General features: G+C 37.4%; 1 protein-coding gene across 1 annotated transcript; it reads left to right on the top strand.

Moving 5' to 3' along the window:
- The first annotated feature begins 19,425 nt into the window (after nucleotides 1-19,425).
- CHIC2 (cysteine rich hydrophobic domain 2) lies at nucleotides 19,426-67,189 on the top strand. Its single transcript, XM_030880556.3, has 6 exons — nucleotides 19,426-19,907; nucleotides 42,003-42,057; nucleotides 42,199-42,354; nucleotides 62,312-62,368; nucleotides 62,535-62,594; nucleotides 65,775-67,189. The coding sequence occupies exons 1-6, from the start codon at nucleotides 19,789-19,791 to the stop codon at nucleotides 65,823-65,825; spliced, it is 498 nt and encodes a 165-aa protein (XP_030736416.1). The 5' UTR covers nucleotides 19,426-19,788; the 3' UTR covers nucleotides 65,826-67,189.
- The last annotated feature ends 4,900 nt before the right edge of the window (nucleotides 67,190-72,089 follow it).

Raw genomic sequence — 72,089 nt, 5'->3', positions numbered from 1 at the left:
GCTATGTCCTGTAGGTCACAGGGACTGAGCACGGGAACAGGGCTGCTCTGCCAGGGGCTGTCCGAAATCCGTGCTCAGTCACTCCTCTCTCCAGGTCTGGGTGAAGCCGAGGGAGGCAGAAGTTGCAAGAGGTCCGCGAGGCCAATCCCTAGTTGGGGGTAAATAGGCTCTGAGATTTTGCCGCGCTCACCGCGTGCCTTGCCCCTTCCCGGCGTTCTGGCTGCCACCGCGGGAGAACTGCAACCTACACCTGCCTGTGTCTGTCGCCCTCTCTGGGTCTCGGTCTTCCCCTGTCCCTGCCTAGCATTTCTTACTGGAAAACGCAGCGGCTCTAAGAGATCTCATTGAACCCACAGCCTGAAAACGGTTCCATCAGCAACAGCCCCCAAACTCCAAGCACACCCGCGGCATTCACGCTCCGCTCAGCGGCCTCGCCGTGGCAGATGCGCAAGCGCGAGCGTGAGTGCAGGGCGGGGGAACCGAGTGCGATTCTGTGTGTGCGCAAGAGCGTGTGAGACAGTGAGGGGGTGAGCGTGCGTGAGCGTGAGAATGAGTGCGTGCGGGAGGGTGTGTATGATGTGAATGTGTATATCAGCAAGCGTGTGAAGAGGTGAAGAGTGTGAATATGAGTAGCGTGTGTGTAAGTGTAAAAGTGAAGAGTAGGTGTTTAGGAGTTTGGGGGGTTGTAAGCATCAGTGTGCGTGTGACTATAGGAGTGTGTGGATATATGAATGTGAGAATTAGAGAGGCTGAGTGTGTGAGAGGACGTGTGAATGTGAGTGTGTGAGAAGCGTGGGGTCCCATGAGTGTGTGCGTTTGTGGAAGCAGGTGTGTGTGCGGGCCTGCCAGGGTGTCTGTGAAGAGTGTGACTGGGGAGTGTGCACGTTTGAGTACGAGTGTGGACGTGGAAGAGGGAGTGTGTGCGCGTGTATATATGTGTGTGTGTGTGTGTGAGAGAGAGAAGTTGGCATTTGAGAGCGCGTGCGTGCGTGGGGTGGGTGCACGGGGCGTGGCTCCTCCCGCGCGCCGGGCCTCTTGGCTGCTCGCTCCTGCTTACGCAGTGGGCATCCACCGCAGGGCAAGCTCCTCTGTCTGCATGGAGCCTTGGAACCGGCGACCTCAGAGTGAGGGAGGGGTGGTGGGGGAGGAGGGAACCTCACGTTTAAAGGTGGACGTGCTAAGCGGGCGGAGCTCTGGAGCAATGGCTCCTGGAGTCCCCTTCTTTTCTGCTGCCAGTTTTTTTCACTCCCATCTGGATCGTCTTTCCATCCATTTTCTCAGTGAGCATTTATGGAGTGCCTACAGTATGCCAGGCTCTTCTTTAGGCCGCTGGGGAAACCAGGAGAACAAGATAGCTTAGGTCTCACTCATCGTGGAGTTTTCACAGGGCTTTCTGTTCATGGGTAACTACTTTGCCAAATGGTGATGATACGAACATAAATTTTGGCCTGTGCCCTCCAGCAGAAGGGCTTATAAGACAGACAATGATAGCAATGAGACAATGCACTGTAGTAAGTGTGTGTGCATTCTGCTCCATCCCAGCCTCAACCCTTTCACTGCACTATTGAGCTTGGGCATAGGGTTAGGAGGTCCTGGGTGTGAATCTCCCCTCCTTTGACAATGAAAATAATAATGACTCTTCTCATAGGGTGGCTGTGGGTGTTAAATGAGTTGCTATGACAACCGTGGGAAAATGCCTGGTGCATGGTTAGCCCTCAATATATACAAACCATGATGATGGCGATGATGGTGTTCCCCAGGCCTGATGGAATGTGGGAGAAGGGGAGATGCTGTGTTTGTGGGCTACAAGTTTAAGAGATTATCCATGGATTTAAATTAAATTAATCTGTGTATGTTTATACTGCATTCCTCTCTAGAATCAGCCTGTGAGTATCAGATACTTGGTCTTCATTCTTCTCTAGTGACTTCTCCTGAACCAATGGTATCAATAGTGCTGTTGTCAAGAGGAAATGGAAAAGTATTGAGGGAAGACAGCGAGAATCTACAGGAGCCAAATGTTCTTTCAGGCAGCCTTAGAAGCATTTTGTGTCCACTCAGGTACCATTAAAGTGAAAGGGAATATTTTCACAGTGACACAAAATGAGTGCTGTAATTTAAACTTGTGAGCAAGGTTTCCGATGAAATATGACATAGGAAATCTGTTTCCTGATTAGCCATGTGCCTCCCTGGAACAAGATACTGTATAAACAATTGCAGGACATAATTTTTTTTTTAAAGAAGGCTGTCTTACTAAGATTCTTTTATTTTTTTTGATGTTCTAACTAGGATCACAAAATAATTTTATTTTAAACCAAAAAGATCATGTTCAAAGATTGAATTTCCTTACTTTTTTCAAGAGAAAATAAAACAAAGAAATCTTGAAAAGTGCGAGAATTGTTTGCAACATCTAGGTTCTTGAATTTAGCAGCTGAAAAGGAATTTTGCCATTATCCTGCTGGCCCATCTCGTATTATAGCCAGAGAAACTGACGTCCTGGGAGATGAATGGTCAGTCCCTTTAGCAGTCACCAATTAAGTCACAATTTTATCCACAATTTTACATTTGCAGGAAGAATTCCTGCAACTAGGAGGGAAAAAGGGAGTTCCAGCTCCCTTCCATTTGGACACATCTCTGTTGCTGGCAGCTCTATCTTCTGGTGGGTCAGAACCAAACTTTTGGACTCTTCCTGACTCCTCTCTTTCCCTCTGTACATTTACTCCATTGGAAAGTCCTGATGGCTCTACATCCAGAACTTGGGCTTCCCTGGTGGCGCAGTGGTTGAGCGTCTGCCTGCCGATGCAGGGGACACGGGTTCGTGCCCCGGTCCGGGAAGATCCCACATGCCGCGGAGCGGCTGGGCCCGTGAGCCATGGCCGCTGAGCCTGCGCGTCCAGAGCCTGTGCTCCGCAACGGGAGAGGCCACAACTGTGAGAGGCCCACGTACCGCAAAAAAAAAAAAAAAAAAAAAATCTAGAACTTGACCACTCTCAACACTCCCACCACTGTCACACTGGTCCACATCACAGTCTAGTCTCCTGACTGGGCTTTTTTCTCCTATACTTGCCTCTATAGTCTGTTCTCAACCCAGCAGCTAGAAGATCTTCTAAAAACAGAAGTCAGATCACATCAGAGCAAAAACCGAATATATTACAATGGCCAAAAAGGCCCTCCATGATCTTGCCGTGTCTGTCTCTCTGACCCCCTCTTCTCCTGTTGACCTACGCGCTTGCTCTACTTCCCTTGCTTGTCTGGCCCTCTCTTGCACTGGCCTTCCCCTCTGGTGAGAATTCTTCCCCACAATCTCACTTCCTCACCTTCTGGTCTTCCCTCAAATGTCATTTTCTCACTATTTTAAAAATACCAAAGCCCCTACTGTGCCCTCTGTACGCCCAACCCCCACACCATGCTCTGTTTTCTTCTCCCATAGCACTTATCACTTTCCGGCGTACTCTATAATGTATAATGTGTACTGTGTTTGTGTGTTTGTTGTCAGAATCTCCCTGCTAGACTGAAAGCTCCTGGAGGATATTTATGTCTGTTGGGGTCACTGAGAACAGTAGGTGCTCAATCAGTACTAAGTACAGGATTGAAAGAAGAATGCCAGTGTTCTGGGTAGATGCCTAACCACAACTCTATCTTACCTCTACATAGCATTTTGGAGTTTACAAAGAATATGTTGTAAATATGTCTTAAATATGTTGTGTCATTGGATCTCACAATTAATATAAGCTAGACAGGATTTTTTTTTTTTTTCCCAACAGTTATTTCCACAATGAGGTATTCACAGGTTAAAGGACTTGTCCAAATCAGATCCAGGACTAGGCTCTAAATCAGAGTGTCTTTTTGGGTGGGAGACACTTGGCTCAATGAGGAGAACTAATAGGTTACTGGTTCACTGTGGGTCCCTCTAAAATCTGGCCCCAGAATGAAGGTTGGGGTCCTCTGTCTACTGTCTGTCTTTAGTATTATGTAGCTGCTCAAGCCCCAGCTAAATGAGTGGTGCCTGGGGGAACATAACACAATGGCCACATCCTCTTGTGTTCATAATTTGCACAGGGTTGAAAACAAGAGATATTGTCTTGTTAGCTCGAGCTCATTTGGAGTCTGCCCCGATTCCCTGGACTTGGCTGGATGCCCTACCTTGTCTGACTTGCTCTGGGCAAACCAACATGCTGTCTTAGTCAGTGTATTATAGTTCCTTCCTCATGTTTGGTTTCTCTGTCAGTCCATCAGATTTAGCTGATGAGCTCATTGACTGCAAACTGATTTAGCAAGACAATGTCCCTCATTCTCTGGGCATACACAGCACCACTGTCTTCCCAGATATTATGAAAAATTGACATCTCCTTTTGAGAACATTGATACCTCAATAGCCATTCATCAATAACTGGTGTTAGAGCAACAATTAATTATGTCGAACTCTAAAATCAGTAAAAGAAAAAGTAATGTGATTCAGAAAATAGATGTAAATATAAAATTACCAATTCTGAACAAATTTTTAAAGATAGTACTTTTTCCTCAAAGATGTTCACATGTAGTGAATGACAGTTGCTTCTTTGTTATCCCTCGAATGGCATAAATTGTTACTTTTTTATGTGAATGGGGAAAATTAAAACATTTCAAGACAAGAAAAGGAAAAGAACAATTTAATTGTTTATTGAAATATTAATTCAATGTTTGTTATTCACAGATTATCGCCATGCCATCTCCATTTAGAATTTAATACATGTCTCAGTTATACACTGTTTTTCAGTTCCAGGTGCTCTATGGCAACAGAGATGTTAATTATGAATGCAGAAGGCATAGTTCAGAAAGGAACAACGGCAGCCAAAGTTAACTGCATCGTTGCTGTTCTAAAAAAACCTTTTTACCTGTGCTTTTTCTGAGATCAGGCAAGTTAATGGAGTTCCAAACAGCGTAACTAATAAAGCTCACAATACCATTTATATTGGCCAGAGAATGACCCCTACCCATACAGGACTCTTGGTGTATTTAGTTGTAAACACAAGCAAAACATGTCAGAATAATGGCTAATTTTAAATATAAGGTCTAGGCCATATTGCTAGAGGAACTTCTGGAAGTAGAGCTACAGTTGCTATTAAAATTCAGTTCAGTTCAATTCACCATTATTTACTGAGTGCCTACTTGTGCTAGGTGCTAGGGTAACAAAGATGGCCAGAATCTAACCACAACCCTTGATGAATTCTAATGGAATGCAACAATCTATGAAACCATGGAGAAGAGAGCCATTCTTTCTTCTAGCTGGCATCAGGGATTCTGAGATTGGGCCTTGAAATGTTTGTAGGACATGCTCAGCTTCAAAACAACACAACGTCACCACAACAGCAGTGAGAGAAGAGACTTTTAGGCCAAAGGTCTGCTAGTGAGCACAGGCCTAGAAGGTGGATGTCTGTTATGTGGAGGTGGAATGGCTGCACGCAGCAGGGAGAAACAGCAGGGGCTGCTGAGCGCTAGAAAGCAAATGGTCTGAGTGGCAAGTGAAGTACTATGAGATACCTCCATATTAGATGGACAGTCATTGACGGTGCTAAGCAGAAAATTGCAATGATTATATTGTAATCATTGGAAAGGAATGATTGGAAAAGAGAGAAACCAGAGGCAGTTAAAGTCTTAAAGTCCAGTCCTGAGATGAAGAGGGTCACATTAATCAGTGTTGGCAGGAAAGGAGAAGGGAGGATAAATTCAAGAGTCATTTGGAAGAGAGCACCAACAGTCCTTGGTTACTAATTAGATGGAATGTGGGTACAGGAAGAGAAATGAGTCAGTGGGGAATTTGGATTTCTAGCTCAGGTATCTGTGTTAATGATGATGGTATTAACAAACATAGTGGTTACAGATGGAAGATAAGCAGTTTTTCGTTATTTCAGGTGGGCTTGTGGTTGGAGTGGGTGGAAGAGGAAGAAGAAAAAGTATTTGGTTTTAAACATTTTGAGTTGTTAGTACTTTGGGAACAGTCAAGGAGAAATTTTTTATGTATAGTAGTAGTTGGAAAAATGGATCTGAACTTAAGAGAAATTGGGGCTGGAAGTAAAAATGGCATCAGTTGGACTTCCCTGGTGGCGCAGTGGTTAAGAATCCGCCTGCCGATGCAGGGGACATGGGTTCGAGCCCTGGTCCGGGAAGATCCCACGTGCCACGGAGCAACTAAGCCTGTGCGCCACAACTACTGAGCCTGTGCTCTAGAGCCTGTGAGCCACAACTGCTGAGCCCACGTGCCACAACTACTGAAGCCCCTGCGTCTAGAGCCCGTGCTCTGCAACAAGAGAAGCTACCGCAATGAGAAGCCCATGCACGCAACCAAGAGTAGCCCCCGTAACCCCCACTCACGGCAACTAGAGAAAGCTCGCACGCAGCAACGAAGACCCAATGCAGCCAAAAATAAATAAATAAATAAATGGCATCAGTCTACAGTATTTAAACTGTATTCGAATAATAGTTGCAGCATTAAGATAAGATGAAATTACTGAGGGTTGAGGTGATGGTTAGGACGGTGGTCAGGAAAGGCCTCAAGGTCTGATGGGTATATGCCCACCAGAGTAATTGGCACACAGTATTTAACATGTTTGTTGAAAGCTGACTCTGTTCCAGAGTCTCGCTTCCCTGCTCTCAGGAACTGTATAATCTCTTGGTCAGTCTATCTAGTGGTAATCAAGTCTTTACCAGTTGACAGTGGGACTGGAACACAGTAGATTTGGAAACCAAATCAAGGTTGGAAGGTGGCTTGGTGGGAATTTGGGATTAGAGTTCGAAATAGCCTCCTTTAGCCAACCAGGTGCCTTAGAAAGTTGGCCTGAGCACTCTTTCTTCATCCCAGCCCATCTAATAGAAACAGAGTGAAGTAGGGAAATCTTAATGTAGTATTCAGATACCCTGCCTTGTTTCCTTTCCAAAAGACTTCCTTTTCCATGTAGACCTTACACGTTTTCTGATTGATACAACTTTGAAGGGCCTATTGCCAACTTAGCATGCCAAGGACTCATCAAGTAGGGCAGTCAGATGTTTCTGGCTTGGTCCTAAGCAACAGCATTGCTCAGATTCGCAGTGTGAGTCACAATCCTAAGGGACTGCTCCGGGTCACAAGGTGTTTGTGTTTCGTGAACGACTTCAAGTGCTTGCAAAATGGTCTGTCATATCCACCTCCAGAAAGAAGGTTGCTCACCTTTGAGACCCCAGGTAGATGGAAAAAGCAGGGAGAAATGGTAAATTGATGCATATACATTATCACCATTTATCATCAGCTATAACTTTTAATTTATTTTCCATCCATCACCTCGTTACCTGTCTAATTGCCCTCATCCTAGTACATTCTGGACCAACATCTCTGCTCTAAGCAGGCAGGCCTGTTTGTGGTCCACAGCACACAGAGCTCCATGTCTGGGGCTTCCTACTGACATCTTTGCCCACTTAAAGTGCTTCTACCCTGTTTTTCTACCTTTTTCTTCCTAATGGTGAAAACACAAATCTAAAATTCCTCAGTGTTTACATATATAGTAACTATAAGTTTTATCTCTACATAGTCTATCCTGGGGCATAATTTCTCAGGATCTGTTTATGCAGATGCTAATCTTTCAAGAGCAATATCTTATAGACTAACCCTCAGCATCATCTAGAGAGATGGTTGAGTTAAATGAACTATTCAACTAAGTCAATTTGAAGTTTCTTAGATGATGAGAATAATAATGATAGTAACTATCATTTATTGTGTCTGCTATGCCAGAATAAGCATTTTGCCATGTTATTACATTTGGCTGAGTGACGAGGATATCATCCTCATTTTACGGATGAGGAAACTGAAGTTCAGAGAGGTTAATTTGCCTGAGGTCACATGATTAGTAAAGAGCAGAACCTGGATTCAAACCCATGCCTTTGAGACTCTGCAGTTCAAAATCTTGCCAAAGCACCATATTTTTAGTGTTCATTTTTTAAAGGACAAAAATAGTTCCTGGTATTTTCTTTATCTCTTTACATTCCTCCTTGTACAGGGCTGTGTATTGAACATTGTAATGAAATGGGCTTTTTTAAGGTTGCAGGAACACATGGATACCCAATTTCCCTCAGCTGACTTGAGTGTTTTGGTAAGGATAGACAGGGAGGTAAAGGAAAGTAGGGTATGTCTCAGCAACTGCAAAGCCAGACCTCATGGAGAATTGGAAAAATCATTCCTTCTTATGCCCATTTCCTCAGAAGGGGAACTTAGAGATTTATGGATCCTTCCTCCCTTTGAGAACAAAGTTTGCTGATGTTCAGATCAAAGGCCCTTCATTAGAAACCAGTTCCTTCATTAACTCCACAAATATTTATTGAGCGCTTACTGTATGTCAAGCAGTCTTCATGGCACCAGGGCAAAGAAAACAGGTAAAGTTTTCTCCTAATGGGGCTTATGTTCTAACAGTTCCTTATATTAAGTTTTAGGGGTATGCTGATAAATCTCATGGGACTGGTCTCTTGTTAATGCTTATTCTCCAGGTTTGGAGTCGTCTTCATTTTCAAGATTATACTTGAATTAAGAAGTAGGTATAAGTCAATATTTTCCAAATATATTTATAGTGGACAGCAGTTAGTTATTTCCACAGCATTGGTAGTGTTGTTGTTTCAGCCTTGGAATTCCAGGGAAGCTGATACTATCTATGGCTCCAAAGAGGGAAATACGATCTAGGGTAAGCCAGTCAGTATATGTTATCCCTTGCGTAATGATTGGCTTGGTAAACAGCCTGTGACCTGAGAGGATCCAATAAAAGCAAGTCTCAGAACTTTTGGTGGTGGGGGGGCGGGGTGGTGGAGTTTAAGAACACTGATCCTCTCTCATGCTCTGGAGAGTGTGATGTGTATATGTGAGGGCTGGATCTGCTGCAGTCATTTTGCAGAGAAGAGGAAGAATATAACACACAGATATAAACAGAATCCAGAAATGGAGCTTGAGGCCTGATCGCATTGTACCTTGCCTGCCCCACCTCTAGACTTTATCAGTGAAGTCAACAAATGTCTACTTATTGAGACAGTTTGAATTCAGTTTTGAAGGAAGGAAGGAAGAAAGGAAGAGAAAAACACTTATCTTCTCCCTTTGTTTTTTTCTAGAAGCATTTCACAGGACTAGATTTTCTCAGAGTGAAACATTGGGAAATGCTGATCTTGACAGTTGATGGCTGTTAGCCAAAGTCCTAGACAGGATAAAATATGCATCCCTTTGATCAAGATCTCTCCAAGTTTTAAGAAGTATCTTTATACCCACTGTTATGTAGTCTAAGTGCAAAGAGATGTTCTTAAATGCTGATCTTTTTTTTTTTTTTTTAAACATCTTTATTGGGGTATAATTGCTTTACAATGGTGCGTTAGTTTCTGCTTTATAACAAAGTGAATCAGTTATACATATACATATGTTCCCATATCTCTTCCCTCTTGCATCTCCCTCCCTCCCACCCTCCCTATCCCACCCCTCCAGGTGGTCACAAAGCACCGAGCTGATCTCCCTGTGCTATGCGGCTGCTTCCCACTAGCTATCTACCTTACGTTTGTTAGTGTATACATGTCCATGCCTCTCTCTCGCCCTGTCACAGCTCACCCTTCCCCCTCCCAATATCCTCAAGTCCATTCTCCAGTAGGTCTGTGTCTTTATTCCTGTCTTACCCCTAGGTTATTCATGACATTTTTTCCCCCTAAATTCCATATATATGTGTTAGCATATGGTATTTGTCTTTCTCTTTCTGACTTACTTCACTCTGTATGACAGACTCTAGTCTGTCCACCTCATTACAAATAGCTCAATTTCATTTCTTTTTATGGCCAAGTAATATTCCATTGTATATATGTGCCACATCTTCTTTATCCATTCATCCAATGATGGGCGCTTAGGTTGTTTCCATCTCCAGGCTGTTGTAAATAGAGCTGCAGTGAACATTTTGGTACATGACTCTTTTTGAATTTTGGTTTTCTCAGGGTATACCTCTCATACTGTTGCAGTCAGGATGTTAGCTGGAGTTGCCGCCATCTGAAGGCTTGACTAGGATGGCTCACTCACAGGAGTGGTGGGAGGCCTCAGTTCCTCTCTTGTGAGCCTTCCCGTAGAATTGTTTGAGTGTCTTCATGACATGGCTACTAGCTTCCCCCAGAGCGAGTGATTTAAGAGAGTAAGGTGGGTGCTGCCATGTCTTTTATAACCTAGCCTCAGAAATCACATACTGTCACTTTCACAATCCTGTTGGTCGCACAGGTCAGTTCTATTCAATGTGGGAGGGACTACAGGAGGGTGTGAATACCAGATGATGGGGCTCATTAGGGATCAGCCTGGAGGCTGGCTATCATACTAGTCAAATCACACTATTTCTGGTTCTGAGCCCCAAATAATAAAATGGCTATTGACCCAACAAAGCTGATAAGAGGCATATACAGCCTCTGAAAAGAGTCAGGAACTTGAAACTACCTTCTTGGAGGAAAAATGATTGAAGTAAGTGGGCATGTTTAGCTCAAAGAAAAAATTTTGGGTGGAGATATCTTCACTTATTTGAAGGACTGTCACATAGAAGAAAGAGTAAACTTGATTTATGTCTCCCCAGAGATTGGAAAGAGAATTAATGGATGAAGATATATTGAATGACTCTTGAATTCCAGGCAATATTAAAGGGCTTGGAATAAAAAAATAGCAAAGACACAGTCCCAGACCTTAAAGAATCCAGTCTTTAAGAACTGTGGAAGAACATAATACAGCATTTTTGCCTATGCTCAGTATGGTTACAGATATTTAATATAATTATCGAAGATGTTCAATAGAGAAGGAAGCACCACATGATTTAGACTGAAGCATGGTTTTGGAGGTTAGTGTGGACAAGATGACTTCTGGGCTTCATTCTGATCTTATGAGCCTATGATTTTAGTAGTCTCTAGACATTTGTGAATTCAAAAGACGGCAGTGAGGGGCTTCCCTGGTGGCGCAGTGGTTGAGAGTCTGCCTGCCGATGCAGGGGACACGGGTTCGTGCCCCGGTCCGGGAAGATCCCACATGCCACGGAGCAACTAGGCCTGTGAGCCATGGCCACTGAGCCTGCGCGTCCGGAGCCTGTGCTCCGCAACGAGAGGGGCCACAACAGTGAGAGATCCACGTACCGCAAAAAAAAAAAAAAAAGATGGCAGTGAGGAAAACCCAGTACAGATTATATGTCATATTTACAGCATTGGTTTAAATCAGGTGAGCAGCTGTAGATATTATTCTAGGGTAATCTAGGAAAATCCATATGGATTTTACAGATTTATTATAAAAATATTTGGAGACATTGAACTAAATATGTATATACAGTGTGAAATGATCAAAGAACAATGAAAGCAATGAGTTCATATCTGTAGTCATCTAATATTTATAAAGCACTAACTGTGTACTAGGCACTGTTGTAGGTGTTGGGAAGATGGAAGTGATCTGAATATTTCTCTGCTGGTGTTTAAAACTGGAGAGCATAGTGGTAAGGTCATGGGGTGAGGAAACGTACTGTTTAGGCTCAAATCCTGGTTCTACCATTTCCTAGTTGTGTGGCCTTGGGCCAAGTTACTTTAATTTCCTTTTGCCTCAGTTTGCATATGTGTAAAATAGGAATGAAAATGGTACCTATGTTATAGGGATGTTTGTGAGGCTAAATGTGTTGATATATGCAAAGTGCTTAGAATAGTGCACTATTCTAGTTGCACAACTAGTTGCACATCTAGTTTCTCTGCAACTAGAGAAAGCCCGTGCACTGTATACTATATAAGCATTTGTTTCTTTTCCTAAGTAGAATAGCGTCTGCCCTCAGGAAGCTCCCACTCTAGTTTAGATCACCTTCTTTCTCTCTTCCTCAGTCACCACAGTTGTTCAGATGACTGTGGAAGCAGAAGAGGATAACTGGTGCTCCCCAAAGGCCTTTCACACACTTGTATTGCACACGACCTTTCCTTAATCCTAGGGCACTGGAGCAGCAGTGCTATTTTTCACTAGTAATACTCTGAGCACCACAAACTCTAAGATTGGGACACATAGTGTCAATTTTATGTTAAAAAAGATTTTAAAAATGATCAGTGTGGGGGGGCTTCCCTGATGGCGCAGTGGTTAAGAATCTGCCTGCCATTGCAGGGGACATGGGTTCGAGCCCCGGTCCAGGAAGATCCCACATGCCGCGGAGCAACTAAGCCCTTGTGCCACAACTACTGAAGCCTGCGTGCCTAGAGCCTGTGCTCCGCAGCAAGAGAAGCCGCAGCAAGAGAAGCCACCGCAATGAGAAGCCTGCGCACCACAATGAAGAGTAGCCCCCGCTCAATTCAACTAGAGAAAGCCCACGCACAACAACAAAAACCCAACGCAGCCAAAAATAAATAAAATACATAAATTTTTAAAAAAGTGCTAATGATCAGTGTGGGTTGAGAAGATTAACTTCTTTTTGGGAATTATACCTATGAGTAAAGACTAAGTAAGACATTTTATTTGTTTTCCCAGGGAACCAAGAAATTTGAATTTCTCCAGACAATTTAAAATTCTCCTGATGCAATTTAAACTTCTTCCTCTCACCTAGGAAGATGGTACTCATGGCTGGCACCAAACATTTCTGCTCCTAAGGCCATGTTCCCTAATACCACATCTACCCTATCCAAATATTAATAAATTAGGCTCTAGAACATACAAAATCATACGTTAGTTTTATTGTCCCTATCACTCTTCTTAGATAGTAACAGAGATAGAGTAATAAGAAGAAAAGTAGTTGGGGCTTCCCTGGTGGCGCAGTGGTTAAGCATTCACCTGCTAATGCAGGGGACATGGGTTCCAGCCCTGGTCCGGGAAGGTCCCACATGCCGCGGAGCAACTAAGCCCGTGCACCACAACTACTGAGCCCATGTGACACAACTACTGAAGACTGCGTGCCTGGAGCTTGTGTTCCGCAAGCCACCGCAATGAGAAGCCCCCTGCAACTAGAGAAAGCCCGTGCACAGCCACGGAAGACACAACGCAGCCAATAAATAAAATCTATTTAAAAAAAGAAAATAAAGAAGAATAGCTAACATCTTCTGTGAGGTTCCAGGCACTGTATGCTAGATCCCAACCCATTTGCCTTTTTTGAAAATCATATGCTAGAAATGATTCCTCCCTCAACTAATGTCTTAGGTCAGCCATTCCTGTATTACAAGTTTGGTGTAAATTTGCATATGGCAGTTAAGCAAGGTGTAGGCCTGGGCCTTTGATTTTTCACCAGAGATCTTTATCTCCTCAGCCCAGAATTCCACGAGAAAAATTTTCCATGTTGCTTCCTTTGCCCATGGGCAGAGTTTTTCTGGTTTCTGTCTTGCTGCCCTTCCTGGTTAGATGCCATGGTCCTGCCTTGAACCTGCCCAGGGCCAGGTCTCCTATCACAGCATATTGAAACTCCTGCCTTTAGCTGCTGGGACCTACTTCTGGTCCAGTAATTCCCCCTAACCCTTCCCCTCCCAGCCCCATGATGTAGTCTATGAGTCTATCACTCAAGCTTAAAGCTTCATCTTTGCTTCTGGCACTAAAAAGCTTTCTCTGTCTCTCTTTTAAATTCAGTATTTACTATATTACTAATTTTTAAAACTTAGGCTTTATTTTTTAAGAGATGTTTTAGACTTTAAGGAAAATTGAGAAGATAATACAGAATGTTCCCTACACTACTGCATGCAAGTTTTCTGTTATTAACATGTTACAGTATGTTTGCTAAAATGAATGAACCAACATTGATACATTATTATTAATGGAAGTCCATAGTTTATTCAGATTTTCTTAGTTTTTACCTAAGTTCCGTTTTCTGTTCCAAAATCCCATCCAGGATGCCACATTACCTTTAGTTGTTATGTCTTCTTAGGCTCCTCTTGGCTGTGACAGTTTCTCAGAGTTTCCTTGTTCTTGATGACCTAGGCAGTCTTCAGGAGTACTGTTAAGGTATTTTGTAGGATGCATCACTACTGGAATTTGTCTAATGTTTTTCTTATGATTAGAATGGGCTTATGGGTTTTGGGGAGGAAGATCAGAAAGGTTAAGTGCCATTGTCATCGTATCATAACAAAGGTACATACTATCAACATAATTTATGGTCAGCATGATGTTGACTTTGATTAGCTGGCTGCAGTGTTTGTCAGGTGGCACCACTGTAAAATTAGTCTTCCTCCCTTTGCTTTGGAAGGAAGTCTCTATGTATGATCCACACTTAAGGAGTGGGGAGTTATGCTCCCCTTTATTACTGTTTTTTTTTAATGGTTATATTTAATCAAGGGGTTCTGTGTTGGCGCTATCAAATTGCTGGTTGTAGAAATTGAGTCCTTCCTCAGGATTTGCTGTTCTCCTTAATACAGTGGACACTGGTTTCTTACATTATCTCTGCAGCATCTCACATGAACAGCTACTACCTCCTTCTTTTACTTTTTTCTCTCCCTTTACTTGTAACACCACACTCTCTGAGTTTGCCTCTCACCACTTCGACTAGTTTCTCTCAATTTCCTTTGTCAGTCCTTCCTCCTGTCTCCATCCCTACTCACTGTAATTCCTTCACCCTACATCATCTTATCTTCTCACTCTCTCCCGGGGACCTCACCTCTTGGCTTTTGAGCCATCTAGGGCACTTCTATGGCTACCTTTACCATCTATGAGTTGATGGGTCCCAAATGTTTTTATTTCCTGCCAAGACTTATCTTTTGAGCCTCTCCCTCTCCTCATTCTCTCTTCTCCCTGTCTTATCTATCTCTTCATTCATCTACCCACATATCTATCCATCTGTCTGTCTAATATCCGTGTCTATCTAACTATGTTCTACTGGGCATCTCCACTGGGTGTCCACTAAATCCATTATTCTCTCCTACAAACCAGGGGAATTTTTAGGAGTAGCTGAACTCAGGGGACTCAGGACATGGTCATCAGGAAAAGTCATGTCTGCTTCATTCCTTGGTTCTGCTTCCCCCAGTGTTGGCAGCATTCTTAGACTGTTTCTACTACTGTAAGAGCGACATGGTTCCTAGTAGATTCATAGAAAAAGAGATCCCCCTCTTCCCAATAGTTATGTTAAAAGTTCTGGTATTGAATCTCATTGGTTCTGTCTGAATCATGTATCTGTTCAAACCAATCACTCTGCCCCAAGGTATCCCATGCTCTCTGACTTGACACCCTAGGTCATATGCACACTCTTGGAATTGGGGATGTGCCCAGCTTAACCCAATCATCTGTACTGAGAGTAGGGGAGATATGGTTTACCACAAACTGTCCAGGGAGGGGAGGATGAGTGCTGTTTCCAGAAGAAGTAGGGTATACATGCTGGGTAAGTTGGACTACTGGTCTCCCATTTGCAGATTTTAAAATGCACATCTGATAATGTCATGGCTTGGCTTCACATCCTCAGTGTATCTTCCTTACTTTTAGGATGAACTTCTGGCTCTTTATCAAGGCCTTCAAGTTTCTCTCAACCTCTTTTATCCCATTGCATTTTGGCTCTGCCTTCCTTGCTATGGTTCAACCACACTTTGGTTTTTACCTGATTTGGGTCATGTGCTTTTCTGCCTCAGAGTCTTTAAGTATTGCTATAGACTGAATGTTTGTGTTCTCCTCAAATTCCTATGTTGAAATCTTACCCCCCAATGTGATGGTATCAGGAGGTGGGGCCTTTGGTAGACAATTAGGTCATGAGGGCGGATAAATCTCTGTTGTTCATAAGCCACCTAGTCTGTGGTATTCTGTGACAGCAGCCCAAACTAAGACAAACATGCCATTTTCACTGCCTTAGAACTTTCTCCTCTTTTCTGTTTCCCCACCCTCATACTTTTGCTTAGCTCAGTATCTTAAATGTCATTTCCCCAGAGGAGAATTCCTGATTTCTCAGGATAAGTTAGGTCCATTAGCTCTCATGGTCCCCTGTACTTCTCCACAGGATTGATCACAACTCTGATAGTTAATTATTTTTATAGTTGTCTGTCACCCTTCCCCCATGGACTTTATGCTTCATGAAGGCAGGGACTGTGTTTCATTCACTACCTTATTGCTAAACCCTAGTTCCTGGTGCAGAGTACGGCACACGGGAGTAATTCAGTGCATATTTGTTTAATGAATGAATGAGTGAACAAATGAGGGTTTACATGCTGTCTTAGCTCGGGCTGCTGTAACAAAATACCATAGACTGGTTGGCTTAAACAACAGAAATGTATTTCTCACAAGTTCTGGAGACACTGGAAGTCTGCAGAAAGATCAAAGTGCTTGCCAGTTTGGTTCCTGGTGAGAACCAGCTGCCTGGCTTGCAGGTGGAAGTCTTCCTTCTGTGTCCTCACACCAAGGCAAGGGTGTTGGGGAGAGTAAGCTCTCTGGTGACTTCTTATAAGGACACTAATCCTGTCCTGAGGACCCCAGCCTCATGATCTCATCTAAACCTAATTACCTCCCAAAGGCCCTATCTCCAAATACCATCCCCTTGGGGGTTAGGGCTTCTGTATATAAATTTTGGGGAGACACGACTCACCTCATAGCACATGCATTATCTCATTTGACCCTTGATAACCCCATGACATAGGTCCCATTTCAGGATGAAGAAAAGGAAGCTTAGAAAGTTGAAACTACCCAAGGCCACTCAGCTAGGTAATGACAGAACTTGGAAGTTTTCAAATCTAGGGATATTTGCCTTAAAAACAACTGTAGATTTGCTGCCTCATGAGGCCTCTGAGGCATCTTCCTGTTTGGTTTTGAGCCTTTTGGTGTGAGGGTACATGTGAAAGTGTGTGAAGCAGGAATGTAAAGGGGAGCTCAAATGGAGGGGAGTCCATACTGCAGAGCGCAGGAGAGCACCTGAAAGCTGAGGGAAAAGATACTGAGAAGGGAGATTTGTCCTCAGGAAGAGACTGGAAAAGGAGTGTGACAGGAAGCTGGACCCTGGAGGGCTGGAAATGGAGTTTGGGATTATGATGTCAACCATCATCAGGGAAATGTTTGACTCATCTTCCCTTTACCCTCTCGCCCTTGTTCCCAGGTCCTACACCCTTTTGCTGGCTGTGACAGGGTTTTCAGAACAGGAAAAAGAAGCGTGAAATAGGAGGAGCAAAAATAAGGTAGCCCCCGCCTTACACTGAGGCAGTGGGAGTTACAAAGTTCTCTCTGTTGGATAGATCTTAGAATAAGAACATTTCTCCCACACAGAACCAGTGTTAAGATAAGGGTGAGATTTGCACAGTCCTCAAAAGCCTAATTAACTCATGATGTTCTGGAAACAGCACCAGTAACAATATATCTCAATTCAGAAAGCATTTATTGAGCTCCTCCTCTGAAGCAGGAGCTATGGAAAGTGCTGGAGATTTAAAGGGCCGTGGGTGACTTCCCCTGCCCTTGTGTGATGATTTAGAAACTTTGGGGCACCAGCCCCTTATCTTTGCCGTTATTTCTACAGAAAGGTGAATTCTCAGTCACGGCACACAGGGTGTGGGCCATGTCTGGAACATACTGACCTTTCTTCCTCTGGTTCCCTTTTCTCACCCTCCCATCTGCAGCCATTCCTTTAACTGAGCGCAGCCACTTGGCCTCCTAGTTCCTGCCAAGAAAGAAATTCAGGAGCTTGGCCTACCCAGTGCACTGAATTGAAGCCCTGAGTTTGACTCTTAGATAGCCATTTGGCTGTAGGGCAGTCACATAGCATCTCTGAAACTCAGGAATCAATTACATCCTAGATTACCTCACAGAGTTCTTGGGGAATATTAAATGATATGTATGTGCTTCATAAACAGTAAAGCATTACATAATGCAGAACAATTGTGCTGATCCTCATAGAGTTGATTAGTCAGATGGGGCCTTAGAGATCTCCTATTGCCACCCAATATTTACTGTGTGCCAGGCTTTCTTCTACGCATTTCACATGTAGTAGTCTGTTTAATCTGCAGAGCAGCCCAGTGGGGTAGTACTATTATTATCCTCAACTTACACATGAGGAACAGAGAAGTTAAATGACTTGTCCAGTGTCACATTGTAAGTAGCAGAGCTGAGATTCAAAGACAGGCAGGCAGGCAGGCAGTTAATCACCAAACCAAGCTGCCTCCTGTGTGCTCTGTTACCGCCCTCTGATACTCCTCTGGGAGCACTCGACAGGATTATGATTGCTTGCCTTAGTGATAAATAAGCTACTGGAAGGCAGGAACTGTACCTCATTACACACACACACACACACACACACACACACACACACCCACACCCACAGTGCCTGCCACATGGTTGGAGCTCAGTAAATGTTTGTCGAATGCATAAATGTACTCAGGAGAGATACATAGCAAGTCTGATACTATCTACTATGTTTTTCCTTCATCTTTTCTTGGCTAACTATGCTCATTTTCTTCAGCCATTACCAGTAGGAGGTTCTTTGGCATTTCTCACTCACTATCCTAATTGCCCTCCCCTGCACTTTCTCAACTTTGACAACGACCCACCTAAACTGGTAGAAGTGAACACTGTACTTGGAGAATATTCTCACCAGCACTGGGTATGACTACCCTTTCCTGCCTGCACAGTGTATGTTCCTTGTCCTGGACTCTCTCAGGAGCCTACTCCTGCCCCTGAACTATTTGCCTGGGCAGGTTCTTGACCATGAAGCCAAGTGCCCAATGTGAACCTTAAGCCTTTACTGGTAGTCTAGACTGGTAAGGGGAATCCATTAAACGGTACCTCCCCTCTCCTTCCTTCACTTTTCCTTTCCTGGGAGGAGCTTAAGAACTTAGGGATTTCCTAAGTTCTTACGGGAGAAAAGAGGTTATAGCTGGTGAGGAAGCTGGGGCAGGAGAATGCTTCTTCTAATCTGGAATCCAGAGAATTTGTCAATTTTGCTTCATGGCATGACTAAAATGAGTTTTCTTGTAGGAAAAAAAAATCAGCATAATTGGCCTCATCTACTGGACTATATTTAAGGGGATAATGGGACAAGATGTTTGATTTTAGATATGTTTTGAAAAATCCTGTATTATAGTGGACAAAAAATATTTGCAGTGTGTCTGTTGGGTTCCTCAAATTGGAAAAGTACAGACTCTGGTTCTCATCACAGACTAAAAAGACTGACGAAAAGTGAGATTCGATTGTTAGATAAACTGGCAACCACATACACAATAAATTCTCTATTCCAATCAGGGTTTTTATTTTTTGTTGTTTCGGTTAGACATTACTCTGGGGAACTAAGTGCCCCACTGGACACTCAGAGATCTGTTCTTTGAGTCGGGGTCAACGCCACCAGCTCCCAGAGACACTCCGCTCTGTGGGTCCGCGACCCCTCTGCTGGGGGGCGGTGCCGCGCCTGCGGGAGCGCGCGTCCGAGGAGCCGTCGGCGAGTGGAAGTGGAGGAACGAAAGCGACCTGGGGGAGCTAGCGAGGCCTCACGTGCGCGCTCCCGCCATCCAGCCCGCGTGCTCGCGCGCCCGCTCGCCCGCCCGCCCTCCCGGGAAGTCTCGCGATGCCGTAGCCCGGTGCTCCCGCTGCAGGAGGCGCAGGCTGTTGCTGTGGTTGCCTGAGTTGCTGCTGAGGCGGCGGCGACGGCGGCGGAGGCGGTGGCGGCGGCGGCGCTGGTGGAGGTGTCGGCTCTTGGGCGGATGTTGACATTGTGTTGTTATTGCTGACGGTAATGGCGGCGGCGACGGCCGGGACCCCATCTCCTCTGTAGCCGACGCCGAGACAGCCCGGAGTGAACTCCGCGGCCTCGGAGCCCGCGGCAGCGACTCCCTTCAGCCTCCGCCGCCTTGCCAGCTCGTATCCCGGCCTCAGCCCCTGGACAGGCCCCTTCGGGCAGGGGGCCTCGGAGGCTCAGGATGGCGGATTTCGACGAGATCTATGAGGAGGAGGAGGACGAGGAGCGGGCCTTGGAGGAGCAGCTGCTCAAGTACTCGCCGGACCCGGTGGTGGTCCGCGGCTCCGGTCACGTCACCGTGTAAGGCCCGGAGGAGGGCGAGGGCGAGGACGGGAGGTGCAGGGCTGGGGCGGGCCCTTACTCCGCGGGGGCCCTCTCGCCCCGGTGTGCGTCTGGTGTCGGAGGCCTGCGGGAGGAGTAGGCGACCAGGAAGTGAAAACTTGCTTTATTTTCATTGGTTTCGGTCTCTGAAGTGGGGACAGACGCTGCCCTCCCTTCCCCCGCACCCCTCTTAGTAGGCCCTTCGGGCCTGGGCGCCTTGACGGATCCCAGAAGGAAGGTTATTCTTCAGGGTCTGCCCTTCCGGCCACCCCTTCAGCTTTGGGGTGGAAATACACATTTCTGAGGTGTCTCCCCTTGTTTTCTCATCCAGTTACCCTGTGCTTCTGTCTCCTCGTCTGTGCCTTTGAGCCTAGTGACATATGGCTCAGAGGCCAGATGTGGGCCGGGTGAGACCCCAGTGACGATCGGTAATGAGTGGTTCCCTGTCCTTGTGTATTTCACACACCCACAGGTCTTCCCAGTTTCTTGCAGAGTCAGTTTCTGCGGAACTAGTGCAAGTTCCTGTAATTGTATATGATAAAAAGTATAGATGAACATATATATTTAAGATGCAGAACGATGTATGCTTACACATAATTAAAAAAAAAATCTATGTGATGGGCACACACCGCTCAGGTTACTGAGGGTTCTCAGTAATCTAAGTCCCTCCTTTGGGCATGAACTCTGGGATGGCTTCTTCATTTGATAAGGGTTCCTGTAAGTCCAACTGGCAACATTTTAAAAGCGCAATATTATTCAAACAATAAGGAAGGAGAGCTTTCTGAAAGGTCATGACTAATAAAGGAATGTGAAGACTTGAACCAAATAATGAGCTGTCCGGAAGCAGGAAGTTTTGTAATGTTTCTCTGAGAAGTCCAGAGTTTTGTACAACTTGAAGTATTTATACTGTTTTTCATTTTAGATCTCTGTTCAAATCCTAGGTCAAACTTCATGCTTGTCAGATATCTCCCCACTTCACCTTTTTAGTAAAATAAAAGGGCCAGCAAGTCTGAGACTGCCTGGAACACTTTTCATTATATTTTTGGTTTAGGGTGAGTGGGTCTTGCAGTGAATAACTTTCAGTGAAACAGTAAGACTTTTCATATAAGACCGTCAGCAAAACCCTTGCATTTCTCAATACATGATGTGATCAGCCATATTGTTGTTTGGGTGTGCTTATGTAATGCTTTGATTTCTTTAGCACCTGTTAGTTTATATTCAGGTGACTTAACCAGGGTGAAAACGCTGCCTAAGTGCTGTCACAGTGCCATGAGAAGACAATGGAATTTATCACCACAATAACAGTTACTTAGTATTTTAACTGTTATCACCAGCAGAATTAAGACATGTAACCAAATATAGTGGGATATTAAATCTTTTTTTAACACATATCACAGAAATTTTTAAGTCTTCAGAGCCTGCCATTTAAGTTTTGTTTGACTATTAGGACCTTTTTACATTCTTTTAAACCTAAGGAGTGCTTAAAGAAGAGTTTTCAAACTTTATCATGTTGTCTGCCCACCCTGCCCCTTACATTCCTCTTGTCAAAAAAAAAGCTGGCAATATTTTATTTAAAAAGGTGCAACTATAGTTATAATGTTTCCTCTGTTTAAGGGAAAGAAAAGCTAAGTACTTTCTTGGGCATGATGGAAAATATAATAGGCGAAGTGCTCAGAACCAAATAGGTGATTAGCAAATTTGATTTTAGTTGGCTGCTTAGAGAGGTTAACAGAGTGGAGAGAATTAGTGGTGGTTCTCAACGTTAGTTGCCCATTAGAATCACCTGGGGAGCTTTAAAAAAAAAAAAAAAGCCGTGTCTTTGCCCCAGTTGAAAGCCAGTTATCTAAGTTAGAGTGTCCCAGGCTTGCATAGCTTGTTTAAAAAGTTCCACAGGTGATTCAAATATGTACCCAGGATTGAAAACCATTATTCCAGAGTATAAGAGGAACTATATGCCACCAGTAAACAGTATGCCTTTCTACGAGGGGAGTTAATTTTTCTGCGATCTCCCTCAGCAACTTCTCTTTCTTTCCTGTTACCTTGGTTCCAGGCTCTGGGTTCAGATCTATCCTCTGCCACTTTTTGGGTAAATTATTTATATCTAAGACTCTTCATTTAAGATGGGGATAGTTATAGTCCCTCACTGTTAAAATTATTAAGGATTAATTGAGAAAATACATGCAAAGAATTCATCACATTGTATGGTAATGTGCTCAATAGATATTAGCCTTTATTATCATTCACACACACAGTGTTCCACTTTGAGAAACAAAGGAGTAAAGCACAGTACTAAGCAATCCGAACTGCCGTTTTCAAACCTAATAGTGATTCACTTTAGCCTTGTTTTTCCATTTCTAGACAATTTGTATGAGGTTAAATTATTGTGTGAAATATTTCAGTGAGGATTAATAAGAATCTTTCTGCATTGAAAACCTAATCCTGTTTTGTGGTGCCATATATAAATATAGTAACTAATGCAAAACTTTTTTTACATGACTCTGTCATACATAATTCACAGGCTTACTATGCCAGTAGGAACCCAGTTAACACCTATAAAGGTTTCTGAAATTGGTGTTTATGGGTTGCTATATCTGTTGAGCATATTCAGTTTTTCTTGCCTTTAAGTACAAATGGGGGGACTTCTCTGGCGGTCCAGTGGTTAAGACTTCGCCTTCCAATGCAGGGGGTGTGGGTTCGATCCCTGGTTGGGGAGCTAAGATCCCATATGCCTTGCGGCCAAAAAACCAAAATATAAAATAGAAGCAATATTGTAACAAATTCAATAAAGACTTGAAAAATGGTCCACATCAAAAAAAAAATCTTAAGTATAAATGGGAAGAGCTATTAAAATAGTTATAATAAGACTGGTTAAGCTTATCACTGCAGCTGCCCTACCCCCTACCCATTTATTTAAACTAAGGAACTGTTCAGAGCCCTTTTCCCTTGAAAGGCAATTATAGTGTAATGTATAGAATCATCTGTAATACAGATCAATCTGAAAAGATATAGATCCATCCATATGTGTTTTTCACAGATTTCACTTTTGAGTAGACGCTTATAGTTGAATATTTCTACTCTTTTCTCCCCCTATGATTTACTACATCGTATTATACTATTACTCTCATTTTAGACATCACTATATTCTCATATGATGTAATTTGGCACGTCATTATAGTGACGTGAGAAATTAAGTCACCTTCCATTTTCTACTACACAGGCAGGTCTTGGTTAGTTTTGTGGCATAATCAGATTTTGGGAACATAAGTATTTAAAATGTATAATTTGCCTAAACGAAGCCTGCTTTAATGTAGTTTCTAGTAAAATATTTTCATGTTGACCCCAAATCAGGCTTAAACTGTGTACCTCCATTAAGATCAGTATTCTTTCTTGATATTCTTCTAGATGAGTATAATAATTTCCTTCATTTTTGGATTTGCATGTAGCAATATGAAACAGGGTGGCAGCTCCAACAGGAAGAAATCTTGTGCAGAAGCATATTTTGAGGAAAGTGGCATTTGAAGGAAGAGAGGGAAATGATAAGTTCCTGTTATTGCATAATGTTTATGTATATGTAATTTAAAAGGCTTGAACTCCCACTTCAATTAAAAGTAGATTTCCTGTGTGTGTGTGTTTGTGTATGTGTGTGTGTGTGTGTGTGTGTGTGTATTATTATGTAATGAAGATGAGGGGAAAAAACTGATTAACTTATTAGGTGGTATTGGCCAAATTTGTTAATATTTTTAAATTATGGTGTTCTTTGCCCCTTAGAATAAATTTGTGTAAAATATAATGATCATTTGTTGAAGAGTTTAATTTTTTACAATGATGATAGTGATGTGTTAATATAAAAATTAGAATTTAAAACTGGTTTTAGGCCAGTATTTCCTATCTAAACTATCATTATAACTGACATTAGTTCCTGTCTCATTTCATGCCCTCCCATATCAGAATCAAACCTGGAGCTTTCATAGGGCATGTATAATCTTTGACTTCTAAAATAAGCCCAGTCATAGAGCCAACTTATTTTACTGGGGTTTGTTTCTAATTTCACTAAATTATTGTGTCTTCGGGTACTTTCTTCTGAGGTATAATCTTCCTGTCATGTCCACAAATAATTCCTCATCCTTCACCAGTTTTTATCAATGGCTGTGGGACATCATTCTCTTTGTCTTCATCTCAGTTAAGCTGTGAAAATTGAAAGATTTAGAAATGTGACTTGAAAAAATATGGGAACACTTGGGATACAATAGGATCTTTGCATAGGAGACATCACAGGAACACTTTAGTGTATACTGACCTTTCACATGGTAGAGTTAAAAAAAAATTGTCTTGAAATGTATTGGACCAAGACTGCTTCTAGATGCTGTGGTTAGCAACAAGAGACCTGAATATGATTTGCCCAAATAACAGATTCACTTTAGTTTAACAGTTTGTTTTAAACTTTATAACTCCCACCTCCTCTCTTCCACCCGACATAATTCCATTTTTAAAGATTAAATTTTTTGTTTGGAGATTTTTGAAGATCTTATTGATATTTCTGCACAAAACTGGATAGTTCTTTGAGGGCAGGAATTATGCTTCTTGGTTTTTATTTCTCCATTGCTTCATATAGTGTCTGGAATGTTATAGGTCCTGAAATGTTCTCTAAATAAATGAGGTGATTGCATACATCTTTGGATCTTGTTAGAATTGTCAAAGGAATAACTGTTTTTTTTGTTTTTTCTGTACCTACCAATGAAGGCAAACAATATTTTACAATAGAACTCTTATGAAATCACATTTATAAGATAAGTGGCCAGTCTTATTTCATTGATTTATTTATTGGCCGTGCTGTGCGGCTTGCAGGAGCTTAGTTCCCTGACCAGGGATTGAACCCGTGCCCTCGGCAGTGAAAGCACAGAGTCTTAACCACTGGACCGCCAGGAAATTCTCTGGCTTCTCTTTTTTTTTTGTTGTAATGTATATATTCGTTTATTAAAAATCCATGCACAACCATATTCATTTTTGTAAAAACACATACAAATGAAAAGATGCATGTTAAATACATTTAATTGATTGCCTAAGAGGAGAGGAAGAAAATACGAGCAATGTAAATAGGAATAAAAGGAAATTAATTCCCATGTCATATACCTATCATTTTAAAATAACAATAAAATAAGAATGCCAGGGAATTGAGAAGCCAGGATACCAAAGGCAGAGAAGAATAGGGGTTGATGCCCAAGTCTGGGCTTCTATTTGCTCCACATGATTCACAGGGCAGGCTGATGTCTTTTCTTAAAAAACAAAGTTTGGTGAATGTGAGGAAATTGTCACCTAAAGTAGATATTTTTTTCCCAGAGAATTTTCTTACTCCGTATAATTTGAGAGGAAATTAGTTTGATTTAGAACATAGCATTGAATGTATCTCTGATAATATGAAGGAAAAAAAATGCTAAATGTTTTAACTGGATTAACTGCCAAAAATTCTCAATGGGTAAACTTTCTTGAAGAAATGAGAAATATGGTAGTAAACTGAAGTTTCAAAATTTTACTGTATTTGAATTTGAAATTCACATGATATTCCAGTCCAAACAGTTCAATGTGGAATTTCTGCCTGCCAACAGATGTGAAATTAACCAGTACTTAAGATTTTATGTGTCTAGCTAAGTGGAATATAGGAACTAAATGGTGGGACGTAAATGATATGAAATTATTTATGATGGTAAATAATCAAATACTAAATATTATTATTCTAAATAACATTACTCTAAATAATAATGTTATATGAGAGCTGCTCTTGAATTCCAACTTGAGTTTATATTCCTAGCAGGTTAAACACCTAGGATATTAGACTAACTATATACTCAGAAGGGAATCTTTTAAGTCTCTCTAGTATCTATGTCTGGCTTAGCTTTCAAATCTGTTATAAAGCTACTTAAGATTTCATTCACGATAAAATTAAGCTTTAAAATATAACAGCAACAGATGCTGTTAGGTATCCTTACTCTAGTATCTTCTGTGTAAGATTTGTTGGTGACTTTTCATAATTTGTTTCAGAATCCACTTGTAAAATCAGATCTTATACCAGTGTTTCCGTGTTCATGCAGTCTAGCTTAATCCCAGTACAATATTTTTTAAACTTGCCTAATCATCAGAATCACTAAGGACATTTTAAAAAATATACATTTCGAGTTCTTACCCAAGACATCCCCAATCAGAATCTTTAGGGGAAGACTAGGAATTTTTATTTTTAATAAGACCTTGGGTGATTCTTATATCAGATGCATTTGGAAAACAATAGATGGTACTGTGGAAAGAGTGTGGTCTTGGATGTCAGGCAGATTGATTTCAGTTCTCAGAAACTTCCTAACTGTAACCATTAACCTTTCTGAACTTTAGTTTTCTCATCTGCAAAAGGGATATCTACCTCAGAGATTAGGTGTGACAGTCAGAAATAATTTATCTGATTACCTGGACCCATAGTAGGCATTCAGCAAATGATTACCATATATTTTGATATTTATCCCTTCATGCATATTTTTTGGTTAATCTTTACTGTTTTCTTGGAAATCAGTCTGAAATGTGACATATGCTTTCCTGCTTTAAAGCAAGATCCTGAGCATAAATCAGAATTATCTGATTGAGTAGGGGAAACATTTAATCAAAAGAAGATACTAACAGATTGGTACACAGTGATGTTCTTCGAGGCTGTTGAGGTATTTTGGGGTTTGAGGATCTTCTCTGAATGGCACTTTCTTTTGAATTTCACACGTGAGAGATTTTACTTTCTGTTTACATTCTTCTTTTCTTTCTAATTGATCAGCTGTAGGTTGGAAATGAGACAACCAACCTTATTAGAGCTATGTGTGAAGTAAGAGAAGTTGGTTCTGAGTGCTAGACTTAGATGCTTGAATTTTAATACTTGGGTTTTAAGATACTTGTTTGCTCAGAGTATTTTTGACTAATCATTATCAACTGTCTTATTGAGGTTTCCTGATAAGTAATTTAACAAGTATTTATTAAATTTTATGCTAAATGTCATGTGAGTCTCTGGGTATATAGTTACGAATGAAACATGCATAGTTCCTCTGCCCTCCTGGAGCTTACAACTAATCGACAAATTATGTCTGAGAAAATTGCTGTGAAGGAGACCATTAGAGTCTCTGATAGAAAATAATGTGATTAGGGAGAACCCCTCTGAGAAGGAAACATTTAGGAAGGGTGAAAGAGTCCTGTGAAGAGCACTGCAAGTCTGGAGAACAGCAAAATAAGTTCAGCTTCCCTGAGGAACTGAAAGGATACTACTGTATTGTGGCTAGAATGTAGGAAACAAAGGAGATTAGTGTCTTGAAATGAGATTGGCGAGCTCAGGTAGGGGCCAGAAAGGATTGCAGAGAGATTAGAGTGAAACTAGGAAGAGTAGTTAGGAGCTCTTGGAACAGTAAAGATGAAATGATAGTGGCCTGGTCTAGGGTGATGGACTTTAGATAAAGGAGATATTTCAGTTCTAACTGTAAACCATCAAATTTAGCAACTTTCCTATGAGGTATGGCAGAACTCGCATTGGCCACTTTTGCCATCTCATTCCCCAATTGTGGTATTTTTTGTTTTGTTTTTGGTTTTTGTTTTGGCTTTGTGGAGGGTGAGGTCAAAGAACTGTGGCTGCCCTTACTGTTGACTGGAGACTGTCTTGATGACATACCTACATTTCCTGTTCTGCTGCCACATGGCAGCTAGTATGCCAAGAGAACAGCATGTGGCAGAAGTGGAGAGGGGCTTTCCCACAAGATCGTGGATTTTGAAGTGAGGACCTTTGTACCCTTTAGCTACAAGATGTGTGATGTTTGACAATGATCTGTTCATTAGGAGGAAAACACTATGCTTTTTACATGTTTACACTTAAAACTGAATTGTCTACATAAGGATTGAAATTTTCTCAAAGATCTGGAAAAATGATTTTCTTCTTCTTGAGCTCTTTTCCATCCTACATCTAGTAAGTGAAGTTTACTTAGGGTAGAGTTGGTTGGACTTTGTGTTAACTTACCTTTGTTCTTTTGATTGATAAGAAGTGAATGTTTATGTGTATCTCTATTTGTCTGTCTGTATGCTTCCTGCAAGAGCACCTTGTTTTATTTTCTTTGATCTTGCATTGTATTGATAATTACAATGGAGTCCTTGATTAGTGCAGTGAAGGAGTTCCTGTGTATCCAGCCTTCTTTCTCTGCCCTTTCCAAACTATTCAATTATAAATGTTACTTGAAATTGATATGTTGGTAGTCTGTACTATAAACCAATTCAACTATATATTATTTCTTAAATGAACATAATTTATTGTATTGCTCATAGTATTTATATAAATATGAAGAATATTCTACAATATATATAAATTAGATATATAAGGTCTTTTTTCCTTGGTCTGGTACAGGTAATGTAAAGTAGTTGAGTTGGATTAGTTGAATCTCTAAATCATCAGACGTTAATACCATGAAGTTTAATCAGTATACATTTACATAACTTTATTGCTTTATATGTAATCGTCTCTTAATACTTGAAAATACCTTAATAATTGAAACTTAGTAAAATTCTAATGCTAGAATATTATAGAACTGTGTATAATTATGAGGTTATGATAGACTGATTGTAATACATGATTTAAATAAATTTTTGATTTCACTAGTTTATGAATGAGATTATACTCTCACAGAGCTGGTTGAACCCAAATGTATAGAATTTGGTCACACAGTTAAAATTTTTAGAGTTATATTATGAGACATATATATGTCTCCAACTCCAGGGGTTCTGTATCTTCTGGGTAAATATAGTACACTTTCAGTTCTATCCTTCCATGAGCCACATTGATATTCAGATGTGTATTAAGGCAGCCAGATGAATTTAAAGCGTGATTTTTATGCTTTGAAATCTGTTAATTTCTTCTATGGTTATGGCTTCATCTCCCAAAATAGCGAAAAAGCTGATTCCATTGAGCTCAGAGTTCAGCATTAGGAAATAAGTGTTGTCTTCACTTGCCATTTGCATAACCCATGTGTTCAGGTTGAATCTGAAATTTCTATTTCATATGTGTTGTCATATCGACAGGAAGATAAAATTCTCTTAGTCTATAGATTTGTACAGGTCAAGTGTCTCAGAGTTCAAAATATCCAAAACTGAATTTATAATCTTCCCCCCAAATCAGCTTCAAGTGCAGCCTTCCCATTTTCAGTTGATGACAGACCTGGCATCCTGTTTGCTTAGACTAAAAAATCTGTGACACATTCTTGATGTCCCCGTTTCTCTTTCACTGCCTCTAATCTGTCAAGAAATCAATCTCTTGGCTCCGTCTTCAAAATATATCCAAACTCTGACCACTTTTTACCATCTGTACTGCTGGTGTGAATTATCATTTTCTCTCTTCTGCCTTGTACTCAATACTTTTCTTCCCCCTGCTCCCACCTTTGCCTCTCAACCTTTACGGTCTCTTTGGTACATCTGCCACAGTGATTCTTTTAAAACATAAGCCAGATCACGTCTCTTTTCTGTATCAAGACTCCCTGAAGCTCCCCATCTTCAGAATTAAAGTTCCTTTTAATGGCCTGTAAGACCCTACTTGATCTGGCCCATTTCTCTGCCTTCTACCATTCTTTCACTTGTTTACCCCAGTCTAGGCACACAAGCCTCCTTTCCATTCCCCGAGTTATTCTAGGCACACTTCTGGTTAGGGCTTTGCACTGGCTGGTTCCACTTTCTGGAATATTCCCCTCCAGATACCCAAATGGCTAACTCCTTCACCTTCAGATCTTTCACAATTATCTTAATGCATCCTACCCTACTTTCTACTTAAAATTAAAACTCCTCTACTTCCTCTTACTCTGTGCTTTCTCTTTTTTCATAGTGCTTCCTCTGTCAGAACGTGAGGTGAGCCAGGCTTGGTAGAGTACAAACTTTAGACAACTTTCTCTTGCAAAGAGGAAAACTCTCAAACTTTTTTGACAAGGATAAATGTTTAAAACTTTCTTGCTTTTTTACAGCAGCTGTTCCACCTATAAAATGTGAACCCGGAAAATATTGCCTTTTTTTTTTTTTTCTTAAAAACTTTGAGACTGCATTTGACTTTTGGGCCATAAATGATCCTGAGAAGCATGTTGTCTTACCCGAGGCAAATAAAACCAAAAGGTAGATTTGCTTTGTTGAGATAATATACCTAGTTCATACCTGAACCAGGGTTAGAATTCAGGCATTCTGTCTCTCCATTGTGTTGCTCTTATATTTTCACCACAGTAACTTCTTTGTGCTTTCAAACTTTGTCTCACCTGCCTGGATTCCTGGCCTCATGCTTGTCCATGATGGCTACAACTGTTTAATTTTGCCTGGCTTTCCTGAACCCAGCACCTCTCTATGTACCCTGTTTCCTCCACATTACTCCTGACCTTGACGAGGTTGGCAGAAAGTTGGAATATCTTTGACAGTTAACAGTAGCCAGTTTTATCATCGGCTATTCTATTTGCTAAGCTATTTGAAGAGGATATTTGTGAAGTCATCGAGATCTGGACATTCTCTCATTTAGCATTATCTATAGTGGACATTAAATGATAATATTGTCAACTTTATTAGAAGGATGATAACCATAATAAAAAGTAAGCATACATTTACATTGTTTTATAATAATGAAAGCAGTTAAACATACAGAGTTTATACTGTGCACTGTTGGTGCTTTATGTATATGAACTCATTTAATGAGTTAGGGGTGATTATTATCCCTGGTATATAAATAGGGAAACTGAGGCTCAGAAAAGGTAAACTTGATCAAAGTGACACATCTAGAAAAGGCAGTATCAAGATTTCTATCAAGGCAGTCTGGCTCCAGGGTATTGTTTACTTAATTGCTTTTATTTTATTGAACCAGAGCAACAAACTTAAGCATTCTCTATATTATTCATCAACAGAAACACTTATAACAAAATCCTATACATTTTGGGATTTTAGATACAAATGTGAAAAGCTCAAAAACAGATTTTTTCCCCTAGATCCGTATGAGAATTTTAACATTTGTTATGTGTTAGTTTTATAATTTCTGTTTGATGGAAAAAGTTTTTTCCCTCCAATTCTCAAATATTTTCTCAATTTAGAGTTTCCAGTTCAAGGAGATAAACATTTTCTATGCTTACAGAGAAAGTTATTAGAGGCATTGTCCTGTAGTAGAAATTGCCCCGGGCTTGGGTTCAGGAAAATAAGGCTCTAGCCTAGATCCTACATATTAATTAGCTATGAGACCCAAGCTGTTTGCCTTTTATGCATCAATTTCTTCATCTGTAAAATTAAATGTTTGGACTAAATGATAGTTGTGGTCCTTTCTAGCTCTCAGATTCTGAGATTCTGTTGTAGAATTAGGAATTATTTTTTTCTATTTAATTTTAAAATTCTTTACAGTATACTTAATATGTATTTAAATATACTTTAAAAATCCTTAAAATATATTCTAAAATATACTTTAAAACTAGTAGAATTATCTTGAAATCTAGACATGTCAATTGCACATATATTTCCTTAGGCTGAGTTAAAAGTAAAAACAAAACTCCTTTAATCATCTACTTTTTCTTCAGGTTTAATGCTTTTTCTAATTATAATGAAAAACATAAAGATTATTAAAAATTGGAAAGTAGTACTTCCCAGTGAAGCAGAAAATAAACCATCTATAATCACCAAGAGGAAAAGGTCATTTAATATTTTGGTGTGTTTGTTCCTAGTCCTTATTAAAATATTTTGTTTAGTTTAAAATACTAATATATGTAATTATTGAAAATTTGGAAACCATGAAATTATGAAAATGAAATGTCACCCATAATATTTTTGCCTAGGGTTAGCCACTATTAATATTTTGATGGATAAACTTTTTCTGTTTTTCTATGTATATATAAATATTTTTATTAAAAATTGAGACCATACTTATAAAGTATTTTGTACTCTGCATTTTTCATTTAACATATTGGGAACATTTGCCAATTTATTACAGGTTCTTACATAGTCTGAAACATTAGGCTCTGTTAGATTTCAAAGAACAGAACCACCCAGGGGGCCTTAAGCAGTGCACGTTTTTTGTAAGAATGCATGGAGACTAAAGAAGACCGGAAACTTTGCCATTGTATAGCCAGACTTCAAGGAGACTGGAATATTATTATTTTGGATAATTGAGTGCAGCTCTGGTGATGAAGTTATTCTGTCATTTTTCTCAGCAGCAAGTGTCCTTTGGTCTAGTGGTCTGTCACAGCGACTTACCTTCTTTCAGTTCTAGCTTCTGCTGTTGCAGTTGTGAACTGGCAGATTCCTTTTTGCCTCTGTCTCATAGTTTCTGCTTACTGTTGGCTTCAGCTTATTCTTTTTTTTAAAAATTCTTTTTAACCTCTACTTACATGACTTTACTGTATCTCTGCTTCCGCTTAAGCTTCATGTTACCAGTCTCTTATTCAGATACCTCAAGAAAGAGGATCAGATTGAGTTAGTTAATGTTGTCCAAGTTGGGTAGGCCCTGCCATCCCATATGCTGCTAGCCAGCCCAGGAATTAGCTGTTCTTAAAGCAGTTGCCTGTTTGTGGTCTAATTCACCAGAGCTTAGGGAGCTCCTAGTCAGGCACGCAGAGTAACAGGCTACTCTCTAGTGTACATGGTTTTGAGCTGTGTAGTATCTTTCAAATTGGTATATCATAATTAATTTCATACAGTTTTAGTCTTTCAATTGTTTTAAAACCTTCACTGGTAAAAATAGCACTGCAACTCAGAAACAAGGAAAATAAACATAGCACAAAACAAAGTTGAAGAAATCAGGTTCTTGTACTTCTGTATTTAAAAGACAAAATTCAAAACAACAATGCATTAGTGAATTCTAAGAGACATTAATATGAGGAGATACAAGGAACACAGAAAAATTAAAAATCGAAGTTAAAAAAAAGGTCTGGGGATTATGTAGACTAGAACTATAGAAAAGGTTGAAATGCATTCAGGAAAGCTATTGATTAGTGAACCCCAAACTTGTTTACTTATGATAACATACCTAGTTAATGCCAAATAAAAGATTCAAGTAGAAAAAAAATTATATTGATGTTATCGTATATTATAAAATGTGTTTGCGTAGCAATTACTGTACATCTGCTGAAAAACAGATCCTATTTTAAGAAACAACAAATGAAACAAAATGTCTTTAATACTCCCTCACCAAAATAGCACTGCAGAATACTTGATTATTCGTGAACATATCTGTGCCACTGTAATTATTTTCTTCTAATACATTTCTAGAAGTAGAATTATTAGGTCAAAAGGTATGAACTTTTTTTAAGACTCTTTTTACATACTATCAAATTGTGCCCTTGAAAGGTCTTTCATTTTGTAAGTTTTTTTCCTTTACATTCTAGATCATATGTTACATGTATGTTTTTGTATTTTCTTTTTATTTAACAGTATATTATATGTACTTTCCATGTTATTAGTTTGCAAACTTCATTTTTAATAGTTGTCTAATATTCTATTATGCTGAGATACTGTAATTTACTTAACATTCCCATTATTTTATTCTTCTCTATTGTGAATAAAGTTTCAGGGAGCTTGTTTATGCATATATTTTTATTCACATTTCAGATTATTTTTTAGGCAGGATCCCTAAAGGAGAAATTACTGTGCCAAAGGTATAAATACTTTTAATGCCAAATTGATTTCTGGAATGGTTGTAATAATTTATAGTTCCACCGACAGTACATGATATTTTCCATCTTAAGACCTTCTTGCCAACATAAAGTGTTTTTTTAAATTTCATTTATTAGTCTTTGTAGATAACTAAGATGCCACCCGTCTTGAATTATATCTTTTAAAATTATTAAGTGCTACTTCTAGTTTTTTGGGTTAACAGAATGTTAGGTTATTAGGTTTGAAGGGAGTTCAGCTTCCTACCCATTACTCTTCTTTCCAGCATATCGAATTATTATTTTAAGAAATTTGACCTTTCCATTACTGTCCAGGGCTAACTGTACTTTGACTTAGAATAAACTAAATTATTATTATTATATTTTAAAACTTTAAACTTGAAGGAACATAATGGATAAAAGGAGTAATTTATAATGCTGTCCAGTTAAACTGAAACATACCTCTCATTTTCATTGCTAACAAACCCCATCTCCCGCCAAACTTAAAAAAACAAAACCAGCACCACCACCCCCCAAACTGGAACTAAGGTAGTATCAAAATTAAGTAACTTAATGTCACATCAAAACCATCAAAGATGATACTTTGTAGTTATATTAACAAACATGAAGTGTGTGGCTTTTCTTATCCATTTAATAAAAAAGGATGGTTTTGTTAAAACTTTATCTGACAGTATTGTTTGGTTGGCACAGCAAAGGAGGTATTTGCTGTAGCCAATAACAAGTAAAAGACTTGCCACTCTGGTACTCAAGCTCTTTGCTAGGAGAAAGCATGCTATATGAAGTGGGACTCACTGAAGAGAGTGTTTTCAGCTGTTCTGTTGAGAGCAGTCTCATCTGTAAAGAAATGTGAATTAAACCCTGGATTGTAGTGGTTTGAATAATGAATGGGAGGTGAGATAAAGAGGTGAATGTGGAAGACTCTTTCAAGACACTGGATGAGGAAGGAGAAGAGATGGATGCCATCATACCTTGAGAGAGAAGAAAATAGGGGTTCAGATCTCAGGCTGGGTAGACTTATGCAGGATTGTAAGCTATGTGTAAGGAGCCAGAGAGAGGGAGAAACGAGTGGATTGCAGAGGAGACTGAAGGAGATGCAACCAGGAGCAAATGATTAGTTTGCCTCCATTGAGAAAGATGGTAAAGATACTGAAAACATAGGTAAATCTAAAAATGAAAGGGAGAGAAGGCATAGCAGTTTATGTTCTTGATCTTTTTTCCTCTGGTTGGAGGAACCATGGTTATCTGCAAAAAAGTGGGTTGGGAGGAAAAGGCTGAGCACATAGAGGAGCAATTGTGAAGTATGGAAAAGGGAGTTGATTAGGAATGAATTGCTATAGCATTAATCTAACTGAAGTTAGAAATAATTTGTATGATTTTTTTCTATTGTAGCTCCAGGCAGTGGGAATTGAGGTGAAGAAAGTAAACATTTCAATTAAATTGGATTGACAAGAGACACTCTAGAGGTGCAGAAAATAAAGGGTTTTGTTGGAGTATGGTTAAAGGATTGATTGTGTAGTTCTGGCAGATAAAGGAGGAAGTGGAGTCATAGGGAGCAGATTTGGAGTAGAAAAGCAAGGAGGAGTGGTAAGGAGTAGGTTACAACCAGAGACAAAAAAGCAAATTTGATAAGGGTGGGAGAAATGAAATGATTGATGGTAGTGGTAAGAGGAGAAATTTACAGTTCAGAATTTCAGAGGTGATACAGTTCCAGATGATGGTGTGGGTTACTGAATTAAATAGAGGTGAATTTCCTCAGAGTAGATGAGGTCAGTTAATCAGTTAGGTTTTGGTGCTGAGTACTGAATTATTTGGGATGAAGACAAGAGTTCTTGTAGAAAGAAAAAACTGTGATGTGAATGTCTGTGTCATTAGAGAGTGTGAAGTTGTGCCAAAAAGAGCACAGCAGACTTGAGACTGCTATCCTTAAAAAGCCTTGCTTGCTGTGTCGGCTTTTGGTTGGTTGTCTGAGAACTTGGACTTTGGAAGCATTCCCAGTATGCCCAGAATTGATAAGAATGGCTCACTGTGCCTAAACTGTTTGTACAAACAGTATGGTGTATACTGAACACCTGCTTTCCTTCTGGGAGTCTGGAATTTTGGTACATGCTAAGTAGAGGGGGCCTGCGTGACTAGTCCATGGTAAAAGCTTTGGCACTGACTCTCTAATGACCTTTCCTGGTAGACAACATTATACACATGGTGTGAAAACTAGTTGCAGGAGGAATTAAGCACATCCTGTGTTCTTCACTGAGAAGAGACTCTTGCACGCTTGCTTCTGGTTTCCTCTGGATTTCACCCCATATGCCTTATCCCATTGCTGATTTTGCTTTGTATCCTTTTGCTGTAGTAAATCTAGCTGTGAGTATAGATTTATACTCACAGGACTGTATGCTGAGTCCTGTGAGTCCTCCTAGTGAGTCATCAAACCTGAGGGTGGCCTTGGGGACCCCCAACACAGAGGGAGCGACCTGGAAGGCTGAAAATGACGGTTGGGCTTGGAACATGTGGAAATCATGTGTATCAGAGGAAGAGAGAGCAGTGGTGTGGAATTTTGCAATGAGGAGGTAGTGGAATGTAGACATTTCTTCTTGCTTGGAAATTATTTAGCAAATATTTCATGAATATTTATCAGGCATTGGACCAGACATTTAGGATATAAAGATTATTAAGATATCGTGCCTACCTATAACCAACTCATTGACTATCAGAGTAGGGAGTTAGGCTTATGACATAATTATAATGAGATATGATAAGGACTGTGCAAGAGAGAATATAGTCAAGTATTATGAGGACATGGAAGATGGAGTCTGGAAGATGAACTCCAGGGAATGAGCTATAGTTGAGAATTTCTAAGGAAAGAGTGTCATTTCAACAGGATTTTTGGTTAAAGAGAAGATATAAATAGGTATCCAAGTAGCAGATCAATAGATCAGGGGTTCCAAAGTTAAATATTAAAAGAGGTTTGGAAGGGGAAGAATCTATCAGGAAAGGGAAGTTCTGAATTAGATGAAGATGAGAGTGCAGGGTAACAGATGAGTTTACTCTTTGAATTTTGGCTATAGATTTAGGAACGAGGCGACAGTGAAATGGAAGAAGTAAGTAAAACAAGCCTATTTCAAGATTCCATTTAGATTTAGGTGTAAAGTTGCAGTCCCTTTGCCGAGCTTTACCAGGTGTAAGAGCTTTGAAAATTACCTCAATTTATATAAAAGTAAAAATTGGGGGAATTCCCTGGCGGTCCAGTGGTTAGCACTCTGCACTTTCACTGCTGAGGGCCCAGGTTCAGTCCCCGGTCGGCAAACTATGATCCCGCAAAAAAAAAAAAAAAAAAAAAGTAAAAATTGGCCTCTTACCTGCTTGCTTGCTTCCTTTCTTTTTCTTGTTTTTTTTTTTTTTTTGCCGCACTGTGCGGCATGCGGGATCCTAATTCCCTGACCAAGGATTGAACCCGTGCCCCCTGCATTGGGAGCGCGGAGTCTTAACCACTGGACTGCCAGGGAAGTCCCATGCTTTCTTTCTTAAAAAAATTTTTTTAAAGCTATATAAGCCTTCTGTTGTAGGACTTTGTGATCATAAAATGTTACATAGAAGGTGCTCAATAGTTTGATTTGAATGAATTTCTCTTTTTCTCCAAGTACTAGTAGACTTGTAAACTTGTAATAGGTAAAATAGGTTGTTTAATGTGTTTTATCTTCTTGTCATATATGTCATTCTTTGAAAATAGTTTACATCGTTTATCACTTCTAAAGCCGTATTTTAAGAGTGATTAAGGACAAGGTCTTTCATAGGAATAGATGTAGATGTAGCACATGTCTACATTTTTCAGGCATCTAATGGACTGACAGTTAATAGGTATTGAATGGTAAATAAGACAGTTGTTGGTAGCACTTTGCCAACCCTCACTTTCTTCTTCATTTCTTCTCTCCCTCTTTCCTTCTACTTCCCCTTTCCAACTTTTCCCTGTATTTTTCCTTCTCCTGCTTTTATTGCTTATGCATATCAAGGACACCTATTAAAATCCACAGCCATTGCCTATCTCCATTAGTAACATTCAAAGCTAGGAAAAAAAGTCATCTTTTTTTTTAAAATTTATTTTATTGAAGTATAGTTGATTTACAATGTTTTGTTAATTTCTGCTATACAGCAAAGAGATTCAGTTATACATATGTATACATTCTTCTTCATATTTTTTCCATTGTGGTTTATCACAGGATATTGAATATAATTCCCTTTGCTATACAGTAGGACCTTGTTGTTTATCCATTCTATATATTAAAATAATATGCTTTGAAGTTAGTTTTAAGGTATAGGTGGTAGCTCAAGTTAACCTTTTTTGTTTTGTTTTGTTGGTTATCATTCAGCCTCTTATTTATTTTTTTTAAGTAAAGCAAGACTATCACTTCAAGTAAAACAGCTGATAGCATTTGTTGTCAATAATTCCAGCTTTCAGATGAAAATTGGAATTTGGGAAAACTTACATCTGCCTCTGTGAGCTTGACAGCTTCTCAATACTTAGGATGAGATCAGTGGTCATGTTAATGAATGTAATGATTCTGATATCACACAATGAAGTGTGTCAACATTTGGAAATCTGCATAACTCAATCTACCAGTATTTTCCAAGGGACAAATATATGAAGTTATAAAATCAGGTATGGGTAAGAAAAAAAAAATCCATTTAAAATGCAAGATATACAATGGATTTTAATTGAACAGAGTATTCAAAGTTCATTGATAAAGCTTGTTTCCTCCTTACAAGAAATCCTTAATAAGGTAGCACTTACAAGTTTTGTTATAGTATCAAAGAATATATACAATTTTCCAACTACATATCTGGTGAAACTCAATTTTCTTTATAAACATTAATCAAAAGAGCATATCACTACAGATTGAATGCAGAAAGAGATGTGAGAATTCAGTGTCTTCCATTGTGTGACATTAAAGAGATGTGAGAAAATCTCACTAAAGTTTTTTGTTTTGAAAAATATTTCTCATAAAAACATTATTTTTGTTAGCGTAAAAATGAGCATTTTGGGCTCATTTATGAATAAAAATTTTAAGTGTTTTGGATGTCTCAGTTCTAATGTATAATCTGAAATAGTGATAAATCTAAATCACATAAGCTTAAGCTCACTGAGGTCCTCAAGGATTTAAGAGACCAAAGAAGTCCGGACACCAAATGTTTGAACACCCCTTGTTCACCCAAATGTTTGAATATAGTAGAGTACTATATTCCAAATGGAAATGAGGAAAGGATGCCTGGGTATCATGGCTCAATCTGCCTATAATCATGAAGTACTTGATTTGATTATTAAATGTCTTTAAACATTTTTTTTTTTTTTTTGCGGGGCCTCTCACTGCTGTGGCCTCTCCCGTTGCGGAGCACAGGCTCCGGACGCGCAGGCTCAGCGGCCATGGCTCACGGGCCCAGCCGCTCCGCGGCACGTGGGATCTTCCCGGACTGGGGCACGAACCCATGTCCCCTGCATCGGCAGACGGACTCTCAACCACTGCGCCACCAGGGAAGCCCCAGTCTTTAAACATTTTTAAAGCGAAAGCAGATTGCAGTTGGGGTTCACTCCTGTGGCCTGGGGAGACTCCAAGGCCTTCAACAGCAGCATCTTCTTGCCCCTCTTTACAGGTATTCTTGTTAAGCAGGTGGGAAAGAAAAGTGAGGGGAAATGGGGCTTCCTTGGTGGCGCAGTGGTTAAGAATCCACCTGCCAATGCAGGGGACACAGGTTTGAGCCCTGGTCCGGGAAGAGCCCATGTGCCGTGGAGCAGCTGAGCCCGTGCGCCACAACTACTGAGGCTGTGCTCTAGAGCCCGCGAGCCACAAGTACTGAAGCCCGCACACCTAGAGCCCATGCTCCGCAACAAGAGAAGCCACTGCAGTGAGACACCCTCGCACCGCAACAAAGTGTAGACCCCGCTCGCCGCAACTCAAGAAAGCCCCCGCACAGCAACGAAGACCCAACGCAGCCATAAATAAATAAAGGAAGGAAGAAAGGAGGGAAGAAGGGAAGGCTGGTGGCAAAGCTAAGCACTCCCATCTATTGTGAACCATGTCATTCTTTTGGGGGTGAGATGAAGAAAGAGAAAGGATTACTGTCTGTTGTTAAGACACAACAAAATTATGACTGAAGAGGACAGTGCCTAAAGAATGTCCTTGGAACTGCTAGTTCTTACTCAGAAGAATAACTACTAGCCTGACTTACAAGGAGCCCTGGCTTGCAGGAACAGCAGGGCAATTAGCTGGTAGTGCTCCCTGGGCAAAGCATCAACACTCAACCTTATTATAAGGAAGTATCCAGGCTTGGAAGAGAAAGGAAATTAAGGTTTATACTCATACTGGATTGCTCCCTCTAAATTAGCATATTACTGGCAAATATAGGTATTTGATAAAATAATCTGTTCCAAATATTTAATGGCTGAAGGTGGAAGAGGAAGATACTTACCTTTAGGAGACTTGGAGGTATCTGGTTGTTGCTTTTCTAAAAAAATTTGAGGACCGGTTGGAAGGAGATGGTTAATTGCAATAATAAACATGGTTGAAATGAAACCTGTTGCTTGAAGGAGAAGATCTTCAGACCAAGGGAGATAACACAAGAGATGGAAGTGTATAATCTAGAAGGTCCAGTATTCTATAAACATTTGTTGAATGGTATCTCCTCTAAGGCAAATAGATGAAAAGGGAGTCCATTATCTAGAGACCTCATAAAACTGTCAGCGAGTACTGCATACCTCTTCCTCATGCTAGGGCCTTTACAGTTGTAGGTGAGTTATCTGTAGGGGCATTTTCAAGTAGAACCACATTGCTCTGAGGCCCCCACAGAAAAAACAGGTTTAGCTCAGAGTCTTAGAAAGAGAATATCACCAATGCCAGAATTATAGTAAACACTAATGGTTGCCAATTTACGTTTAGGGTCAAAACTTTTTTCATAAATAGTATTCATTGTTTACAAAGACATATTGATGTTATTTCAGTGCTGCTATTAAGTAATTTTTGAAAGTACTTTAAGATGATGACAGAATGGTCTCAGATGCCACCATCTACATGTTGTAAGGAAGTCTAGATCATGATGCAAACGACAACCTGACCCACAGAAGTGTTGTGCTTGACTTGCACAGTATTATAAAGGTGGGAAATTTTGCAGAGAAATCTGGTTTTCCATCTCCTCTTAGAAGAAGAAAAATACAACCTGTCAAAGGTGGGCCTGCATTCTAGTGTGACAGTTATCAGCTGGATCTGACTCATTACATTCACACACACACAAATTGTATACCTCTGCTTGGCTGGTCTCCACCACTCCTTATTGACTGCACACAGCCTACCTTATTTGATTTCTCTCTCTAGCTCCACTGATGGTTGAGTTAGAAACCCTTGACCTGGCCAGCTGTTTCATACAGAATATCTTAGGGGATCCCTCTTACCAGTGCCAGCTACCCAAGATGCAGTATTGTGTATTCAAGTGTTGCTAAGAGAGTGAATTTTAAGCATTTTCTTCACAGGAAAAAAAAAATATAACAGTGAGGTGATGGATGTGAACTAAACTTACTGTGGTAATCATTTCACAATGCATGCATGTATCGGATCATTAGGTTGTACACCTTAAATTAATGCAGTGTTAAATGTCAAGTATATCTCAATAAAACCGGAAAAAAAATTTGGCTCCAGGGTCCACTAAAAGTCATATGTAAGCATCTCAATTTTATTTCCAGGGTGCAGTCTGCTATTACCAATGTTGTCTATGAATGTTTTATTCTTTCCCACTAACTTATGCAAAGAAATAGTCAAGTGCCCAGTCAATCCTCATGATCTTTAAAGACACTTAAAAGCTTAAAGATGTTAAAATGCACTACCTTGGTTTCATTTCTTTGGGGGTATGTGTAGCAAATGTCTTGGTATTTGAAAGTTGTAGTAGCTGTTTTGTTCCAGGTGTTTTTGACATTCTGTAGCTGTAATAGCAGTGTAGATATGCTGATCTCAGAAAATGTAATTTGCGTTCTTAGACATGTTATCCCTTTTTTGAGAGTTAACAAAATGCTCTTGACCTAAAGAGTAATTAATAGCAGAGATTTTAGCTTCCTGTTACTTAATTGGAAGAATCTTAGTAATTTTGACAGAATTGGACAGTTGTGTTGTTTTCCACAGTACTATTTGGCTCACAAAGATAGCTCCAAAGAAGTCATGTCTTTGTATATTCTCAGCCTCTTGTATAAAAGTTTTGATTCAGCTGCTAAAATTGCTTGTTACATTTCATAAATTGCTGATGACAGTGTGTCTCAAACTTCCATTGTTATTCTGTGTGTAAAGTTGCACTCTATTTACTTGACATTTGATTAAGTTAAATGGTGTATTTGTTGCAACAATGACATGTAATAACATATTTTTCTTTTTTTAAAAAATAGATTTGGACTGAGCAACAAATTTGAATCAGAATTCCCTTCTTCATTAACTGGAAAAGTGAGTGTCAATTATTTAGGTATTATTTGTATGCCTCAAAACTAAAGTCTTTTCCTAACAAATTAGAAAAATTTATGCTAATGAGACATGTTTATTGACATTAATACTGCAGTGTTGTTATTTCTTAAAATTTTTCTTTAGGTAGCTCCTGAAGAATTTAAAGCCAGCATCAACAGAGTTAACAGTTGTCTTAAGAAGAACCTTCCTGTTAATGTACGTTGGCTACTTTGTGGCTGCCTTTGTTGCTGCTGCACACTAGGCTGCAGTATGTGGCCAGTTATTTGCCTCAGTAAAAGAGTAAGTTGAATTATATATTTTAATTTAAATATAGAAGTTGACAAGCCAAATCTTGCATTTACCTAGTTTTTATTTTTTTTATTGAATGCGTCACACTATTCTGAATACTATACAGAAATAATTTGATCCAATAGAGGAGTGATTAAGTTATGTCCACATGCTGTTAAATAGCAATCTGAAAATTATAATTTTTATGACATAGGACATTACGTTAGGGTAGAATATAGCGTTCTCTATGTATATATTCATGGTGGTAATTGAAAATTTGGGTTCAGGTCTGCCACTTATCTCTGACCTTCTAGGCATGTTTCCTAACCTATTTATTTATTTGTTTGTTTGTTTATTTATTGCTGCATTGGGTCTTTGTTGCTGTGTGCAGGCTTTCTCTAGTCGTGGTCAGCGGGGGCTACTCTTTGTTGCGAAGCTCGGGCTTCTCATTGTGGTGGCTTTCTCTTGTTGCAGAGCATGGGCTCTAGGCAGGCAGGCTTCAGTAGTTGTGGCACGCGGGCTCTAGAGCGCAGGCTCAGTAGTTGTGGCGCACGGGCTCTAGAGCGCAGGCTCAGTAGTTGTGGCGCACGGGCTTAGTTGCTCTGTGGCATGCGGGATCTTCCCGGACCAGGGCTCGAACCCACGTCCCCTGCATTGGCAGGTGGATTCTTAACCACTGTGCCACCAGGAAAGTCCCTTCCTAACCTCTTTAAACTGTAGTTGACATATTTGTAAAATGGCAATATTTACCTCCCTACTTGAATAGGACTGTTGTAAGGATAAAATAAAATAGTGTTTGTAAAACTTTTAGTTGAATAGCTCAGAGCAAGAGTCTAATATATGTTGATTAATAGCATTATTACTGAAATGTAAGATAGTACCCATGGAAGAAATAAAATGGTAATAGTGCTTATTTTTATTTGGTGAAATTATGGGGAATTCTGTTTTCTTTTTTTATTGAAAGAAAATTTTTTTGTTATTTTACAAGTTTCCTGTGATGAGTACATAATAATCCTGTAATCTGAAAAAATGATCTAAAGTGTAATAATTTTGACTGCTTATAATAAAAAATTTCCAAGATGTGGGTAGAGATAAGGCAAATTAGTATAGATTGAATGTGTTATATTTTTGTTAAAAAGCTTTAAAAAATTGTGTAATTAAATGTATAAAAATGAAATACCATTACATTGAAATTGTATAGTTTTGTGTGGCTACATTTCATTTTGTCATCAAATGATAGGAAATATGGAAAAGCAAATTTTATTTGTCCTTTTTTGTTTTACATAATAAGATATATATTTCTACTGGAAAAATATTTAACTAGTGCATTTTATTAATAGGAAGTAGATATTGCCTTCATAATAAAATTACTATTGTAATATTTACTTTTTTATATTCCAAGAATATCTTTTTCCCCCCCCATAGTTCTCACCAGATCATCTTCCTACCATAGATTAAAAGGAAAAAAAAATATGGTTGTACCTGCATCCACAGTTGAATTTGTAGCTCTTATAGTTTAGAGCCTCTCACTCCCTCCTACTGTTTGGGCATTTCCATTGTTTAAGTGACTGCTATATCTTACTTGGTTGGCCATTTGCTGTTATTTAACCCAAGGAATCAGAGAGTTTTATTACTGTAGAAACCTTTGTGACCTAGTTATTTTTAGTTTTTTGAGGTTTTGAGATTCTGTTTTTTACTTTTTAAATGAGTAAACAAGACATTGCAATGTGCACACAGTGTAGGATTTAGAAAACAAAAGTAAACTTCCTACCCTTCTCCATGAATTCTTAGTAAGAAGATCATATTTCAGATGCTTTCATTAAATTCCTTCTTATTTGAGACATAAGGTAGATTGACTTTTTAGGTTATTTCAGTCTGTAGTTTCAGAAAGTACACTTCATTCAACTGTGTATTATTACGTTTAAGGTCTTTCTTGTATTTATATGATTTAATTTTTTATGGACTCTACTGTCCAGTGGGCATAAAAAGTTTGACTACTGCTTAAAAAACTGTTCATTTCCCTGTCGAGGGTTTAAACTGTTATATAATTGGAGAGAGGGACTCTTCATGCATTCTCTCTATATAATTGGAGAGAGGGACTCTTCATGCAAGAGTATTAGAGGCCCTGAAAAAAGGGGTGCTTTGTAAGATGGGGGCAGGATGATTTGGAGCAGGGATTTTTAACCTTTTATTTATCATAGACCCCTTTGATAGTCTGAGGAAGCCTATGAACCCTTTCTTAGAATAATGTTTTATTTGTGTTTGGAAAGGTTTAATGTATCTTAAATGTGTTTTCAAATACATTGGATTATTGAGGAAACCAATTACATAGTTATCAAAATACTGAAACCTCTCAAATGTGTGCTTTATAAATATTTATTAATGCATGCAAAATAAAATAGCAGGGGACTCATGGTAGTATGATGTTATAGGAAAAATCTGTGATTTCTGTGAGTGATAAATATACAGGTCCTATTTAAACTACCACAGTTAGTTGCATGCATTCATAGCCTAAGGAAATATACTACATTTCAGTTAGAGGTTAGTGAAATTAAAGATGAATTTTTGTTCTGTCCACTTTCACAGACTGCTGGAATTCTATCTAGGTATTCCATGTTAAGAACCCTTGATTTAGAGGTACTAGTATAAATAAAAGCTAAAACCCAGCCTGATTGCCAGCCTCTGAACCCCTCTGAACCTCTGCTTTGTCCTCGTTTGTGATGTGGAATCGTCTTATACGATTAGAATTTTCTCACTCTAAGGCAAATCAGGACCAAAGGCATACTCCATATGCAGCTTAGCGTTTTCACCTTCCTAACATTACTTAATAGTTTGAATAACTAGATTTCTGCCTTGTCTTTGAAACCCATCCCCAAATGAGTGATCCTTTTTATGACCTGGCCATGTTCCAGAGACCTGGTTTTTAATCTGTCCTATCGTTATTATTTTTAGGTCTTCCAAATTGCCTTTTCCTTTTAATTTTTTTTAAAATTTATTTATTTTTTGGCTGCGTTGGGTCTTCGTTGCCGTGTTTAGGCTTTCTCTAGTTGCGGTGAGTGGGGGCTCCTCTTCGTTGTGGTGCACGGACTTCTTATTGCGGTGGCTTCTCTTGTTGCAGAGCATGGGCTCTAAGTGTGTGGGCTCAGTAGTTGTGGCTCGCGGGCTCTATAGTGTAGGCTCAGTAGTTGTAGTGCACGGGCTTAGTTTCTCTGGGGCATGTGGGATCTTCCTGGACCAGGGCTTGAACCTGTGTCCCCTGCACTGGCAGGCAGATTCTCAACCACTGTGCCACCAGGGAAGTCTGCCTTCTCCTTTTAAAAAAATTACCTTAGCCTATTTTTGAAAATTATTTAATATACAGTAAAATTTTCTCTTTTTGATGTACAGTTCTATGATTTTTGACAAATGGATAGAGTTGTGTAACTACTGCCACAATCAAGATACATTACAGTTCTTTCACTTCAAAAAACTTCCTTTTTCTGTCCCACTGCAGTCACACCCTCTTCGGTTTTTAAACCCTGGCAACACTGATCTGTTCTCTATCCCTATGGTTCTGCCTTTTCTAGAATATTGTATGAATGGAAGTATACAGCGTATATAGCCACTTGAATCTGGCTTCTTTCATTCAGGTAGTGCATTTTAGAGTCATCTATTTTGTTTCATGTATCAATAGTTTATTCTTTTTTATTGCTGAGTAGCATTCTATTGTATGGATGTATCACAATTTGTTTATCCATTCACCAATTGAAGGACATCCCTTGTCAGATATATAACTTGCAAATATATTTTTGCAGTCTGTAATTGTCTTTTCATTCTCTTAATGTCTTTGGCAGAGCAAAAGTTTTTTATTTTGCTTAAGTCCAATTTGTTAATTTTAAAAAAATTGATTGTGCATTTGGTGTCATATCTAAGAATTCTTTGCCTAAATTAGGGTCACAACATTTTTCTCCTGTGATCTCTTCTGCATTTTACTTTTAGGTCTATCACCCATTTTGAGTCAGTATTTGTACAGGTGTGAGTAGATCAAAGTTCATTTTTTGCATATGACTTCAAGTTTTCCAGGGTGATTTGTTGAAAAGACTATCCTTTTCCCATTAAATTGCCATTGTATGGGTACATTGTCAAAAGTCAATCAACCATATATATGTGGATCTATTTCTGGACTCTGTTCTGTTCTATTGACTTGTGTCCATCTTGATTTCAATACCATGTGATCTTATTTATAATATTTTATAGCTGTATAGTATATAGTATATATTATGCTATAGTGCTGTAGTACCTACTATAAAACTATAAAGTACTATATACAAGATACATCTATATATATGTATATATAGTATCTAGTGTGTGTGTGTATATATATACATATGTGTGTGTGTGTGTGTGTGTGTGTGTGTGTGTGTGTGTGTGTGTATATATATATATATAGTTTAGTACCTTATACCTTCATAGTAAGTGTGGAATCAGGTAGGGCAAGTCTTCCAAACTTCATTCTTCTTTTTCAGGATTGTTTTGGCTATTCTAATTTCTTTCATTTTTCATATATGTTTTAGAATCAGATTGTTGTGTCTAAAAAAATATGCTGGGATTTTGATGGATTGAAATTATAGATCAATATGGAGAAAATAGACATCTTAACAACAAGTCTTCTAAACCATTAATGTGGCATACCTCTCTATTTATTTAGGTCTTCTTTGATTTCTTTTTCATCAGTATTTTGTAATTTTTTTGCATAGCATACAGATCATGCACATATTTTGTTAGCTTTATATGTACTTATTTCTTTGGTTTTGGTGCTATTAATGGTATTTTTAAATTTTTGATTTCCAGTTGTTCATTGCTAGTACATAAAAAATACAATTGATTTTTGTATATTGACATTGTGTCCTGTGATCTTATTATATTACAGGAATGTTTTTGTACATTCTATGGGATTTTCTACATAGATAACTATGTTGTTTTATTTCTTGATTTCTAATCTGTATACCTTTTATTTCTTTCTCTCTTTTTTCACTGAGTAGGATTTCCAGTAAAATGTTGAATAGGAGTGATGAGAGTGGACTCCTTTAGACCTGATTTTCTCTATTTTTCTGTTTTCAATTTCACTGCTTTTTGCTCTTATTTTTATTATTTCTTCTTCTTGCTTTGGATTTAATTTATTTATTTCTAACTGCACTGACTAGAATCTCCAGAAAAACACTGATTAGAAGCAGTGAGAACATATGTCCTTGTCTTGCTCCTGATATTAGGGGGAATGCATTCTCACTTTCATCATTCCATATCATATTAATGACGGGGTTTTGTAGATGTCCTTTATCATCTGAGTAAGTTTTATTCTACTAGTTTGTGGAGAGTTTTTATCAGGAATAGATGGTGGATTTTGTCAGATACCTTTTCTGCTTCTTTAGAGTGGTTATATGGTTTTTCGTTTTTAGTTTAGAAATATGTGGAATTGATTGGATTTTTGGATGTTAAACCAACCTTGCATTCCTGGAATGAACCTCACTTGGTCTATTTTTCTTTTAATATTTTTGTTGGATTTGATAGACTATAAGTTTGTTTAGAAGTCTTATATCTGTGTTCATGAGGGATATTTTTCTGTAGTCTTTTCTGGTAATGTCTGATTTTGGCATTGGGGTAGTGATAGCCTCACAAAATGAGTTGGGAAGTGTTCCCTCCTCTTTAGTTTTCTGGATGAGTTTGTGCAGAATATGCATTATTTTTTCCTTAAATTTTAGGAGCACTCATCAAGGTTCCTCTGTGTTGTAATGTGTATCAATTCTCCATTCTTTTTTATGGTTGAATAATATCCCATTATGCATATATATCACAGTTTGTGCTTAACTTCTCGAGGAACCAGAGCAGTGTTTAGTCTAGGGCTGAGCACTAGTGAGGCAAGACCTTCCTGGTTACTTTACTCAGTAGCTTGTTAATTGTGATGTTCTCTAGTATGGCTCATGGAAAGAGGCTTTGTGCTGGATATTTGTCAGTTTGGGATACTCTTCCTGTAATCCTTTCTAGTAGTTCTTTGCTCTACCTTTGGTAGTTTCCTTACCCATGTGTGCTGCTCAGCACTCACCTTGATACTCAGTAGAGACTATCTGCAGATCTTTGGAGTTCTTTGCAGCACTTTCCTCTCTGGTACTCTGTTCTGTGGCTTCTAGCTGCCTTGGTTTCCTCAGATTCTCAGCTCAGTCTCCTTAACTCGGAGTTGCCGGCTTTGTCTGGGCTCTCCCTCCATTCACTGTGGCCTGGAAGCTCTCTGACATCAGTAATCATGGGAAAGCATAGGGCCTTTCTCATTTGTCCCTGTCTCCCAGGAATTCTGGTCTTTCCTTGTCTGTTGTCCATTGTCTTGAAAACAGTTTCATATGCTTTGAGGGGTATTTTGGGTTTTTGTTTGTTTGTTTTGGTGGTTTCAGGCCAGAGGGTAAATCTGGTGCCTATTGCTGCATCGTCGCTGAAAATGAAAGTCTGAATGTCCTCTTTCTATAGAAGTGTTTTGACAAATAACTACTGTGCTGCGGATTGAAAGATTTATATTAACGCTATACTCAAAGAGCATGTAGTCTATTTGGAGAATTGGCTAGATGAGTGCAGAGATAGTAAGTTTGTAAGTACTTGTCATGTTTTTCATGAGGTAGCTCTAATAACAAAAGACAATAAATATATGTCCTTAGGGTCTAGAAATATGAGGTAGCCACCTGCAATCACAAAATATGTTTGAAGTCTTGTGTTACATCTCAGACACTCATCTGAATTTTACATTCTATTACATAACATATATTTGTTTTAATAGAAAATGTTTAAAATGACTTATTGAATAAAGTTGATACTCTTAGAATATAAGCATATGTGTCTTATGAAATTGCTGGTTTTAGCTACCACTTCTTTATGCTGCTAGTATGCCATTCTCTGGAAGTTACTTATTCATTAATTCAATTAATATTTCTAAAGCTGCACTGTGGACTTGGTACTGTTTAAGCTGCTGTTTAGATACTGTTTAGAGGTTATATGTTTCCTCTTGTAGACTTAAAAAGTAGACAGAAAGCAATGAGGTAATTACAGATAGTGATAAGTGCTTGGAAGACAATAAAGCAGAAAACGTCAGCCTTTTGCTGTTCTTTGTAAGAGCTTGAGGAGCTTACAAGCAAATAAAATGCTTCAGCTTCATTAAATAGATCTTATGACCTTTACTTTGCAAAAGCTTATTTTCATTGATACTTGTGATTATACTTTGCTTTTTGATTGTGCCTTAATTGTAATATTATAGTTTTGAAAATTGATGTCTAAGTAAGTAAACTCTTTATGACTTGTTTTTCTTTCAGCCTGGCTTATTTATTGAGGAAACAAGTTTCATAATTTTACTGTACGTTGTGTTACAGTATTTTTTGTTTTAGCTTGTTTTCCATCCTAAAGTAACTATTAGTTTCAGTCTTCTAAGATTTTGCATATATATATAAAATATCCCACATTTAGTGGTTTTATAGACTTTGTTTATATATGCTCTCAACCATTATCCTTTCTGACTGAAGAACTCTTAAGTTTTAGAACGTTTATACACCAATTTCTTTTTTTTTTTTTTTTTTTTTTCCGCAGTACGCGGGCCTCTCACTGTTGTGGCCTTTCCCGTTGCGGAGTACAGGCTCCGGACGCACAGGCTCAGCGGCCATGGCTCACGGGCCCAGCCGCTCCGCAGCATGTGGGATCTTCCCTGACCGGGACACGAACCCGCGTCCCCTGTATCGGCAGGCGGACTCTCAACCACTGCGGCACCAGGGAAGCCCTATACACCAATTTCTTAATCTAAAGAGTTGTCTTACCTCCTTTTTTTAGTGCTTTAATCTCTCTCTTACATATGATGACCAAAATTGTGTGGCTTTCTAAAAGTGCTCTCTGTATGGATTTGTTGTAAATAGTGTATATTTCCATTCCCTTTATACTTTTATTTGTATGTTGTCCTGTATCAGGGAATCATTTCTTTAGGAATAGGGAAATAGGCTGCAACATGTGGTAGCTGGGACCTGCACTTCGGTGCTAGAGGAACTGGTTTGGAAAGTGGTACTTACTCAATGACTGATCAGTTCACTCTCTCTAAACCTCAGTTTTTACCTCTCTAAGATGGCGTTAATCTCTTCTTTGCAGTGTTGTTTTAAAAATTAGAGCAAGTGCATGTAGGGTACTTAGTATAGCATTTTGGCTATAGTGTGTGCTTAGTTAATGGCAGTTGCTATTAATATCATTTTATTATTCTTCCCAGTGTCTGTCTTGCTAACTACTATATCCCCAGTGCCTCTCACAGTGCCTCTCGTCTACTTTATGTTCAATAAGTATTTGCTGAATGAATGTACCTTTTGGCTTTTGAAATTTGTGAGTAGTAAGAACGTAACATTTCAGAAGATATAGTCCTCACTATTCAAAATAATATTCCTAAGTAAATAAAAGCATCTTGTCTTTTAGAGTAAATAACATTTTTTTTTTTCTGCAGGAGCAGTGTGATAAAGTATAAACAATAGTAAATTAGTGTTTGAAGCTGAGTGACTTTGAGAGAGTCGCTTAAAACCTCTCTGAGACTGGACTTTCACCACCATCCCCCCCACATCTTCTTTTTCTTTTAATCTCAGAAGAAGAGAGGCTGACTGATCTCTCTAGGTACTCTCCAGCCCTAAAAATCTATAATCCTTTGAAAATTGAGCTGTGTAGGTCTACAAAACATCGCTATTTCCAAGCTCTAAGTAAAGAAGTTCTCAATATTGATTTTTATTTCAAATCTAAAGATTGAACATTTTAGTAAAATATTTTCTTTCTTTGTTTTTTTTTTAGTTTTCCTTTTACTTTTTTGGCTTCTCTGAGTTTTTTTTGGATAATTGCTATTTAGTTTTGAAACTTTGATTAAAAAAAAAAGGCCTGTATCTCATCTGTTTTACTTTAAGTTGTATTATGCTTAGATTTACTTCTAGATATCTTTTCTCTCAACCTCAAGTTTAGTTATCCAATAATTGTGAGTCACTTTGGTTGGGGTATAGAAGGGGTGGAAAATCCAAATGGAAGAGGTCAAGAGTAGAGGGTTTTGAGTGAGAATGCAGCCTTGTAAGACTTAAAAAAATTCAAGGGAAAGTGAACCTAGGACAGTCATAACCAAAGAGCTGCAAATATTTGTATATGAGAGGAATTTGAAGTATACTTACTCAGTTATACTAACAGTATTAAAAGTTACCCAAAACTTTTAGAACTCTAATTTACTCTGTGTTTGGGATTTGAGCATGTGTATTCAGTAACTCTGAATCATAAGATGAGAATGTCAGTGAACCTTTGGATGAAGAATTAGATGAAGAAAAATGCTAACATGTTTCAGGTAATGAAAGCAAAACAAACTTAAAAACATCATAATGAAATTTTAGTGAAGGGCGATCTTGAAAAGTTTCTGGTAAACAAAAGAGATGATGAGTTAAATGTAGTCTTATGACAATCATTATTATTAATTGAAAGTATAGGAAAACCAGTGCTAACTTTTTTTTAACGAATGCTATCCAGTTGCTTTATTTCTATAAATATAACATATTTATAAGGGCTTTCATATGTTCAAGATAAGTATACATCTGTGAAACCAACATTATAAGCGGTGCTGTAAACCCAACCATCACCTCTAATAATTCACTCCTTTCCTCCCTCTTTTTTTGTGTATGTATGTGTGACAAGAACATTTAATGTAAGATCTACCCCATGCATTCTTCCCCCACCCCCAGCTTTACTGAGATGTAATTGACACATAACATTGCATAAGTTTAAAGTATATAACATGATGATCTGATACACATATATATTGCAAAACCCAAACGTTCTCTTCTAATCTTGAGTGTTCACTTTATGCCAGGGTCATTGAGTTAATCAATTTACTTGTACTGTGTCATTCAATCTTCCCCAAATTCCAAGAGTAGGCATTCATATTATTCCTATTTTAAGGATGAGAAAACTGAGGCTCAGAAGTTAAGTAATCTGTTTGAGATCCCACAGTCTACAAAGCTAGGCCATAATTTGAACCCCAGGCGTAAAGCCTCAGATATGCTTTTTTTTCACTCTTTGATAAGGATACAAAATCAAGCTGTTTTTTATTACTTATCATAATTTAATTTTATACCTGGAAGCAGGGGGATTTTAGAGGTTTGGAAGAAACTTAAAAGATCATTATTTCACAAGATAGGAGATTCAGGCCCATTGAGTGTTGTAAGTTTATCCAGTTGATTTATAAATGGTAACAGTGTTCAAGCATTTTATATTAGCTTTTGCAGTACTTTAGTTTTTCAGCAGATTTAGCTTTCCAATTATTTTTTCCCTAATATTTAAACAAATTTGTATTTTTGTGTGTGTGTGTGGTACGTGGGCCTCTCACTGCTGTGGCCTCTCCCGTTGCGGAGCACAGGCTCCGGACGCGCAGGCTCAGCGGCCATGGCTCATGGGCCCAGCCACTCCGCGGCATGTGGGATCTTCCCGGGCCGGGCCACGAACCCGTGTCCCCTGCATCGGCAGGCGGACTCCCAACCACTGCGCCACCAGGGAAGCCCATAAACAAATTTGTATTTCTTGAAAATACAAACTAACAGTAAAAGAAGGAGGCCATAAAGGAGGTAAAGATGCAGGAAAACAGTATATTTTAATCAGATTTTATACAAAGTTCCAGTTGGACAACTAAGAGTTGATATATTGCTTTTGCTTCTATTTTACTTTTATAAAAACAAAAATCAACATCCCTGTCTTTGAAAAATTATCAGGGTCTCACTCCCTAATAAATAAGTACACATTATTTCTGGTAAAGTTTTTTCTTTTTATAATATTACACCCTTCCTTAAAACTTGTGTATTTACTCTTAGAGAGACTGAGAATGTCATGTAAGGAGTTAATGCAAAGTAGGGGGGACAGGGACTCGCACTGAAGGTAGAGTCCGGTATTCTAACACCCATCTATCCTTAAGTGTTCAATTTGCAGTTTCTTGCCTCTTCTTTAGTATCTCCCACATTATAAGGATAAATAGGTTTAACCTCTTTCAAATCTTACTTCAATTGCTGTGGAAAAGGGATCTCATGTAAAAAATTTCTTAGGACCAGAAGAATATATTTATTGCTGTTTCATTTTAAAGAATACTTTAGGCGTGAAACTTAGAAAACTGATTCTTACATAAACTAAATAAATTACTTCCGTTAGTGTGAATGGCACTGATGATTTGTTTTTAGCTGGAGTAAAAACATGTTACTAAATTAAATTCTCATTATGAAAGAAGATATGCAAGAAAGAAGTGTAAACTTTGAGTCTTAAATGTGCAGAGATTGCACTGGGACTTTAAAGATGTGTTCGACTCCTTTAAAATGTGTTTTGCCTAGAGCTGGCTGACATTCAGTTCCCTCTGAATATTTAGAACATAGTATTGGTGTGGTGGTTTATAGAAAGATTTGCTCACCTTCTTCAGTGTCCAGTCTGCTGTTACCCCATGCCATGAGTTCTTAATTTCAGATGGTGTATTTTTCAGTTCTAGAAGGTCCATTTGATGTTTTTATAGAGGCTAGTCCTCTTTTGAAATTCTTCATCTTTTCACCCATTTTGTCCGTCTTTTCCCTCTATTTAATTGAACATACTAATCATAGTTAATTTAAATTCCTGTCAGCTAATACCAATACTTGGATTATCTGTGGATCTGTTTCTGTGGGTTTTTTCTTTTGATTATTGGTCATTTTTTCCTGACTCTTAAAGTTTTAAATTTTATGGTAGATGTTATAAACAGAATGAAGTAGAAACTCCAGAAAAAATCTTCCAAAATCAAGGGTCCCATCTGTTCTGTATTAGGCAGATAGCTTGAGGAGAACGATCACTTTGATCTAATGAGAGATTGAGGTGGGTTGGGCTGGGTTGCAAGTTTAGTAGATTCAGTCCATCTCTGGTTTTCTATTTCTTGGGTATGACCCTTTCAGACTTTTGATTGAGGCCTGGCAGGTCTTTGTCTCCTCTCCTCAGGAGGTTGTATCCTTCGGATATTTTGAGTTTAGCTTTCCATCTTATGCAGGTTCAGGTGTTTTGAGGGGGAGACCAATCATGAGTTTGTTGCAGATCCTCCTCCATCTAGCAGAATTTTGTCTCCTAAATACTAGGAGACTATGAGTAATTTTTCTCTGCCTTTTTGTCTTGGTCCCCCATCCTTCCATGCTGCCCCAGAATTCAGTAGTATCTCTAGGGAAAACTGGCTTTGCATTTTAGGGTACATCTAATTTCCAGTCCATTGGGCCAGGCTGTACAACCTACAAAAGCTCTGTTGATTTCCCTTTTCCCTAGTAGAGTCCCACTGGTGCCAAGCCTAATCCTCAGCTGACCTCTCTAATCAACAAAGAAAGAAAATGGCCAGTACATAATCATCAAATGATTTAGAAAGCGCTCTTTCCTTCACTGGATTTTATTTCATCTAGTCCTTGTTGCTTCCAGAATTTTCTGATGTTTTAAAAATAATGGGGTTTTTTTCTTCTTCAGTTTATCCGTTTCTATTTGTGATGGGAGTGTTGGCTTGAGTTTGACATCCTACACAGAAATATAAGTCTCTAGTTACCTTGACTTTACATAAAGATTATGCTGTTCTTTGCATGTGGGGAAGGAAAGAATGGTGTGATTATCACTCTCTTGTTTTTTAACATTTTGTTTGACATTTCTTCGTGTTTGGAATTGAAGAAATCGTATTTTAAGGACGTTGTATTCATTTTATGTTTGTGCCTTGATTGGGAGGATTTATAAATTGATGTCTCTTAATTCAGTTGCAAGTAAAAATAGTTATGCTTGCTGATCCCAAGTAAAAAGAATGTTGGGTTTAAAGTTTAGAGATCTGAGTTTGAATCCTGTCATTACCCTTACTGGCTGTGTGACCTTGGGCAAACTATTTAACTTCTTTAAGCCTGTGTACTTAATCTATAAAATAATAATATACCTCAATTCATGTTTTGTTGCACAAAGCAAGATATAAACAAAAACAAAATACATTTTGGATAAATCTCATTGAGACTTAAGAATAAAGTAGAATGAGTACTTCTAGACCTTAGAGCTGGAGAAAATTTAGTTTTAGATTAGGTTGGCTGTTCAAGGCCGATAGCCTAGTTAGTGGCTTAAGATACCTTGCGTGTCATAGACATGTTATTCAACAAGTTACAAATTCTTGACAAATTCATAGTTCGTTGAATAATGGAGAGAGCATGATGTTGAAAGCCATACAATCCCGGTTTCAAATCGCAGCTCCACCATTTCCTAGTGTAGCTTTAAGTTTCTTAACCCCACTAAGACACAGTTTTCATATGTAAAATAAAAGTTATACAAGCTGCCTTCTAGGTTTATTGTGAAGATTAAATAAGGTAACAAAGGGAAGACACATGGCATGGGGTCACATCCAAAGTGAGGATCAACAAATACTATTCCTTACTCCTTTTTTGTTTCTGTTTCTCCAGTTGTCCATTATAATTAATCAGCAGTAATTTTTTTTTAACCCCACCTGTTGGTTCTAGCCAGTGATTCTTCCTTGTGTAGTTATATAGATTTTAAAAATCCCTGATAGTAATACATTTGACTCTATTAGCTTAGTGAAATTCATTTGTCTTATGAATAATTTTTCTAATTTTCTGCTGTCAGTTGAAACTCAGTTTTAGTTTTTTGATATGTTATCAGTATTTTCTGAAAAGTTATCAGAGGTTTGTGGATAACCCCTTAAAATTGTGTGCAACATTTTACATATTGATGCATAAATGCTTTTTTCATCATTCACAAGGTAGTCAGAGTAACCTTAAAAAGTTAAGAACCACAAGCCTAGTCATACACTCTTTTTTTTAATATAAATTTATTTATTTATTTATTTTTGGCTGTGTTGGGTCTTCTTGCTGCATATGGGCTTTCTCTAGTTGCGGCGAGTGGGGGCTACTCTTCATTGGGGTGTGAGGGCTTCTCACTGCGGTTGCTTCTCTTGTTGTGGAGCACGGGCTGTAGGCTCTCGGGCTTCAGTAGTTGTGGCTGGCGGGCTCTAGAGCGCAGGCTCGGTAGTTGTGGTACACGGGCTTAGTTGCTCCGAGGCATGTGGACTTAGTTGCTCCGAGGCATGTGGAATCTTCCCGGACCAGGGCTCGAACCCATGTCCCCAGCATTGGCAGGTGGATTCTTAACCACTGCGCCACCAGGGAAGCCCTAGTCATATACTCTTGATTAAATTGTATTTAAGCATACCTTGTTTAAGATTAGTACCTGTAAGTCACTGCTCAGTACTAAGTTAAAAGGGCACTTTTGATACACAAAATATTTGCAGTTGTTTAGTTTATCTTCATCTAAAAATAGTACTTTTAACAAACAGTATGAAAAGGATTGTTCTGAATATACTTTAGTGGATATTTAGTTTAGGTTACTTAAAAGTTAGTATTCACATAAAATTTTTAAAAGCGGCCTTTAAGTACAGGAAGGGAATTTGTTTAAAAATCCTTTTGAGGAATCTAATCATATTCTAGTTTGTCTTTTGGTGAATATAGAGTTTTCATGTATCATAATACTGAGATATGCCATTTAATTTTCTGCACATAACTGCAGTATAAGATTTATATTAATCCAGAACAGACAGAGGTGAATCAAGTAATTTTCTCTTAAGTTAAAATAATTATTTAAAATTTTGTATGGTTTCTTTCTAATGACTTATAACTAAGAACATTTTTGTTTCACTTATTTTAATGATTTGAATTTGCACAGATGTCAAAAGATAAGTATAGTTTTTATTTGAAAATACTTAAAAGTTTAAAAAATTATGAATACATTCAAAGCATTATTTTAGCTAAAGCTTAATTAATGCATTATAAACGTAGGAGTTTAAAACTAAAACTTGTTTTAAATAAGACATTGAACATTGTGATGTTATGAATAAATCCTGTTCAAATAAGCTTTAATTTTAAGTAGTTGAACTTTTACAAATAGTTATTAGTGAGCTACCCTATTTATACATTTTGTTAACATATCTTAGCATCTTATGTTCTAAAGACTGATAAGAATGCCATTTCTTTGAGAAAAATTCAGAGAAATTTTGTTACAGCTTCCACATTAAACGTTTTTCCTTTGGTTTTAAGTACTTTAAAATCTGTGAAATTTCTATTGATTTTATTAGCAAGTTCTAGAAAACTACTTCTTTGAAAAACCGTTTTTTCAAACAATTGATTGTGAGTAAATGAATCGTTGGTAATGAGTATGCTGTTAAGTAATAGTGGTAACAAAGTAGAGAAGTAATACATTGAAGATTTGCTAAATGATTTCTTGCTGTCCTGAAAGACTTATTTATATCTAGTGGCACATAATTTGTTTATAGGGAATAATAACATATTCCTTAGAAAGTATGATATTAGAAAAAAATTACAAAAATGTTTCTTCTAATAATACGTCAAATTTGAATTTTCAGGAAATCCTGATTTTCAATTGCAGTAACATAACTTTATTTAGGTGTTTCATATGTATTTTTCTATTGTAAGCTTACTCTAGATGCTTCTTTGGAAATTGATAGGGCTATATCATACCTAATATTAATTGTTGATTAATCATTATTTAATTAGCCTTTTATGTGAATTATCCAGGCTATTTTACCTCTTTTGCAGTTGGCATGTTTTGACTTATTTCCACAATTCTGCCAAAAATGTAAAGGAAACAAAGGAGTAGAAACCAAAATTTCTATCCTCCTGTTATTACTACTTACTACTCAAGTTGAGTCTATTTAATAAATAAGTCTATTTATAATTGTAATGATGTTTTTAAACCTCTATTATTTTTTACTTTAACATTGCTGAACAGCTATATTAGAACTAGTTCACCAGTGAGAAAAATAAAATTAGCAAGGTGCTGAAATGAGGAAATGTGTTAAAAAAAAAGTTAAAGTGAGAGCTCTGTGATGAGGGAGATGGGTAGGAGTCCAGATGCTTGGAGCAGTCCTTTTCCCAACCAGGTTAGTTGACATGATGTTATTCTCATAAAAAACTTGTTTTGATTACATGGTATGAGTTGATGGTCTTGGTCCTTTTAATTAAGGATAAGAATCCATGATAAAACTAGATTTCTTATTGATCATCTTATGCAGAAGGACTGAGGATTCATTGGTTAAGAACCACTAACCTGTCCTCTCGCCCCCAGGGTGTGAGCACTGAAAAGGATTAAGGCCCACTGTAGGGAAGCTTGCACTGAAGCCTGCACTGCCCTTTCCCCTGTTCTTTCAGTTAAATAGAAGATTTTTAGTTCCCATGACTGTCAGTCTGGTGCTTTTCACAAGCACCAAATTCTTTTAAGAAAATTAAGATGACTTATTTTTAGATCCACTGACCTAGAATACCGAAAGATGATATATTTTTTTGGTACTTCATGTTGACAGACCTTATACATATTGTTTTTTTTTCTGATGCATATTAGTTTGCTTTAATTTATGTTGAATTTGGTGATCGATACAAACTTTTAAAAATCAAGGACAGATATTTATATGGTTAAGTTTGTTTGTCCAGTAGTAATCACAAAGTTAGGCAATGTTAAATCTTATATTTCATTAGAAATAGCTATCTGACAACCCTGTGGACATAAACTCTTAACTTTTATTTCTAGATTACTGCAATAATAAGGTACTTTCTTTTCATGTTTAAAGGCTTTAAATAGCTTTTATAAATGCTGAAGTGTCATATTTTTTTCAATATCTGCCAAATTGTATTTAATTGTGAAAATATATTTTGATTTTGTTAACTAAAATAATTGCAAAGTATTAAACATTCTCAGTAGTTAAAGCTTTTTTTTCCCCCATTTAATTTGAGCTTTTGTTGTTACTAACAAATAATTTGTGGCACAGTTTCTTTTCTTTCTTTCTTTTCTTTCTTTTTTTTTTTTTAATGACTGTTACAATCTATATACTTGTCACCTTAGTGTGCTAGAAATGTTCCACTCAGATGAAGGGTTCCTTTCTGGTTTTGTATGTTCTCACCTGCTCCTCACTGTAAATCATTGAGATGTCAAGTGCAATGATTAATTAAGCTGCACGTGCAAGTGCTTTTTTTTTCACCTGTCAAGCAGGAAAGAAGTCTTATAGCAAGATTAGATGGTGTTAATTCACAGCTATTACTCCAGACTGTGAAGTGTGTAAAAATATTTTATATTTAGATGCTTACTTAGAATATGGCATACCACCGTTTGTTTGGTTTAGAATTCTTAAATATTGTAAGATATAATTATTATATCATCAAACCTTGTCATTAAACTTTCAATTAGAGGCAAAGGATAAATTCAGAATTCCTACATGAATATTTTGGAATTTAAGGTTCATACTTTATAATTACCTTTTATTCAAATACTGGTAGTTGATTTATTTAAAGTAAATATTTAAGTTTCTAAATTTATGTGTGTGTGTATGTATGATATACACCATGAGATCCATTCATAATGAGATTTGTTCTTGTTATAATATAGTATGGGTTTAAATTTGTGATGAAACGATGATTGGGGTAACTACCCTTTTTTCTGTGAGTAATGAATATTTGCAGATTGTAATGTCAACCTTTTAATTTTTATACATTAATATGAAACAAGAGACTTGGAAAGCTTGTTCTCCCCACCTTACTTCTTTCATACCCCCTGCCCCCTTTTTAAACCATCAGTAAAAAGTAAAACCTCAAATTGTATAGTAATCTTAATCTATTATTAAAAGGTCCTAGAAAGGAAGATTACAAGGTAGATTCAGGTTTTGAATCGGTTTTGCCATTGGTTTAGCAGCGGGTGGGCAGGCAGATGCCTGCTCAGAGTAGAACCTATTGCCATTTTTCACCATTGATAGAGTAGCCTTTCAGAGTCAATGAGCTCTGTCAATGTGAGCTTGTCAAGGCTACAACTTCATAGACCTGAGAGGCGGTTTGAGAGGTCAGCCCTTTTCAGGTTCGCTGTGATGCAAATGAACTTTAATGCTTAAACAACTATTGGAATTTTTATGTCTGCTCCTTGTTCTTTTTTCTTCACAAAGTCATTGACGAGACATTCAGTGCTTTTTAAATTGGAAGTTGCATTGTGCTAAAGACCTAGTACAGATTTACGGAGGGCTGAAAGCAGTTAGATCATGTTCTTTTCATGGTGCGATTAGAATCAAATCGATTTCCCTACAGCCTTCAGCATTCAGATGGCAATTTTAACAAAGCTTGGGGGCTAGACAAGGGACAAAACGACTGAACTGAATGTTAATTACACTCTGCAGCCTTATTTTCTTTTGATTTGGGGCTGACTGGCAACTAAATTAACAAAAAGTGTGACCATAACTGCTGCCCTATTTTCATTTAAAAGGAGAGCTGCCTCTAAAAGGCTATCTTTACAAAGAAACAAGTGAGGTTTGCTGATCATTGTTAACAAGGGCACTTTTTTCCTTTAAAATTCTTGCCAAAAAACTGTTCAAAAAAAGTAATGTAATAAATTAGTCATTGGCATATTATTATCCAGGGAGTTAGTTGATTTTCTGATTTTTATGACATAAGCTTAGAAAATGTAAGGCAGTAAGTAGTAGTTATGAATTATAATTGGCACCTCTGTGACTGTGGTGTCTTTAGCATGTTTAACATGCTAAGAGGTAATATGGTAACTAAATTATAGTAGGTACTTTAAATAAATATTAAACATTTTATTATGTAACGTTCAAAACCAGCTTGATCCTAACAGTTTTTCACCTAGCTCATCCTTGTTTGACATGAAGATTTTCGTATTTGATGATTAGTACTTATTTAGTTGTGCCACATTAATGGAGCTGTATGCTTTTCTCCTTTCCTTGCAAGGAAGCTGCAGCTGCAGCAAGTTGCAGTTGCTTCTTGTGGCAACACTGTCCTGTTTGCACCTGCATCTGTGTCAGTCTCATCCTAACACCTGGCACCATGAATTATCCTCCCCTTTTTTCCTCCTAAGCAAGAAACATTTCATGCTGCATAGTATATATTGCAAAAATCAAGTGATCTTAAATATAAATTTCTTAGTTGGTTCCTTTTACAGTAGTATTGAATAAAGAGTTTGATTTTCAAATAAAACCAATTTTGTTTGAAAACCAACAAAAATGATTGGAGACTGAATGAAGCTGCAGCTGCAGCAAGTTGCAGTTGCTTCTTGTGGCAACACTGTCCTGTTTGCACCTGCATCTGTGTCAGTCTCATCCTAACACCTGGCACCATGAATTATCCTCCCCTTTATTCCTCCCAAGCAAGAAACATTTCATGCTGCATAGTATATATTGCAAAAATCAAGTGATCTTAAATATAAATTTCTTAGTTGATTCCTTTAACAGTAGTATTGAATAGTTTGATTTTCAAGTAAAACCAGTTTTGTTTGAAAACCAACAAAAATGATTGGTTTAAATGCAGTTTTGCCTCTGTTGGAAAATCTTTATCTGTGGAATAATAAACTAGCTCTTAAATTTGGACGTTATTTTTAAGTATGAGGTAAAAATTAGTTTGATTTGTTAGCAAATTGATTTTTTTATTAACCTTTAATTATTTCCTTTTTAAATTTACTATAAAGGCCCTTTTCATTTCGTTAACTAATGTGTAAATAACCTTTGCTTTAAAATATATATATATTAAGGTATTCTTGTTTTACTACTTAAGTATTACAATATTTTTGAAAGAAATGGGGATTTAAATTTGTGTCATTTGGTAGATAACATTAGCTGTTTAGACTTTGATAGTTTTAATCAGAGGCTAGTAAGTTCGAAACAGTTAAAAAATACAATGCCAAAAACCAAAACCATATCTTTATCAAAACAAAGTACTATTTCTGTTCAGGCTACAATTTAGTGCTAGAATATTGATAGTGTTATAGACCACCCTATACTCAGTCACTGTCTTATACCTCTTTCCTTTTCACACAAAAAGCAGCTGCAAAACAAAGTTTTTCTAAAACCAGTCAAGAGTAAACTTTTTTCTCATTTGTCTTCCAGACACGAAGATCGATTGAGAAGTTATTAGAATGGGAAAACAATAGGTTATACCACAAGGTGAGTACCACAGGGAGCAGCTTCGTACCGTTGGGGTCTGAATTGCACAGTATGGAAACAGATGCTTTTGTTGAACTAAAAATATGAAAGGTGGACAAATGGGTTAGTCTGTGTGCTGCAATAAAATAGAGCTCATTTTTCTTCTTTTACTCTCCTTCTTGTCTAGCTGTGCTTGCACTGGAGACTGAGCAAAAGGAAATGTGAAACGAATAACATGATGGAATATGTAAGTTAAAGGGCTGTTTTGTGAGTTTCTCTATTAAATGATCATTTATTTTGCTTCTGATCTTATTCTTTCCATGATTATTAATCAGCAAAGGTGTCAGGAGCTTAATCTCCTGAGTGCAAGGATTTTCTACGGTTCACAGATGCATGGTTTCATGTGCAAGACTGATTTATAAAGTTATGAATGACTTGAAAACAAGGCTTCACTGTGTTCTGAAAAATAATAAATTAATTGCCAAGATAAAATAGGCTGAACATGTGTTGATGGAGTGTGAAATTTTAGATGCTGTATAAAGAATAACCACAACTTTGGTTACGCAGCAAGTCAGATATGGCTTTTTTATATAATGCTAATCAGATTTCCAAGTATGGAAGAAAACCTTTCAGTCAAGCCGCTGGAGCTTAAGAAACCTTTAGCCTTTATAGATTTTAACTGCCCATACCTCAGTGGCCTTTAAAGAGTCTTTTAAACTGTTATTGGAATATTATTTTGTAAAAATTATCTTAAAAGTAAACAGGAGATGAGATGTTGCTCATCCTGTGTTTATTCTTTAAACGACGTCTAATGGGCATGTATATACAATGATTTTAGAGCTTAGAATGGGATTTAATTTACTGACTGCTTGATTTACTTGAACAGTTTTTCTCCTTTTGAAAAGTTCAGAATACTATAGAAAATTATGAATCTTTATTCTCCCTCGAGCTTGGGTGTTTTATTTTAAATATGGAAAGGTAATATACAAAAATAAAAAGATCTGAGGAAGAGTTAACTGACACATCATTTCTGACAAATTTTGTCTATTCTTTGAAATAGTATAGACATCATAGGTTTTGTGTGTGTGTGTGTGTGTGTGTGTGTGTGTGTGTGTGTGTGTATGTGTATAAAAGATTGATGAAAACAGTGCTTAGATACTGGAAATAGTTGGAAATTATCATAAAATTTTTTTCTCTGTAGCATTTTCTCTTTCATTAGCACAATCAAATCCCATTTCTAGCCTTGAACATAAAAGATATCTTTAAAATGTCTCTTCTTTCATAGAATATCTCTATTCAGTGAACCAAATAATGTAGATTTTATCATTATCTATTATATTAAGCATGTTAATTTATGATGATAAAAAGACACTCGATACTTCTTTATAATAATAAAAGCACATTCAAATAACTTGTTTTGAGATTGACCTATGAATATGCTAGTCTTATATTTTCATCATAGATGGTGAGAGAGTTTATGTATTTTGTGAGGAGGGATGGATATGTAAGAGATTTAAAGGATTTTGTGAAAAGAATATTTGCTATATTTATAAACCCAAACACTAAGCTTAAAATGGAGCTTTTTATTTATTTATTTATTTTGCACATTTCTAAATTTACTTTGGAAAGAAAAACATAAAAGTTATTCCCAATACTGTTATTTCCAGATAGAACTATAAGAATGTCATTCATTCATAAAATATGCATATTATATTCATGTTTATTTTTATGATGTTCTATTATTAAAACAAAATAATTTAATTTAACCTTCCAAAACATTCTGAACTTATGTGCTGTGTTTGTAAAATAGTTCCCTTTAATTATCATAAATTTTTAGATAAACACTCTACTAAGAAGAGTAGTTTAAAAAAAATTGCTTAAAAAATGTATTTTTCTAAGTTTTCTTGGAGAGAGAGAGAGTGTGTGTGTATATGTGTATGTATATGTTTGTGATAGTTGAATGAGGGAAAAACATAATTTAAAAAACCCCCTAAAAATAGTATGAAAAGTTAAGATAGTAAATAATCTACCATATATATCTATTTGACCTCAGATTTTATTTAACTTACAGAAATTTCATTTGTTAGTTAAAGGGAAGTAATTCTCCTCGATTATATTTTGAATATTGGAGTAAATCTATGAAAAATACCAACTTGTACCAACTTTTTTTTATTGAGATACGGCAGAGCAGTATGATCTAGAAGAAATGAGACGAGTGGTTAATTTTTATGTGTGGCTTCTGAAGGGAAAAGTTTGTAAGAGATATTCTTTAAAAACTAGTAATAATTCAAGTATAGTCAAAGATAGCTTTTATTATTCATTATGTAGTATATACTGTAAAATGTAATTTAATCATCAAATTTTAGAGCTACAAAGAATCTTGTCATCTCTCCAATCCCTTTATTTTATAGATGAGGAAACTGAGAAACAGAGGAATCTAGCTCAAATAAAAAAGCTGGATAGGAAGCTAATAAACATTTTGTAGGCAAATAACAGGTCAGGAGAGTGGCCCAGGGGGCACCAAAGGATAAGTCAACTAGGAGAGGAATGTTTTGGAGCCACGTATAGAAATACCTTCTTTATTGAGACAGATCAAAAGCCAGAACTGAAGAGTGAAAATGAAGGTTTCTGGCCCAGATGGCTAAATGTAGAAGAGTATCCAAACCTGGAGGTCATATCAAGACACAGTTTCTGAAAAAGAGTGAGGAGTTCATCATTTAGCATCTATTCCATATAGAGTTGGAACAAGAGGAAGAATTGATTGTAATTTAAGACAGTTCCAAGTTTAGAATAAAAATCAACTCTGGTCAACTTGTGTCTTTCTGTGTTACTATGTTTTGTATTTGTTGATTTTCCTTTAGTTTTCTTGTAAAAAGTCTTTTGGAACAAATTTTAACCTTTAATTTTGCTAACTTAAAAAGAAAGACTGTTTTTAAAAAATTAAGAGAAAGACGACCAACTCTTTTTCTAGAGATCACATATCCTGGTACAATAAAATGAGAACAACTCTAGGTAAAAGGGAGGAAGCCCGAGGAAGTGAATATTGGGTCAGCTACAGCCACCATAGGGCAGTAGAAAGGACAAGGCTTTGGAGTTAAGACAGTCCTTTGTTCAAATACTGACTCCACAATCCATGGTGTTACACTTCTCGGATCATCAGTTTTCTCATCTATAAAATGAGTATGACAATACTTGCCTCACAGAAAATTGTTGGGATTAAATAGATCCATATAGTGTGAAACATTTGGTATGTAGTTAGTTCTCAGTAAATGGTAGCTTCCTTTTCTCATTCATTCATGCATGCACTCTCCTTCTGTCTGTCAGAGGCACTATCAAAATCATTTTAAGTGATGGAATATAACTGAAGTTTTTTTTAAGATAAAATTTTTTTTAAATCTTTTTAAAACTTTTTTTTCTCCTTCTACAGGTCATCCTCATAGAATTTTTACCAAAGACACCGATTTTTCGACCAGATTAGCATTTACTTTATTTATAGAGACTTTCCAAGTATGTTGTCTTTCCAATGGTGCCTTGCTTGGTGCTCTCCTGGTGGTGACATAACATTGGTTCTACAGAATCGTGTGGTGTTTTTTTCCGTTTTTGTTTTTTTAAATAACCGCATGTTCTAAGTGTGCATTTTTGTCAGACTTTGCAACAGTTATTTCATACAGATGTTTAATACTTAAGTTATTGTGCTCTTTTATGTTATGTATTCTGATTTTCAAGGATTACTTTTTTGTATTATCAAAAAAATACATTTGAACTTAGCATAAAAAGTGGCCAGCCTTTTTTATTTTACCACCAAGGTACACACAGTCCTTTATTTATTAATTCCTTAATATAGAAAAAGACCTTTGTAAGGCTCTACTTATCTGTTCTAGCAAGCACCCTCTTTGTATTATTTTCTTGCTTTTTAAATTTATTGTCATTATTTTAAAATAGTAAATTTTCTTTCATAGCTTTTTGAACCCTAACATATTTTCTCATACAATTCCTAATGCTCTGTTTACAGCAGAAATATCTGTAACATTATGAAGACGTATCAAAAAGTTTTGAAGGTATTTCTGTCTTCAAAAGTAGTAAGGCAGGATTAAATTATTTTCATTAGAATAGACAAATCCCTGAATGGTATGCATGCATCTAATGGTTACTAGAGCTCAGGATCACAAAATATAGTAGCATTACAATCTGTATATTTTTGATCAAGATGATATTAATAATGGCCTTATTTGGGTTATTTTTTATTGTTTATCAAATCTTGTATACAAAAGTGTAGAAATACTCCTTTAAAAAATTTCTAAGGAAAATATTTGTTCCAGTCTAACACAGTTGTAGAATGGATATGTGTTTCTGAAAAGTTTTTGAAAGAAAGCAAAAGTTGTAGAATTAAAGTAAGCTGGTGTTTAATACCCCATTAATATTTAAAACAGATTATTACTAAGAAATGAAGGGCATATTTAGTACCGTTTTAGTCCACTAGTTTGCTTTCAGTCCAGTTATGTATACTTTTTTGATTGGGAGTGTGACATACAAGTTTGAGTCAGATCAGTTTGTTTCTTTCAAATATGTACAGACATACATTTTTTTCTCCTTTTGGTTGTACATATCTCCATGCATTTTAAAACTTTCTAAATTTCTAAATGGCCTATGTATAAATTTTTGTTTTTATAAACCTGAAATTATACAAATTTTGTGTGTGTCAAGAACTTGTTCCGTACAACTGTGGTATCGAGCAATAATGTGAATAACTTTTGAAATTATATAAACTATGCTTAATTTGTATTAAGAATTGGTACCACTATATAATACTTTTTTTCCTTGTATTAAATCTTTTAAATACCAGTTTCATTAATTTATGTACCTGTATTTTTAAGAAGTATTTATTTATATTTCTCCAAAGTACTATTATTCTATGTAAATTTGGATAGTTGAATGCCAGTATCTTATATCCTATATTGGACATTAGGAACTGTCTTAAAAACTAGGATTTTTTTTTTTTTTTTTTTTTTTTAGTCTGAGATTTATTTGTTTCCTTTGCCTCCCAAAACACCAACTTGAATTTATATAACACTTTTCCTATGAAAAGCTCAAAGTACAAAGGATTCATACACTTCTCACTTTATTTACCTTGTGTCTTGGGTGTGTCCTGTCACCTTAAAGTAGTGCAGATTAAAAGGTAATGCTGTTCGGAAACTCTAGTATTCCTCTTTGGTTTCCCTGTGACAGATTATTGTATGGAGAATGCTAATTCTGCCTCAGGATTCCGAAAGAACAGAAAAATATGATGACTGTGTAGACTATACAACACAGTTTTCCAAATCTAAAAGTTTGTAAATTTGTAAAGCAACATATTAATCAGCTTTATAGGAAGAACTATACCTATTTAGGCATAATTTTTTCTCCTATTATTCTTCTATAAATTGTAATTTTGACATTATTATATTCCCATAAGAATATTGTTAACAGTAAGATAGTTTTCATACTTGATAATGTTAAGTATAGGATTTTTAAAAACTTTCCTAATTTTATTGAGAAGTATCAACATGTCAGTTGCTTAAGGATTCCCTAGAAATGGGCACTCATGCTTCTAATGAATATATAGAAAAGAGCTGTCAATGCTTAGTATGTGGCATTACCATAAGCCAGTGATGCTTTGAGGAGTTAGATTTTCACGCTTGGGTTTTCATTAGTACCCCCCAGTGTAAGCCCTCTGGTTTACCTTTTCTTGAATCATGAATTTAAGTGCCCATGTTACTGGAAATTAGGAATGTCAGAGATGCCTGTGTTATATGAACATTAGTCCAAAGAAAGTGTTTTAAATGATGATCTTTAGTGTCTGTTTTCTGACTTAAAGTTTGTGAGACATGAACCATAGTACTTGTAAAACTGGCCAAGGAAAGGTATTAGCAGAAAATCTAATGTTTAGATTTTACTTATGATCTTTGTTCATATATTACTGGCATTTTACAATTAGTCCAGTATCCCTTTGTAGAAACATTCCTTTATCAAATAATGTACTTTGCAAACTTTATTATATTTTAGTACATGACTTTTATATACCTAAGTTAAAATATGTAGTCCAAAACCTAATGACTACAGTAAAACTGAAGTGACACATTTAGCTTTTAAGGTATATATGCCCCTCTCTCACAACTTCACCTATATCAAATGGTCATCAGATGATTTTTTAAGACTTTTTAATGACTAGGTTTCATCCATTTAAAATATAAACATGTAATTTTGGCCTGAAATCAACAAGTGTTCAAGCTTGAATACTAGTAAACAATGATATCCTTTTCTTACTAGAGAACTAGTTTTGTAACAACTTTCTCCATGGTTGTATTTTCAGTGTTGTATGTAGAGAGCTTCTGATTGCTTCTTTATGTTAATAGACACAGGCTAACAGTATATAAAATCTTGACAGCATTCCATATCAATCTTGGTTATAAAAAATGATATTAAATAGTAACATGTACAGTTGGATCCATAGTTGCATGAGTTCAAACTACACTGGTTTAATATTTTGTATATAGACTGTTTCAACTTTTATGGTATTTGCTTCACAGTTATAACCATTAGCTGCTTGCCTGATGTTTCACTGTAAATATTTGCTTTGGCTCAGCTCTTGGTCAGTAGTACTAAATCATAAGTACCTTGTGTTTGAAACTGTCTTTGACTGAATTCCAGCATCTCGTCCTGGACTCTGTTTCCTTCTCCTATCCCACTGAAGTACTGTGGGTGCTTTTGCTGCCCTCCTGATGTCCAGAGTCTTCACCCAGGCATGGACATAGTTCAGAATTGCCTTTCTGTCTTCCTTCTCCAAAGCTCCCAGTAAGAATGTTAATTTTTTGGCACTCTTAGCTAGGTGTTTAGAAAGCCAGTTAAAGTGAGTCAGTCACATTAAGTGATGAATGGCTGACACACTGAATTCTGCTAAAGTGGTACTTGCATTTTTAAAAGGGAATTTTTTAACTTAAATTTCCAATTGGTGCAGTGGTACAATTGGTGTTTTCCTTTTCAATAGACCCTATCAATCTGGACTTTCCAGGAAGGGAGTAATAGAATGGTTGCATATGGGGCTTCTCAAACCACTATTTCTGAAGAAAGTTGATTTATGTTAGTATTAAGGTGGAAAGAATAGGCTCAAGACCAATCCCAAACCAAAATATTGGTTATCCCATAATAATTTGTGTTTAAATAAATACCCTTTTTAAAATAAATAAAACAACTCTTAATTTTCCATGGATATAATAGCCAACTTTATGTTGTTTTTAGGATCATACCTTTTATATAAGTTGAGATTTGAAGGAGATTTGTCTTTAAATCTTGAGTTACCTTGTCTGTACTTTTACAAAGATTTTTAGATAGTAATTTAGGAGAAACTTAAATATTGTTTACATTATTAGTCATAATTTTGTGTACTTGTTTCTGTTCGAGGGAGCAATAGCCCCCCTACCCCTGCCACCTGCCCATGGTAAATTTAAACAACAGAGGTTGTTTGTAGCCTTAATAGACAGTAATGAAAACGGAAATTCAGATTGCTGATTCTGATTTTGAATTGATTTCTGATGTTCTGCAAGATCATCAAGTTACTTGGCATCTTTGCTTTTCATTTCCACAAAAGGAGGATACTATGACTACCTCATATTTTTTAATCATTTATTTTGCTGTTATTAAGTCCTATATAGAAGTTAAGTAGCTAGATGTTTAATAGTAATGACTGAGGAGCTTTTCTGACTTATTTACAATATCGGCAGAAACTTGAGTTATTATCAAATTTTGCTTTTAAAATGAAAGAGAGTGAGTACTTCCTATATATACTTATAGTAATGCTTTGCTTGTTTAAAAAGTCAGGTAAACATTAAGTATAATATTTGAGAAAAGTTTCTAATAAGACCTTTTAAAATATAGTTACACCTCCAATATTAAAGTAAAATTACGCCTTTCTTTTGGTTTGTTTTTTAACATTTACTTCATAAACATGGTGCTCTGAATTTGAGAATTGACTTTTTTCTCCTCATGCAAAATAGACAGTATATTGCTTTCTTAGCTCTTTATCTCAGAAATAGTTCAGTGAACTAACTATACCAGGTAATACTTAATTTTGGCAGATAAGCTATCTATTCCTTTTTTTTTTTTTTTTTTTAAAGAACCATAATGTCAGCCAGCCTTCAAGAGAAGATAAGTAACAGGTTGGTGTTCTGGCTGCTCTCCTCTACTGGCCCATGATGTACCCTCAAACTGCAGATTTTTCTCTCTCATTATTTTTCCTACTGGTTCTTAATTTAGTAAAACTGGTTCCAGTTCTTCTCAATATAAATGCTATATCGATTTAAAATGTTTTAGAAGAAAAGCACATTCTAGTTCCTCAAGACACCTTTTGTACTAAATAAAAGACCACCATCTCTTCCTTTTTTTCCAATAGCAGTTTGTTTAACTAGGTAATTACTGCAATCTCATTGCATTACCATGAAGTCTTCATAAACAGGAGTTTGTTTTAACTGAAGTTATTGAAGCCCTTTAAAGTCACTTTCTTTTTACATTTGTTAGAGCTAGTGACATTTTGACCTCTCAGAAGAGTTAAGCATTGTAAAACTGGCAGTGGAAAGCAAGGTAGACATGATTTGGAAAGCAATATGCTGAAATCTACTGTTGGAGAGAAATAACTGCATTGTTATCCTACAGTTTGGTTTACAAAGGGGAAAGTTATGCAGTGGTCAAGAACTGCGCACAGCTTTATTTATGTATTACAATGGAAATTATTTTTTAAAAGAAAAATATTGTTCTAGATAGACTTTTCCTCTGCTATATAATGTCCTTTGAGAAGATAGGAGGCTACCTTGAGTACAGTATTCTTCTATTTATTTTTTATAATTTAAGTGTGACAATTTAAAAAAGTACCAAATAAAGGATTTTAGGAATTTGTTCCTATGTCCTTGATGAGCATGGAATAGTTTACAAATAAAATATCAATAATTCATCAGAAATTTTTGATGGATGAGCAGTTATGCAGACCCAAGAGGTCCCTATTAATTATACTTTCAGGTAATTCTAATTACATTCAGCTAAGTCTAGTAACATAAAAATAAATGAATACAATTTTGGTAAAATACGCAGTTGAATTTTAAAGGTGTGTATTATATTTTTCTTTCATTATTGAGAAATTAAAGCCATTGTCAAATGAATATCATCTGTTTTTGTTAAGATGAGATTTTTCTTATGGTTAGATAAAAATTTGTTGGCTTTTATAATTGTGAGGAAATCTGTATTTAAGGTGGCTTCGTTTTTGTTCCAGTGTAGGTTGCAGTATATTTAGTCTTGCAAAATTAAACCTTCACTGACATGGTTTTTCTAGTAAACAAATGGAGACCTAATTTGAGCTACAGGATTTTTTGTTTTGTTTTGTTTTTAACTTTTACTTTGCTTGCTTGCTTTGCCTAGTTGAGTTTTTATTGTTCTTAAGTGAGTCTGTTGTAACACATGACCTCAACACATGATTACATGCTCAAAACTGAAATATGGGCTAATTCACAGTATTTGGTCTCTAAAGACTATAATATGTCAAATAAAATTTTAAGCCAATTTAGGTGAAGTTGGAAAAGGGAGTCTGGAATTTAGAGATCAAATCACTTTAAAAGAAATTGACCAAACTTAATAATGTCTGTTGAAATGACCATGTGAATGAATATACATACACATATTTCTTCTGTAGGCATGACCTTTACAAATATCTGGGAATAAA

This window comes from Globicephala melas, chromosome 5 (genome assembly GCF_963455315.2).
Source record: "Globicephala melas chromosome 5, mGloMel1.2, whole genome shotgun sequence".
Lineage (NCBI taxonomy): Eukaryota > Metazoa > Chordata > Mammalia > Artiodactyla > Delphinidae > Globicephala > Globicephala melas.
The sequence above is the reverse complement of the archived record's forward strand: the minus strand, read 5'-3'. Positions and strand labels throughout refer to the sequence as shown.

Coding starts and splice junctions, on each gene's coding strand:
- CHIC2 (XM_030880556.3), top strand. CDS start 19,789: ATGGCGGATTTCGACGAGATCTATGAGGAGGAGGAGGACGAGGAGCGG. Junction 19,908..42,002: donor GGCTCCGGTCACGTCACCGT/GTAAGGCCCGGA, acceptor TTTAAAAAATAG/ATTTGGACTGAGCAACAAAT. Junction 62,369..62,534: donor ACAATAGGTTATACCACAAG/GTGAGTACCACA, acceptor CTTCTTGTCTAG/CTGTGCTTGCACTGGAGACT.